The sequence below is a fragment of the Odontesthes bonariensis genome, chromosome 20, assembly GCF_027942865.1.
Source record: "Odontesthes bonariensis isolate fOdoBon6 chromosome 20, fOdoBon6.hap1, whole genome shotgun sequence".
NCBI lineage: Eukaryota > Metazoa > Chordata > Actinopteri > Atheriniformes > Atherinopsidae > Odontesthes > Odontesthes bonariensis.
The window spans coordinates 30482615-30554703 of record NC_134525.1 but is presented as its reverse complement, the minus strand read 5'-3'; positions in this window follow the sequence as shown (position 1 = coordinate 30554703).

The following is a 72089-nucleotide window of genomic DNA, read 5'->3' as shown; positions in this document are numbered from 1 at the left end:
CCAATCACAGAACGGGGGGGGGGGGGCAGCAAGACGATGACGACGTCTATGCGCAACACCGAAGCTTGTAGAGTGTTAATCCAACATGGCAGCGGACACAACGTTACCGTTCGATGCAGCCTTAGAAAGTGTTTTAAGTAGCTTAGAACGCAAGTTTACTTTTATTTTACTTTTTCGACATTCGTAGCGCCCAATAAATGGCTCTAGGCATTCGTAAACCTCGCCTCAAATACGAGAAAATGCACACCTAGTTCCCAGACCACCATCTCATCGAGATGTGGATGCGTCAGCCAGGCTACCGGCACACAGTAAACTCTTTAAAAAATGGCGGTGTTGTTGTTTTGAGAGGAAGGAGCTAAACCGGAAAAGTGATTCCGGAAATGATGTTGTTAGCTGACCAATCACAACCCTTGCGGTCTCCACGAGTCTCCGTCGCCTCGACGGATAGATAGGAATGCTGGCCGACGCACGCAAGCGACCATAAATCAGGCTTTAAAGTGAAAACGCTGAATGGTCCTCATGCAAGCCCGGGTGTTGACTTCCTGTCTGTCCAGCCAAAAAACTCAAATGAAGATATCTCTACTGAACGCAAAGAAAAAGAAAACGGATTGCTCGAAGTCTTCACTGAACACAAGACAAATAAAGTTTCTACCAAACAATACTGAAGGAGAGCAGGCAAACTCGCACCGACTGGAGTGCAGACCAAGATTAATAAGCAGGAGGCAATCAGTGCGTCGTATCCTCAATCAGCCTCACTGAGCACAGCGTGAGAAAAAAACGCAGCAGATACCAAAAACATTTGCTTGTTTTCATCAATCAGTCACATGTTTCATTGGACCTGCACCAAACTAAAGTTTCCAGCATTCATCTCCTTGTCCAATGCAGACTTGTGATTCAACTCTGAATATGACTTTGAGCCAATCATCCACAGCCCATAGCTGCTTTTCTTTAGCCCAGCTTGTTTTTTTTGTTTTTTTTCTCTTTTGGTGTTAGTGATGCTTTACATTTGGCTTTTGGCCCATTTCCTTCAGCAGGATTATTATAGTTGGTTCACAAAAACAAAGACTCCTGTTTCTGCAGTTTCTTTCCTTGGTTTTTCTTGCTTTGTAATATTCATTGTCAGGCATATTGCTTTGAGATTTCTGTTGCAAGGCTTTTCTATTTTTCTTCCATCTTCTTTCATAACTTTCCAATTGTATTTTGATCTACACTTTAGACACAGCTGACAGAGCTCAACCAATATCTTTTGCCAAACAAGTTGAATTTCCCTCTGGAAGGAGCTTTATAATCCTTTCCATTGTTTCCACTGACAGCTCTCTTGTTGGGGCCATGTTTTCTGTCAATCAGCCAGGTGCATATTTAGACTTGTGCAGGTGTTTGTTTTAGAAATTAAAATTACAAGGTGATTTATTTGATTTTATTTATTAATTTTTCTATACAAGATCAGAGTTCCTTTAAACAAATAATAACAGTATTCCTATCCTCAGTTTTTGTTTCGAGATAATTTGATATCAGCCTTCAGGCCATCCAGGAACAGTGACAACAGCATGATGATTCCAAAGAGTTTGTTGGGACACCTTTGGGAACTGTTATTTGTCTGCAAAATGACCGTAATGTAATGTAATGTTACCTAACTGGTGAATTTTCAACTAAAAAGGCAGACACTCTCTTCACTGGGACCAACGAGTTGCTGGAGGGTTCTGAATCAAACAAAAACCAGCACAAAGTTGTGCAAACCGGAGTACAGGGTTGGAAATAATTCAACAATTTCAACTGCAGATGAAACACTTAAGCTGAACTATATTGCATATTTATGCATCAGTATACCCATTTGCCCGTGTCACCCATTTTCTTGGCATAACAACATGCTTTTGTAGAAAATCGAATGAAATATGTTTATGGATTTTCAAGGCGGTTGTTAGTTTTTTATGGAAGCAGATGTGATTGGTTGTTCTGGAAAAAGGTCCCAATAGTCTGCTTTATACCACTTGTGTCACAGCAGGTGATACCATGGAGAAAACCCAGGCTAAGGTGATAGTGAGGATGACTCAGGTGATGCAGAATTTAATAAGTGAAGGCAATCAAGGAAAGCTGGACAATAAAGTGCTACAATTGTACAATAGTCTTGTTCACTAGGGCTTTGACCATCTTAAAACATATTAAGATGTTATAATAGAAGGCGGTCTTCTCTTTCTTGCTGTTATTCTTGCAATTGTCTTGGTTTAGGATATACACAAAACACTGTTGCATGAAGAATGCTTATTTGGAATTAATTTGTAAGTTTTTCAAGCAGAGAAGGGCCTTTCTCTCCCTCTTCTAATTTCTTTCTGCCTGCTTTCTCAGAGAGTTGAGAAAAGCCCGACTGTATCTTAGCCTCTTTCTGCATTGCTGGCTGGTCTTTGCTTCTTCTCTGCCAACGGGCCAGAGGCCAGTGAGCTGACCTCAACACTTGTAGTGAGTAGTCAGGTTTGCTGCAACAGCCGGGACAGAACTAATTGAATGCTGCTCCTGTAGTGCAGCATCCATCAGACTGTACCACTGCCAGGTCGAAGGAATAATACTAATGGCCTCTACCTCTTTGCTTGTTGGTGGGTTCTAAGTTCCTGAATCTAAGGCGTTCATTTCTACACTTTGGAAGTAACTGAGCATGTTTTGAAATATCAACGATGACTTAACTGTATTATTTTCTTCCAGTCAATTCACAAAAGAAAATTGTTAAAAAGACGGACATTATAATTAATTGTGGAATTGTAAAGAAAGAACTCAACATAAGAGGAAAGAAGCACTACATATTGAAATTGTATGTATTCCTCATACATCGAAAGTTTACATTTGCCTTCATGGTTTTCAAGGGATCATCGTTCAAAGACCTTTTCATGTTTCATCTCGGAGTCGCATCTTCAGTCAATTGTTCATCCTTCTTGTCTTCCATATTTTGTGTAATTTATTCTGAAGATCTAAATAAATCTCAGACTCTTGGCATGTATGGAACGCACACATGAATGTTGCAATGTCATAGGGCAAAGACCTCATCAATTATTTATGCATCTTGAGGTGAGAAGCTCCTGGACCTGTTGCCTCCGCGACCCAGCCTCGGATAAGCGATTCAGTTTGGTTTCTACAGATGTAGCAGCTACGATCACTTTTTTTATCTCTATCTCTATCTCGTTTCTTTTTCGTTGCTATCCCTGTCTCCCTGTCAGGTTCGGCACTGTCACATATAAAGTATTGTAACAAAAATAATTAAATGAGCAGTACTTTGGAAAACAAGGGGAGCTTTACATTTATAAAGCTTCCCTTAGCAAAGCAAATGTGTTTGGCATAAAAAAATGAGCAGATGAAAATGGATGGTTGTATGGCTGGATGGATGGAAGTGCCTTACAGTATGCAAGTCATAGCTATTTAGCATTTTGTTGGCTTATCATGCCACCATTTCTGAGTCAATAAACACAGCTTATAACAGAAAGCACAAATTAAACATGTTCCATCATATCATAGTTGAGAAGGAGGATTAACACATCAGCTATTTGTGCACATTAGTTTGAGGATTATGTGAAATTATGGGTTGAAAGAGCGTGCATGTCAGCAGCTATATGTATTGAGCCTCAGTCAGAACTGCAAGGCACATTTAACTTGTGAAATCAAACTGATTGCTATTAGACACTCTCTAAGTACTTATTTTGTCTTTGTCTTTGATCTTGCTCTGTCTCGAAACTCTTTGCTAGTCCATGAAATCAGCTTGATGATACAGTGAATTGCCAAGCCGCAGGCGTTAAAGGAAATCTGAATGTTTGCCAGCTAATTCATACGAGATTTTTGGACAACAGGGGCCTGTGAGGCATCAGCTTATAGAGAGGTGAATGATGCCAGTGTCCTTCACATTCTATTAGACTTTCAGCACGAGGTATTCCTGAAACTGCTGCTTGCTCCCAAACTTTTTTTGGGAATGGGTCTTTTATCTTTTATTTGTACATACAGCCAGATTCCACAATGCAAATGCATCTTTTAGCTCTTTTTCCAACTGAATAGATTTCCTTTAGACACGTCTGTGGTGCCTCAGTGTCATTTCAAATACTCTCACTGTTTCCACCCAAATGCTCCCGTCAGCCTACATGTCACCACGACACTGTCCGAACTGTACGTTTCTTAGTTTTCGGGTACAAATGTGCTATATTTTAATTTTAAGAAAGTTTACAGATTAAAGATGAAAATTAAAGCTGCAGTCTGCAAGATTTGTTGTTGTCATACGTAAAGTTCTAATTGTTGGCATTTTAAGAGTTTACATGATCTATCAGAACGCTTGAAGTTGAAAACGGTGACCTCCGTAGTCGCAAAATGCAAGAAATGCTTATTTTTTAACCGAAAAATAAAAAGTTATTCAACTTCCTGTCCCGCCCTTTCAAAACACATGAGAACTCGTGCACGTCTACGTGCACACCAGATGCGCCCACACGACTCTTCATTCATCAACTCACCTGTCATTTGCGATCATGGAAGACACAGTAAGTAGACTAGCCCGTAATGAAGTTCAATAGTCTAGATAAATAAGCGTGGGGACGAGCCTACCTTGTATCGCGCGTGCACAATCGGTGATTGACAGGCAGCAGAGCCCAGCTCGTAAACCCGATTGGTTACCTTTTACCGGTCCGGTCTGCAATTTTGTAAACAAACCTGCTGGCTTTGGAGGGACCTAGCAGGACATATAGGGGACCTAGAGAACTCTTTTTTTTTTGTATTGGGGTATTTAATGTACTACTTTCAGAATCCCCGGACAGTTCCAGGCATTATGCTTGAAAAAGAGTTGCAGACTGCAGCTTTAAAGATAAAAGTTAAAAGTTAAAGATAAATCACTGGAAAATGGAATTTGTTAAAATTGCCATAGCAACACAGATCCTGCAATTCGGCATCATCATATACTTCACCCTCACCTCCCACTCAGCATAAATAGAGAGGAGGTTGAGAGGGTCAATAAAGTCACATTTCTGGGCCTCCACATCACAAACAACCTTTCATGGACCCTCGGTACCACTCACCTTAGTGAAGAAAGCTCAGCAGAGGCTTTTCTTCCTAAGGAAAAAAAGCCAGACTTCCCACCCAGCTCTTAGGAAACTATGGGCGCACAATAGAGAGCATCCTCTGCCACTGTGCCACAGTGTGGTACAGCAGCTGCACTGCAGAGAACTGAAGGGCCTTGGCCCGGGTGGTGAAGACAGCACAGAGGATTGTGGGGACCAAGCTTCCAGAACTGGACTCTGTTTACTCTCACCGACTTCACAAGAGGGATAGAATTATCATCAAAGATCCAAAACACCCAGGCCATTGACTGTTTATCCATGGGCGTCAATTGGGTATGGCAGCTGCCACACCTTGGCTCCAGGGGAAAATGTAAATGTTCGTTTTTCTTTTTTTCTTAAAAAAAAAAAAGAATTTATGGAATTACTGTGTCAATTTGTGTTGATTATTCTATTATTTAATACATATAAATGAACTACAAATGAAATTCTGAACAACACAATCAATTGATCTAAGTATCATCTTCCCTTTAGAAATGTGGTATCTCCCAGCCTCCCTTCCCTCCCGCGAGTTGTTGTTTGCTAATTAATGTAAAATATGAAAAGAAAGCAGAAAACTTTACATTTATTTATCACCAAAAAAAAGGGCAGGTGATGATGGGTCCAATGTTGCCCCAGCGGCGGAGGAAGGAGGACCAGGTAGTGAAGGCTGTTAACGAGGCTTTCCACTTCAGCACCTCCATTAGCAATGCTAATGCTAACCGGGAGACGGAGACGAGTCCATTGTTATGTTAGCGGCTCTGTGAGTGAGACTGCATTTGCACACAGATAAGCTACATAGCAGACTTTTGTGGTGATTATTGTATATTTATTGATACTGTAGTCATGTGACTATAGTGACCTTGCCATACCTTAGATTTGGCTGAATTGACGCTGCTGTGTTTATCCCCCTCCCATCAGGGAAAAGATACAATTAAAAGAGACAACTAGAAAATTTCTGAAGAAATTTAGAAGGGGCCTGCCAAAGTGTGCATATCGCTCAACCAATCATGGCTGCTCAGGAATGGTTCGCAAGGCCTAAAGAAAAAGCATTCAAGCCTAAATGGCATCAAAGGATGACATGGATGCTTCTTCTTAAAGCGGCAAACCGTCCCTTTAAAGAGGCGAACTGTCCCTTTAAAGCGGCGAACTGTCCCTTTAAATCGGCAAAGGACTGGCTGGGCCACTAATAGCCTTGTTTCTATGGTAACATTTAACTGACAGTTAAGGTGCCCCAGCTGCGGCTACAGTAATTATATGAGACTCAGGCTTCTCAGAGCCAAAAAAACCTCTACGAACAGATGCTTCCCATTAGGAAACCGTAAGAGGTACGGAAAAAATTCTCGCAGAATGAGCGAGGGACGCCTTTGGACTTCAATATTCCCGCGTTTCAGATCTGTAACACATTCACAGTGAAACCACGGATGAAACCACGAAAGGAGGGCTGCAGGAGCTGCTGAGATTCTGAGAATTGGATGAATTAAAATGGGGATTTGAGGTCTTTGAGCCCCAACATCACTTTGCTCTGAGGGGCTCCGAGAGCAAACGGTCAGCCCTAGATGAAATATAAAAAATTTTTATGAATCCCAACATGCGTGCCTATATTATGACAGTACATAATGGCATTGGAGCGATATTTGTAGGCGTGAGGGCGATTCGAAAATGAATCTGAGGTCAGAGCTCTTGCTCTTCCCACACTCTAATGAAATGGCAGTTGTGCTCTAAAAATTCAAATTTTTCAGATTTTGGCCAAAACTTTGGGTCGCTTGGAGGCATGCTGTGGGAAATCTGTATTAGGTATCGACATGGCGTCTTCACTTCTGAACACAGCACGGACGTATCTACAAACTGACATTTGAATGGCGTTTCTAGGTTAATGCATGATGACACTAGCCTGGCGACGCCATCCTACGTACTTCCGCCCAAAGATTTTGGCTCCGCACATAGTCTGGCCCAATCCCCCTACCTCGGTTCGCTCAGTGTTTTGCCAATCAGCAAACAGTTGCGAGTGGTGACGCAGAACTCACGCGCGGAGTCCATTGTAGTCCATATAATTGTAGTTCAACCGCAGCGGAAATAAACATGGCGACGGAAGAACGCGAGAAGCTATCCATGAAGTTGTCTCAACTCTGGAGATCATTACACAATTAAAACGAGAGCAAGAGGAATGCCTCGTCAATTTTGTTAGTGGCAAGGATGTCGTAGCTCTCCTTCCAACTGTCTTTGGGAAAAGTTTGATTTATCAAATGGTACCGGTATAATGAAAGCGGATGTGGGAAGCGTGATTCGCGAGCTAGAGCCTCGCGAGAGTAAGCATGAACCTCGGCGCATAACCAACGTCATTTCTAAACATTATGATTGGTTAAGGGAACTCCGTTACTCCAATGAATTTAAGTTGCTGGGTAAGGTCCCGCCCTCCATGGAAACGGATTCCTCTTGGGTTTTCCCAGACTGTTTGACAGAGTCAACAGTCGGCTTTCGCCCAGGCTATGATGACACAGTAACTGCTCAAAATTTAGGGTTTTTTATGATTTTTCCAGGTCATCCCCCTGTTTATTCCTAGGGGGGCTTTGGGGGTCTGTTTTTTGCTTATTACGTCGCCATGGTAACTCCAATCTTCAATAAAAGTAATAGCCCGCGAAAACTCATCGAGCCGGTCGTTTTGATATATATATTGTTGGGATGTGCGGGCCCATAGGGCCCGCATTAATGTGGACGGAAGAATAAATATATATGTATATATAGCCTATAAAGAGACACGTTTTCAATGTTAAATCCCATAGACTTTTGCCAACGGAATAGTAATAGGTGCCTTGCCATGCATTTGCAATGCTATGCAGTGCTCTCCTATGCAATGCTATGGCAGGCCCCAATTAGAACATGCACAAGCAGACTGGGAAACAGCTTCTTGGAACAGTCTTCCAGAAGATGTGAGACTCAACTCTGACAATGTTTAAATCCAGGCTGTTAACATTTCTATTTAGCTGTAAAATTTGACAACTGAAAATATATTATCTGCACTCTTTCCTTTTAATTTAATTAATTAATGATTATTTTCATGTTTTTGGAATGATTTCATTTGCCCACTTGTGATTTTATGTAGCTGTAAAGCACTTTGAATTGCCTTGTGTACGAAGTGTGCTCTACAAATAAACTTGCCTGGCCTTCTTCCCCAGAGCTGTTGCCTCCCTCACCCCACCACCCACACAGTCAGACACACACAATAGAGTAGCCCCTCCATGCCCAACCGTCACAATGCAAAGGACACTTTACACTTATATTCAAGGCGGCATCTACATTGAATGTCAGGTCAGACTGTGCCAACATCAGAGTGTATACTGCCTTACTTTAAGTCAGAATGTTTACATTTTGAATACACAGTTATCTTATGTTGAGCAATAACCACCCACCCACACTCCATTCTATTTTAGTATTCTTAATCAATTTTACAAGTTTTATTCTATTTTATTATTATTATGTCTTATCGCTGCTGGACTCTGTGTTCTGTTTTACCTACAATGACAACAAAGAGATTCTGATTCTGATTCTGCAGGTGAGTCAAACCTTGATTTCAATGCCAACCATCTTTTACAGACTAAGTAACAGTTATTAATGGAAACCACTGGAAAATGAGCCAATGTGCTATGGTTGCTATGCGCCGGCCTCATCGGCAGCAAGTCTGTGTAGCTCTCAATTTTTCTCTTCGTTTTTATGATTATATGTCATTTTTAATTTTGATCTTTTAACTTATCTAGACTGTTGCTTGTTTTTAAATTCATTTAAATTATTTTATTTGTTTCTCTTTATATTATTTTATGTATTTTAATGCTTCTTCCACTCCCTGCTGCAATGCTTTTATTTTATGTAAAGCACTTTGAATTGTTTTGTACATGAAATGTGCTATATAAATAAATTTGATTTGATTTGATGAGCATTTTTAGTTATTTTTATTGATCTTTTTTGTTTTATTTTAATTTTTTGACAATGTGCACTACTACTAGAGGAGTGTACACAAGCAGTGTTGTGCCAGTTCACAGCTTTTCTGAACTAGTTCAAGTTCAGTTCATACATGCTCAAAGTGAACAGTTCACGTTTAAAGTTCACAATTTTATTTCTGAACTAGTTCAAAGTTCAGTTCATTTTACTTTTTTCGTGAGATATTCAAATAAATACTTTTTTTCACACTACGAGCAAGAAATCACTATATGTTCTTTGAAACTGCTCATTGTAGACATTTGCTCATGACACTGCAATTGTGGGTTTCTTACCAGGTGATGAAACTTGCAGCAGTACAGACAAGGTAGACCAGTTGGCTGTGTCATTTGCGTTTGGGGTTGGCAGGGGGTCTTTTTTCCCTTTCCTCCCTTATGACCCTTGAGGGCGTGCATATATGCATTGCATTCACACTGGATGGATGTTTTAACTCAATGTGCCGTTTCAAATTCGAGAAGGACGTTGTTGATGTCCTAACTTGTTTTTGCTGCGCAGGTGGACATATCTTACACAGAAAGGTAAGATTTTTGCCGTTGGGGTCTTGGTTTGCAAGAGTGTAAAATTGTTTTAAATGTTCATAAGGAGAATCGGTGTCCGTCTCCGTGCCATCACTTCCACTAGCCTTTTTTTTTAATTACAGCACTTTCTCTCACTCTCGTCATTTGTCTGTCTCTCTCTCGCTCCTCCAGCCCTCCGCGCGCAATTCATCACGGGTAACGTCGTTCGGAAGCCAGTATGTTATTCAACTATTCTCAGCCGGACACTACGTTGCCCGCAATGCATTGCGCACACAATGTCAAAACCATTTCTGTCTGGTGATAGCAGACACCAGCAAGAATACAGGAGGGAGGAATTTCTCTCGTTGCGTTTCAAAAGAGAAAACAGATGTCACTCAGTTTTCAATGGAAAACAAATTCCAACGTTCATTTACAGTGATGTCTGCCGTTCATGACACATAATGTGAACTAATTCACATTCAAGTTCTTTATTAAAAAATGTGTTGCGTTCAGTTCAACGGTCACGAAAAAATGAGCGTGTTCAATGAACGCGTTCTTTTGGAGCTGAGCTCCAACCTCCATAAGTCACAGATGGCTTCAGGCCCAGATGGAGTCTGTCCAAGGCTTCTGAGAGACTGTGCTGGTCAACTAGCAGTCCCTCTTCAGAGGCTCTTCAATATGAGCATTCAGATGGAAAAAGTCCCGGTGCTGTGGAAAAACTTCTTGTCACATACCAGTGCCCAAATTAGGGCAACCAGTGGCTTTGACATCTCATATCATAAAGACCTTGGAGAGACTTCTTGTTCGTCGCATGAGATTGCTGCAGGTTGCTGAGGCTCTTGATCCCCCTCCAGTTTGCCTACCAGAAACACATAGGAGTGGAAGATGCGACTCTGTACATGCTGCATCGGGCATATGCTTATCAGGATGTGCCTGGTTCATATGTGAGAATCATGTTCTTTGACTTCTCCAGTGCCTTCAACACCATACGGCCTCCCATACTGAAAGACAAGCTGCTAGGTATGGGTGTGGCCCCCTCCCGGACATTATGGATTATAGACTATTTGTCTGCCAGACCACAGTATGTCAGGATGGGGAAATGTGTTTCTGGAACACTGGAATGCAGTACTGGGGCTCCACAGGGTACTGTTTTGGCTCCTTTACTTTTCACCCTGTACACATCAGACTTCAGGTACAACTCAGAGTCCTGCCACATACAGAAGTATTCTGATGATATGACTGTTGTGGCATGTGTGCGTGGTGGACAGGAGAAGGAGTACAGGGACATTGCGGAGGCCATTACTGACTGGAGCAAAAATAACTGTTTGCTCCTGAACACCACCAAAACCAAAGAGCTGGTGGTGGACTTCAGGAGATCTAAAACCTCATACCAGTCAGTCTGCATTGATGGAGGGGAGATAGAGACTGTTCAGACCTGCAAATACCTGGGGGTGGTGCTGGATAATAAACTGGAGTGGTCTGCCAACATAGACGCAGTGTACAGGAGGGGCCAGAGGCGTCTCTTTTTCCTGAGACGGCTCAGGTCCTTCAATATATGCAGTGATATGATGAGTATGTTTTATCACACTATCATTGAGAGTGCACTGTTCTATGCTGCTGTCTGCTGGGGGAGTTGCACTACAGACAGAAACTGTAGGCGCCTGGACAAACTGGTGAAAAAGGCTGGTTCTATTGTAGGCAGAAGGCTGGACCCTCTCGGTGCTGTAGTGGAGCAACGGATGAGGAGGAATTTGTATTCTGTTTTGGAGAACAATAAACATCCTCTCCACAGCATCCTGGCAGGACAGACGAGCAGCTGCAGTGAGAGAGTCATTTATTATTATTATTATTAGTTAGTAGTATTTCTATTAGAATTGGTATTATTATTGTTGTTGTTAACATACAATCATTCAATTCAATTCATTTTTATTTATATAGCGCCAAATACAACAAATGTCATCTCAAGGCACTTAGATAGTAAGTCCAATTCAAGCCAATTGGAATTCATTTAATTAATAATAATCATAATTCATAAAATAATCCAATTCGTTCATATAGAACCAATTCAAAAACAATTTCCTAGCTAAGAAAACCAACAGATTGCACTGAAAACTTTTTGTTTTTCGGTCCAATCTCCCAGCCTGAGCGTGCCTGAGGCGACTGTGGAGAGAAACGACTCCCTTTTAACAGGAAGAAACCTCTGGCAGAACCAGACTCAGGAAGGGTGGCCATCCGCCTCGACCAGCTGGGGTTTGAGAAGACAGAAAGGGGGGGGGGGGGGGGGGGCGGGGCGGCGGCGGCACTGTAACACCATTCAAAGGATATCTGTTGGAACAGGGAAACACAAGTTAATGACCACAATAATATCACATATACATAAAGAGAGTAAAGTGAGGAAAGGTGTGACAGATGAGGCCCCCCAGCAGTCTAGGCCTATAGCAGCTTAACTATGGGATGTTTCAGGATCACCTGAGCCATCCCTATTCACGGTAAACACAAGAAACTTGTGCTAACGAAAAAATAAATAATAAAATAAAGGACCAGACTCAGTGAGTAATTCCCTATACTCCCTATATAGATCTGCTCCTCACACCACAACAACCATCTTTTTACAGCCACAAGCTACCTCAGCCTCTCACCAACTGCACACCAGTCACAGCGGGGTGGGGATAAAAACCCTGGTTCGGGTAGGGGGAGAAATAAAAGAGGTAAGATAAGCAGGAATGGGATTCAAACCCTGGTTCGGGTAGGGGGTAATGAAAGTATAGAGGGTGCCAGAGGTGGAGGCAGAACAAGACACACAAGCAGATACACTATCAGATTCAACAGACCTAACTATAAGCTTTATCAAAAAGGAAAGTTTTAAGCCTGGTCTTAAAAGTGGAAAGGGTGTCTGCTTCCCGGACATTTACTGGCAGCTTATTCCACAATAGAGGGGCCTGATAACTGAAGGCTCTGCCTCCCATTCTACTTTTAGAAACTCTGGGAACCTCAAGTAAACCTGCAGTTTGGGAACGAAGTGCTCTGTTAGGAAAATATCTTACAATGAGATCTTTAAGATATGATGGAGCTTGGTCATTAAGAGCTTTATATGTAAGGAGAAGAATCTTAAATTCTATTCTGAATTTAACAGGGAGCCAATGAAGAGAAGCTAAAACTGGAGAAATATGATCTCTGCTGTTAGTTCTCATCAAAACTCTGGCTGCAGCATTTTGGATCAACTGAAGGCTTTTCAGAGAATATGTGGGACAGCCCAATAATAAAGAATTACAGTAGTCCAATCTTGAAGTAACAAATGCATGAATTAGTTTTTCTGCATCACTCTGAGACAAGATGTTCCTGATTTTAACAATATTACGAAGGTGAAAGAAGGCAGTCCTAGAAACCTGTTTTATATGCGAGTCAAATGATAAGTTCTGGTCAAAAATAACTCCAAGGTTCCTCACTGTAGAACTAGAAGCCAAGGAAATACCATCTAGAGTAACTATATAGCTAGACAATTTCTCCCTGAAACGCTCAGGTCCAAAGATAACGACTGCAGTTTTGTCTGAATTTAGAAGCAGACCGTTCTGAGTCATCCAGGTCTTTATGTCTTTAAGACATGCTTGTAGTCTGACCAACCTATTGGGTTCATCTGGTTTTATAGATAAGTACAGCTGAGTATCATCAGCATAGCAATGGAAATTTATGCCATGCTGTCTAATAATGTTACCTAATGGAAGCATGTATAAAGTGAAAAGAATCGGTCCAAGCACAGAACCCTGGGGAACTCCATGACTTACTCTGGTGTGTGAGGAAGATTCTTCATTTACAAGAACAAACTGAAATCTATCAGATAAATATGACTTAAACCAGCCTAATGCAGTTCCTTTAATCCCAATAACATGTTCAAGTCTCTGTAATAAGATACTGTGATCGACCGTATCAAATGCAGCACTGAGATCCAACAGGACAAGCACAGACACAAGTCCGCTATCAGAGGCTAAGAGGAGATCATTGGTAACTTTCAGAAGTGCAGTTTCTGTGCTATGATGCACTCTGAATCCTGACTGAAACTCTTCAAACAGATTATTTCTGTGTAAATGATCACAAAGCTGAGCTGCAACTATTTTTTCAAGAACTTTAGACATAAAAGGGAGATTGGATATAGGTCTATAATGAGCCAACACTTCTGAATCAAGAGTAGGTTTTTTAAGTAAAGGTTTAATTACAGCAACCTTAAAAGTCTGAGGTACATATCCTGTCAACAAAGACAGATTGATCAAATCCAATATGGAAGTTTCAATTAATGGGAAAACCTCCTTGAACAGTCTGGTTGGGATTCGGTCTAAAACACAAGTTGATGGTTTAGAAGAGACTATTGCTGTTGTTAGTTCAGAGAGATCAACTGGGCAGAAGCCGTCTAAATACAAATCAGGTTCTAAAGATACTTCTAAAGCTGCTGTACTTGATGATACATCACTGATAATAGTGGGAAGGACTCCATCAATCTTCTCTCTGATAGAAACAATTTTATTAATAAAGAAGCTCATGAAATCATCACTGCTGAGAGTTAAAGGAATAACTGGCTCAGCAGAGCTCGGACTCTTAGTCAGACTGGCTACAGTGCTGAAAAGAAACCTGGGATAATTCTTATTCTCTTCTATCAATGATGAATAATAAGCAGTTCTAGCTTTACGAAGGGCTTTCTTATACATTGTTAAACTATCTTTCCAGACTAACTGAGACTCTTCTAAATTAGAGGAACGCCACTGTCTCTCCAGCTTTCTTGTAGTCTGCTTTAAAGCACGCAGCTGTGAATTATACCAAGGAGCCAGCCTCTTCTGACTGATTACCTTCCTTTTCAGAGGGGCAACATTGTCCAGTGCTGTACGCATTGAAACTATAGTGCTGTCAACAAGAGAGTCAAGTGCTGCTGGAGTAAAGTTTAGGTAGTCGTCCTCTGTCATATCTGCACATGGCAGTGAAGAAAAGGATGATGGAATTAATTCTTTAAATCTGGTTACAGCATCCTCTGATAGACACCTTCTATACGTAAATTTCTTCTCAGAAACTGTATAGTCAAGTAATGTAAACTCAAAGGTTATCAGAAAATGGTCAGATAAGACAGGGTTATGAGGGAACACTGTTAACTGTTCACTCTCAATGCCATAAGTCAGCACAAGATCAAGGGTGTGACCAAGGCAGTGAGTCGGTCTGTGAACACTCTGAGAAAATCCAATAGAGTCCAATATAGAATTAAAGTTCATATTCAGGCTGTCATTTTCAACATCTACATGAATATTAAAGTCACCCACTACAATGACTTTATCTGTACTCAGCACTAACTGGGATAAAAACTCTGAGAATTCAGACAGAAACTCAGAATAAGGGCCAGGTGGACGATACACAACAACAAACACAAGAGGTTTCTGGGATTTCCACTTTGCGTGGGAAAAACTGAGAATCAGAGATTCAAAAGAGCTCAAACTAATCTTGGGTCTGGGACTGATGAGTAACCCTGATCTGAAGATAGCTGCCACTCCTCCTCTGCCTGTGGTTCGAGGAATGTGAACATTTAAACAGTCAGAGGGAGTTGCTTCATCAATGCTAACATGATCCTCCTGCTGCAGCCAGGTTTCTGTAAGACAAAATATATCAATATGATGATCACAAATCAACTCATTCACTAACAGAGACTTGGAAAGGAGAGATCTGATATTCAGCAAACCACATTTAATAGTTTGATGTTTTTGTTCAGTTAAAGTTTTTGTTTTAATAATTTCTTTTTGCACAAGAGGATTTGCTCCTTTTGTGTTGATTGATTGGGTGGGTAGCAGCAGGTGGGAAGCTGCAGAGAAGTGTGTAAGACTACAACTCTGCATCCTGGTCTGAACCCTGGGTTGACATGTTTTAGGGTGGCAAATAAATTCGTCCATATTTCTAGAAATGAGAGCAGCTCCTTCCAAAGTGGGATGGATGCTGTCTCTCCTCATCAGACCAGGTTTTCTCCAGAAAGATTGCCAATTATCTATGTAGCCCACGTTGTTTGCTGGACACCATCTAGACAACCAGCGATTGTAGGACGACATGCGGCTAAACATGTCATCACTGGTCAGATTTGGCAGGGGTCCAGAGAAAACTACGGAGTCCGACATTGTTTTGGCAAAATTACACACCGATGCAACATTAATTTTAGTGACCTCCGATTGGCGTAACCGGGTGTCATTAACGCCGACGTGAATAACTATTTTACTGTATTTATGTTTATCCTTAGCCAGCAGTTTTAAATAGGATTCTATGTCACCCGCTCTGGCCCCTGGAATGCATTTGACTATGGCCGCTGGTGTCTCTAATGCCACGTTTCTGACTATGGAGCTGCCAATTACCAGGGTTTTGTCCTCAGTGGGTGTGTCGCTGAGTGGGGAAAATCTGTTTGAAGCGTGGACAGGTCGATGGTGAACAACGGGCTTGACTTTAGAGCTATGCCTCTTCCTGACAGTCACCCAGCCACGTTGTAATCCTGGCTGCTCAGGTTCTGCTAGGGGAGGCTAATTGAGCTAGCTACGCTAGGTGGCTCCACACTGGCAAAAGGGACCTGGCTCGCTATCGGTTGATTTTCAACAGTGCAGAGCCGACCTTCCAATTCAGATAACCTCGCCTCCAAAACTACAAAAAGACTACATTTGTTACATGTACCATTATCGCTAAAGGAGGCAGAGGAGTAACTAAACATCTGACACACGGAGCAGGTGAAAGCAGGAGAAGGAGGAAGAGAACCGGTAGCCATGCTAAGCTAGAGAACCAAACACACCGTTAAAAAGTGAGAATAAAGATTAAAGATCTGTAGGAGTGTGTTAGAACAGAACGGTAAGCTATAGAGTTTAACTATGCAAAATTGTGTAAGTTATAGATCGAAATAAAGTGATTATCAGTACTCCAAGCGGAGCAAGAAATTCCACAGTGCACAAGCAAGGTAACAGGAAGTGATGCAACACGTCTTACCGCAAAGCGTCACGCAACAAAAATAATGCACTCAGTTTAAATATTAATATTTTTTTGAGCTACTTGACTAATTTGAATTTTCCCTATCGGGGGATGAATAAAGTATTTTTCTATTCTATTTTAAAATGGAAGTGAAAAGATGAAAAACCTAACTCATTTGGACAATCTTATTTTCATTGCAGGGGACTACGCCGAATGTATATGTCAGCTTTGAGAAATTTTAGTCTTGCTTTCCAGACAGTTTGACTTGAATTGTGAGGACATTTCCTCTTATGCCACAGAGCTCCATGGTTGTGCAAAAGGAATCAAGAACCAGAGATGAGACAAAGTCAATATACAAGCTAGATACAAGACTCAAGTCTTTCTACTAAAGTTTGAAACTTTGAATTATGAGTCTTTGACAAATCATGATGCCCTTTTCACCAAATGCAACATGATTTAAATATTAATATTTCAACTTTATACAAATCATTATTGATTTTTTTATTGTACCTATCTATCTAAACAACTTTGTAAGAGCCAAAGTGAAAAATATCATTCAAAAGTTGTACTGAAACTGCACTTAGAGTTTAAAGAACAATTTAGCAGCAGCAGCAGCAGAATTGCATTGAATTTAGTATGTTTCTTCTTAGTCTTGTATCTAATCTGACAATGATTATGTGTCCTTTTATTTCTTTAGGATCTGATTGAAGACAAAAGGTACCTTCATTACATTTCTAATAAGCTTTTTCTGCTAAAAACACTGATATCTTTAAAAACGTTTTTCTGTGCTGATTTGGATACTGTGCTGCTGGAAAGATTTCAGCTTGTTATTCTGACACTTTTTTACATCTGTTATGATGCATAACCATGGCCATAAGAAAGTTGTGTTATGAGTTTGAGTTTGAGCCCACGTTATGCCTGGAATAAGACCCTAAATCCAGATGAATGAGAGATGTTGAAAATGCAGAGCAGGAATAAAATGGAGACAAAGGGACGTGGAATTTCAAATAAATGCATCCTTTTAGTGTCATGGTAATGTGAGATCAGTGGCAGATAAAGTGTATGAGTTTGTGAAAGACATGAATGACTAACACCCCTCTACCTGGCTTTCAGACTGTACGGCCAGACATCGACTGCAGTAAGCAGAGGTGGTACTGTGGACTTGAGACAAGGTGAGTTTAAAATGAAAGCATCTTTTTAGCTATTTATACTAAAATGTGTTTAGCAACATTAAAGTTATGCTCTGTGTTTTACTGTAGCCTTTGTTTGTCTGTAGCCTAATTAATAATACGATTAAGACGATGACTTAAAAAAAGTAGATCTCTGATTAATTGATGTCTGTTTTTCTTTTTCTTATTTTGTTTGTTATAACCTGAATGCTGAAGTCTTGTGATGGATAACAGATGACTGGATGTCCGATTTGGAAAAATACAACACAGTTAACAAGAATAATGTTGCAGTCTGACATGATATATTTCCAAAAATAAAAGTTCCCCTGTAACAACAACCAGTATCCAGAGTTTTCCACAGTCTCGTATTTTTTTCAACAAAATGTCAACGCACTCCCTCTGTGCTTTGCTTTTACCTCCTTGTGTCTCCAGTGCTGCAAGCAACATGAGCAGAGGAATCGATGAGGGAGAAAATTGGGATGTATGAGTGATATGACACATTTCTTCAGTTGCTGTAATATACCCACACAAACATTTTTGCTATGTTCACTTCTGAAAGGCTATAAATGTTGTAGCCGCAATTCTCAAATAAGACGCAAATGACCAACTTTCCAGCCATATTTCACAGATTCAGATTTTAAGGGATCAATACTAAGAGACACTTTGGAAACTTAATAATCAGGATGTTCAATGATCTCAGTTCAAAGAAGAATTTATGGGGGAGATACTCTTAACCCAAAGCCAAAAATATCATTTTTCTATAGTGATTCATTAAAATGGACATTCCATATACACTTAATCTATGAGATACAGTTTAATACCTGTGATGTGCTGGATGAAATATGTATGAATAATGAATGAAAGAGTGCTACGCAAATGAAAGTCTTCCCTACAATTCAGTAGAACAAAGTAAAAGCATAAGCAGAGAGCCCTTTGCTGTGAGTTCAATGGGTCCTTTGGTTCAAGCATGACATCCATTCCCTCAACCAGAACTGTTTATTAAAAAGGGACTGAGATAGAGACAAATACTAGAACCCTCACGCCAGCGTATCAGTAAGCCTTAATGTTAAAACCATTAAGAGATGGGGTAGATAACAATGATTATTTTTTTTACCATGCTGGGAAAACTGAAGTCCTGGCAATTCTTTGGATGTATTGAAAAACTTATATTTATATTGCTCATCTAAACATTGTTTCAAGACCTTTTCCTTAGGGCCCTGATACTCCCCTGCCTACTTCAGCAGGACAGTGCACTTCTCCATATCCCAAAAACTCCACAACAATGCCTTGAGGAACTTGATAATGAGTTCTGGTCTTTAGTTCCCCCCAGACCCATGGGATGTACCAGAACCAGCTGCACAGGGCCTGAATGCTCCACTGAAAGGATTTGCTTCAAAGAGGCTGGTGTTTGACATCAACTAAGGATACCACAAGAGGACCGGCATCCATGCTCAGACAAGTCAGAGCTATTTTAGTTCCACAACATGGACTTACACAGTATTAGGCCGAAGGTTTTAAATGCTGCGGCAATGTACAGAGGGAGCAACATGCATTTTTTATAACTTGACTTGCATATAAACGTGACTATAACTAAATAAGTATAACCTGTAATCAGGTTACCATGTTCATTGGTTTTGATGGTCTGTTACTACTGTTAGTGCAGATGAAAGAGTCTCAATTCTCCCAATTCTTAGTCATTATTTTACTACAGGTCCTTTTGTATGATGGCCAAGGTTAAAAAAAACTATATCTTTAACAACTTACATATCACTATATGTAACTAAATGGACCCTAAAGATATTAGTAATATTGGTTTTAGAACATGCCATCATATAAAAAAATGAGACAAGACACCTTTTTTTTTTTTTTACCTAAATCTGCAGTTTTAACATGTTTTTAAGCAATATGTTGAGACGGTAACTGAGAACAAGTTTTGACTTGAGAAATGTTTACAAATTTCCGAAACATTAACCGTAAGTCTGAGTACACAAACGTTGCCAGTCTTGCCAACATGGCAATTTATCCACTAGCCAGAGTGAGATCTCTGCCCTGATGTTCCGTGAATGGTAGCTAAGCTTGTGAGCTCCTCTTGTAGTTTGTTATAGAACGCTGTGAACTGTGAGAGAAAACATTGGCAACATTCTGTCACTTCTAAGTTTATCTCTGGATCATTTCAGTACATATGTAATATATCCGATACTACTACATAGATGTTAACTTTCATTTATTGGCATGGTGGGTTTTTCAGATGATGCAGCAATTGTAATACACTGCTCGAAAAAATAAAAGGGAACACCTAAACAACACAATGTAACTCCAAATAAATCACACCTCTGTGAAATCAACCTGTCCAGTTAGGAAGAAACACTGATTGAGAATCAATTTCACCTGCTGTTGTGCAAATGGAACAGAAAACAGGTGGAAATGAGAGGCAATTAGCAAGATAACCCCTGTGAATGAGTGGTTCTGCAGGTGGTGACCATAGATATGTATAGAATGGCTAGATGTCTCGTCCGCAGATGGCCGCCATCTTACCACAGGCAGCTCTCTCGCCGACAATATTGTGTTGATGGTGAAACATTCAAACATTCAAGACATAACTTGCTTAATTCTCAAACGTTTAGGTTATTATAAACATCAAATAGTAAGCTAATTATAACACTACAGACGAAGTCCATATTTATTTTTTTAAATAAAAACGTAAATATTTCACGTTTATTTGCCCCATGACTCAACTTTATTTATCCCTTGGGATGACTCCCTCAGGGAAATTCAAGTCCCCAGTAGCTCCAAACACACACATAGGATCTCTATAAATCTAAAATACAGTATAATATAGAATAATTAATATAACATATAATTATATGTTATATGTTGGACCCCACTGTCCAACAGTGGGGTCCCTGGTTTTTTAATTAGAATACTGGTTTATTGGTACTCACATCAGACAATGAGGGTGAAATGGGGTAATGTGACCTCTGCTCCCTTCCTTGTCACCAATGGTGTTCGACAGGGTGGAATTTTATCTCCTTTTCTTTTTAATGTGTATATGAATGATTTGTCATTGTCTCTAAATATGTGTGGAACTGGCTGTAGGGTTGGTGACATAATAGTCAATCACATAATGTATGCAGATGACTTGGTCATCCTTAGTCCATGTACTGCTGGTTTGCAACAGTTACTAAGAGTATGCTCACAGTATGGAGAGGAGTGTGACATAAAATATAATGCGGGTAAGAGTAAGATCATGATCATAAGAAGCAGAGAAGATAAAAGATCACCGTTCCCTGCCTTCTATCTGGCTGGCACTGCACTCACTGAGTGCAGTGATATCAAATATCTTGGCCACATTATTGCTAATGACCTGTCAGATGATAGAGATATCTATAGGCAACGGCAGAAATTGTACGTGCAAGCAAACATGCTGTGCCGTAAATTTAGTATGTGCTCTGTGACAGTCAAGATCTCACTCTTCAAAGCGTACTGCACACCAATGTACACTGCACACTTGTGGTGCCACTACAAACAAGGCAGCCTTAGGAAACTTATGGTGGCTTACAATGACAGCATGAGGATGCTGCTGAGAATCCCAAGAAGGTCCAGCGCAAGTCACATGTTTGTCAGTGCTGGGGTACCTACTTGCGCAGCTGTGCTGCGTAACTTGATGTATAGATTTATGTGCAGGGTATCTGAGTCACATGACGATGTAATTGCTGTGTTGGCTAGCCCTGGACGTAGCTCTGTAGGACTGCAGTCAAGTTTATGGAGTCACTGGCGAACATGCCTGTATGTGAGATAGTGAGCTATGCAATATCTCTGTGTTTTATCTTCTTTCTTTCTTATTGTTCTTCTGTTTTTAACTATTTTTGATGTTTTGTGATGTTTGATGTGATGTTTTTTATGTGTGACATGGATCCCCCTGGGTCTGAAATAAAGATAAAGAATTAATATAGAATAATCGAAAACAAAGTGTAAAAAAGAATATAGGCTATACAAGATATACAAAGTAAAGAGAGTTAAATGAAATAAGTTATAGCACTATGGTTGAGTTATTACCCATATTGCACTACACTTGTGTTAATTACACATTGTATGCACATAGTCTGACCATAAATAGAGAAGATATTCCACAGTAGTGACGTGAATTATTGCACAGATGACCGAATAAATAAAATATCGCACAGGGTCTTTTAGTATGTAAAATAGTGTAAAATCGTCGAGATTTCTGCGAGATAAGAGTAATAGCGTCAGAGCAGATCACTTACCGTAACTTAGTTTACCTCAGGTTTGACTGTCTCCCTTCAGGCAGCTTGCCTGTGGTAAGATGGCCGACTTGTGCAGACGTTCTAAACTCAGACGTAACACATCTAGCCATTCTATACATATCTATGGTGGTGACCACAGACCATTTCTCTGTTCTCACCCTTTCTGCATGAGGCGGTGTCTACCACCCACAGAAGTTGCTCAGGTAATGCAGCTCATCCAGGATGGCACATCAATGCGAGCTGTGGCAAGAAGGTTTGCTGTGTGGACGTGGATGGGTCCGTAGGAGGGCAACAACCCAGCAGCAGGACCACTAAGTAGTTAGTATACATTACTTTGTCAAAAAAAAGATTTATGGGGGGTAATAAAAGTGTGATTTATGAGGGGGGTAATAAAACTGTCATTTATGAGAGGCAATAAATGACGTGTGACCTTTGATGTACTGTGATGTACGTATTCCCGGGCACATCAAAGGGTTAGCTAGGGGTAATAAAAGTGTTATTTATGAGGACGGTAATAAAAACGTCATTTATGAGAGGCAATAAATGACGTGTGACCTTTGACGTGTGACCTTTGATGTACTTTGATGTACGTATTTCCGGGTACGTCAAAGGGTTAGCTATATCATGTGGCAGAGGGTGTGGTTTAGGGGGGTTTGTATTTACAGTATTGATTCTCACAGCAGGTGTCAGCGAATGGTCAGACATTTGGTTTTTCTACATTTGGCTTCAAAGGGGTCGTTATTACTACAATGAGATAGAATGAAAAAACATAGTTATATCACATTTAAAATGCATAGCCTGAATGTCTGGGTTAGAAGTGTATCAGCTGAGTCAATTGGGGTGGGGGGTGTCCCTGTATTCAGCAGAGGTTTTGAAAATGTCTCTATTTGGGGAAAGTTTTATCTCCACTGACAGTTTGCTCCATGTGTTTTCAGTATAACAGTTAAATGCTGCTTCTCTGTGTTTTATAAATAAAAAGTTTTATTTGTTAATAGGAATGATTAAAACCTGGTTTTTTCAGGCTTCCTACATTCAGAGTGAATCACATTTAAAATGCATAGCCTGACTGTCTGGTTAGAAGTGTATCAGCTGAGCCGATTGGGAGGGGGGTTTCCCTTGTCTATTTCCTACTGGCTTCAGTAGTTCACAGCAGGTGTCAGCGAATGGTCACACATTTGATTTTTCTACATATGGCTTCAAAGGGTTCGTTATTAGTACAATGAGATAGAATGAAAAAACATAGTTATATCACATTTAAAATGCATAGCCTGACTGTCTGGTTAGAAGCTGACTAAATTGGGGTGGGGTTTCCCCTGTATTCATCCTGTTGGCTATAGTAGTTCACAGCAGGTGTCAGTGGATGGTCAGACACTCGGTCTACAATTAAAGTGTGAATTAAGGGTCGGTCTTAAGTATAAAATACGAACTCCCCTACAGCAGTGTATAAGGATTTCCGCACGTGAAAGAGGACCATGGATTCGGGTATGCTTAAAAATCATCTTTTAAACCATTCTTGGTGAAAAGAGAATCCGGTTAGAATATATAGTTCTTTTTTTTTTTTTTTTTTTTTTCTGTAGGAAAAACGAATGGAGCTCAGAGTCTTAGACTGACACCCCTCGATTTCGGTGATATATTCAACCCTGTTAGTAGTAAGTATTCAATCTTTCAATCCTAGATAGGCCTATAGCCTATATAGCCTACATATGTATACTTTTATTCATCGTAACTTCTAACTGCCATCTCTAGAAACACACGATGAGGATTTAGATGATTTTGTATTCACACAAAGCGACTATGGTAAGTTATTTTTTTCAAAATTTCACTATCCAATGACTTGCACAATAATTAATTAAAAATACTACCTGTGAGGTTACTTACAGATCTATTAGCAGCCGCTGAACACCAGGATACCAAACGTAATGGAGCAGTTTTTAACGGCGAGTTGAATCGCATTGAACTGGCACCAGTTAACAATAACCGTTTATCTTTGAGAGGACGAACCCGACGGAGAACTGAATTTTCACAAAATCCTGGAGCTGTAATCGTACACCGCGAAGTAGAGCCATCAGGACTTCACACGCCGCCCAGCTACCCGTTTTCCCCGCGAACGGCGCAGAGGGCAGAACCAGCAGTTCACTCCAAGGAGAATCGACTTTGGAGAGCTGACTGAAAACACACGTGGAGCCGCTGTTTTGAACGAGCTCCACGGGCTATGCACCGCGGTAGAGGGAGCGGCTCCTGCAGACCTGAAGGTGGCGGATCGTGAAGGCCCTGAGGCCGCTGTTTTGAACGAGCTCCACGGGCTATGCACCCCGGCCGGGGGAGCGGCTCCTGCAGACCAGGAGGCGGTGGTGGTGTTGACGGATCGTGAAGGTGCAGATTCAGTTGAACTCCAGCCCGTTGTACAGGGTGAGTTGAAAAAACTAAAAACGTTTAATTCTTTTAATTTTTTATTTATTTATTTTTTTCTCAGTGGATAAGTCTACATCTGTGTTTACATTTAAATGTAAAACCGTGCTTCCTACGTGTGTGTACAACGTCACTACGTGAGTGACGTATTAGGGGATGGTATAACCGTGGGATGTTAGATCTGTCAGTTTAATGAGTACAAGACTGTGGAGCGCGAGCAGTCTGTAAACTCGTGCAGAGTATTGTAATAACGCAGCATATTCATTACCCCTGTGATGCTTTAAATCAAACGTTATACGGTAACATCTAAGTATATATCACATAATGTACACTTAAGGATTTCTTTTTTTTTTTTTTTTTTTTTTTTTTTATTTTAAATTTTTTACACTGGTATCAAATTCTGTTTCATACTATTTCACAGAATCGGCAGCAACGTTGAGGGCTGCGGTTTCAAAACAGGACCGTCGCAGATTACGCTCAAGAGCCCTACTCGTTAATGGGTTAATCGAAGGTATAATCTCTTTTGTTTCTACTTACAACGTAATGCACAGAACCTGGAACATATTAAAGATATGCAGTTTTTCTTCTGTTTTTCTTATTTTTTTATATTTTTATACCCCTTCACAGAAGCGATACTATGCGTCGATCGCATACAACCCCAGATCCAACGTTCAAGGCTGACAAGAAAACATGCTGCTGTCATACAACGGAGTAAATTAACGACTCTCAACTTTCTTGGAACTTCCCTGATTTTGATCCGGAAAATGAACCGTAATTTGTAAGGTATTGCAAAAAGTTAAATATCTGTATCGTTTTTTTTTTTTTAGTTTGTTTGCCTGTTTTTGGGTTTTTTGGGTTTTTTTTTTTTCTGATCTCCTGTTATCAGCTGAACCATTCTTAATTCTGAGTAAACATGGATAATAGGGTAATCCGTGCAGCCCTAGATGAATTATTAAGAGCTGTTGAGTCCTTGAGGGATATACCCATACCGGTTCATCCTTCAGATTACTTTAGAGAACTTTTTTTTTTTTTATAATTAAAGTTTTTATTTTGTTTTATGAACATGTAACAAAAACAACAAACAAAAACAAAACCAGTGAGGTACATAAATCTTGATGATTGTAAGGTTGCACTCTCATTCTTCACACATTGTCCTGGTTCCCACCCAATTAAATGCAGACTGGACACCTAATTAAGTCACGCTTAACTTGACCAGTCCTGGTATTGCCCAGGTTCAGTTCAGAATTTGGTGCCCTTAAATTTAATATGTCTATGTGTAAATGCGAATGCAACCTAGATGTTATTTCAAGTTATCACTGTTGCAATGTAGTAGAAACATAGGCACTAAAACTGTCCCATTCTTCTGTTACAGCCTCAGAGTAGTTATTCAGTCTTCCAAGCATTTTCTCACAGGCTGCATTTTCAGTCATTCTCTCTCTCCATGTTTTGAAAGCTGGAGTCTGTGGCATCTTCCATAGAGACAAAATGAGACGGGCACAGGTAATAAATCCAGTGTTCAGAACTCCGAAAGCTGCTTTATGGACACTTGGGACCACACCTCTGTCCCCTAACAGGCACAATCTTGGTGAAATAGGTAGTTTACTCATTAACCATCCCTCCATGTATTTCATAACACTATTCCATATTGGAGAGATCAGCGGACATTCCCATAAGGCATGCAGCAATGTACCTCTTGCTCTTTGGCATTTCCAGCATAAGTCATCTTTGCTAATACCCATCTTATGCAGTCTTAGTGGTGTAAGATAATACCTGTTCAAAATTTTATATTGAGTAAATTTCCCTTTGGCCTCTCTTACATAACGCCCGTTTTTAGAAACAATAGAGTCCCATGTTTTATCTTCAAAAGTGCAGCCCAAATCTCTTTCTTTACTATTTTAAGACTTTTACTTGTATTGTTTTTAACCCAAGGACATACGTTATACCATTTCGATGCTTTACCAAGTAAAGGTGGAAGTTGTAAAAAACTCTCTATCGAATTTTTCTCCAAGTGAAATTTTGTTTTGTCCTTCAAACAGTCTCTAATTTGTAAGTATTTCCAAAAGTGGCCTTGTCCCTCTAACTTAAACTTTTCTTTCAGATCATTATATGACATAAATGTGTCTTCCACAAATAAATCACCAATTATCCGTACACCTTTCTTTATGGCCCGGTCACACATGTCCTCCACGGGCATATCGCGGCCGAATCACGGCCAAAACTGTCTGCCCGTGAAGCAGACGCTGTTGGACGCTTTGAGGTCGCGATTGAGACGCGATACAGCCGTACTTCACCCGTCGTTACACGCGGTAAGAAATTCACACGCGGTTGGCCGCGCGAAAAAGTTTTGGGCTGCCCAAAACTTTAGACCGCGGGTAATCGCGGGCGGTACACGTTGTACACACGTGGTAAAGACGCGGTACAGACGCAGAACGAACGTGCTGGGACGTGCTACGGCCGCGGTTAAGACGTGGTTACACGCGGTAGGATCAGCGGGTAATCGCGGGTGGAGCACGGTCATAACACGTTTGTTCCGCGTCTGTACCGCGTTGTTATCACGTGCATTAGCGTGTGTACCGCGTGTAAGCACGGACAAACGCCTTTCTCCGCGATTTGCCGAGCATTCGTCAGTTGTGCTCCAGACGTCAAGGGGTGAACATGGATCCCCGTCACAGTAATGACCTCGTCTTGCTGCTCCAGCAGCATCAGAACCAAGTGCCTCCACTGGCACTGGGCTGCCTTCATCTGCTGCCTTCGCCCTCGGCTTCTTGCTCGCACGCTGCTTCTTCGGTGCCATCTTCACGGGACTGTGTCTTGAGCGGTTATGATTTCTACAGCCCGGTTCGGCTGCTTTATTATACCCGTGGTAGGCCGCGGTACCGCCGCGCTTCACCCGCGATAAGGACGCGGAACAGTCGCCGGCGTCTGTTCCGCGGGCATACCACAGGTAAACCGCGGGTAAGCCAATTTTGCACATTTTCCACAGCGTCTGCTTCACGGGCAGAAATTTTTGGCCGTGATTCGGCCGCGATATGCCCGTGGAGGGATGTGTGACCGGGCCTTTAACCAATGTGACCAATAAATTGACTGCTTGCCGATTCTGATCTTAGGATTGTGCCACAGGGACGCATACCTCTGGGTACATGGAGAGAGCGCAAGTTTTTTGTGGACCGTTTGCCACACCATTTTTGAGAATTTTAATATGGGGTTATCTATTTTATTCTGTTTATTATCTATCTTTTGAGTCAATACCTCGACAGGGGTGAACGGAGAGGAAAGTTCCCGCTCTATCAAAACCCAGTCTAAATCTGATTTAGTTTCTGGCCAATGTTTGCACATCCTGGACATTTCAAATGAGATGCTATAATATTCTATGTTAGGTAAAGCCAGCCCCCCTTCTTTTTTGGGTTGACATAGTTTGCCAATATTGATTCTAGGTTTACCACCGTCCCACAGATAATGTTTCATCATATTATTATATTTTAGAAGAATTTGAGCTGGGATACAGATCGGTATCATTCCAATATAATAATTTATCATAGGAGCTATAACCATCTTTATTGTATTTATCTTACCCCCTAATGTTAAATGTAACTTGCTCCAGTTGTCCAAGTTTGATTTAATTCTAGTAAGCAGTTTTTCTATATTTTCTACCATGATTTCATTAATATCTGGATTAAGTGTTATTCCCAGATATTTCATGCCTTTTTGTAACCACTTGAAATTGAAAGTGGATAATAAGTTTGCAGTGCAGGCTTTTGATACAGGCATTGCCTCTGATTTATGCCAATTGATTTTATAACCTGATAATTTTGAAAAGTCAACTATCACCTCTAACAATGTTTTAATGGACTTAGCAGGTTCCTGACATAATACCAAAATATCATCGGCATACATAAATAATTTGTGTTCCCTCCCCCCTCCGCTCACCCCAACGATTCCAGCATCTTCCCTGATTTTAATAGCCAATGGCTCTAGGAAAATAGTGAAAAGAAGTGGACTAAGGCTGCAGCCCTGACTACTTTAGAGAACTTAACTATGCACTCCGTAATATAAATCAGGTTAGGGGTGCGAGTGAGGATGATGAGGTAGGTCAAGATAATCAGACAGCTTTCTTACACGAATTAGAACAAGCAGTCCTCAATTTAAACAGGAGGGAATTTGAATCAGGAGATTGTAACCAGTGCTGATCAAATTCAGAGAGATAACCCACCGCCAATTCTACGCGAACGCTTCAATACTACTGAAATAAGACGCCCTCTCACGATACCACGGCCACTCATCAACTGCCTGATATTGCCGCTTTCACCACAGCAGTCATGACTGTTCTCGTTGAAATGGCTGAAACAGCACGATCACTGGTCAGATGTAATGATATCGTTCAGTTGGAGTTAGTCAGGGATAATATCTCTCAACACATAGCTGTTACGGTCACTGATGAAGCTAACGTAATTCTGGATGCGTTTCTAGATTTTTTAGATGGGTTAACTCAGTCTAATGCAGAGATAACTTCAGATACTAACGTGGAGTTAATCCTCCAGTTGGTGACATGTCCTTCAGGGGGTGCTAAACGTAAGGCATCAAAAACCTTAGAATGCGAACTGATTCGTAAGAAAAAGCGCCACCTGTACATTGCACACAATCCTGACAATCAACTCTGCTTCGCTGTCAGTCTCGCTTACCTGACTAACCCAGGCTCTACTGACAGTCAGGCCTTAGAACAAGGGAGGGTATGGCAGCAGGCTGTAGGTCTTACTGACCAGACCGCTGTGACCTTGAGTGCTGTTGGAAAATTTGAAAATGTCCTGCACAGGAAAATAGTGGTGTTTCACAAAACCTCAAGGGATCAGACTCTGTGTAAGTTTGAGACAGATTTCAGTGATCGTACAAGGCCTCTTTTTCTACTGCTGCTAAAAAACCATTACTACGGGATAAAAAATCTGAAAGGTTTTACAGGATCGCAATACATGTGTCACCACTGCTACACCGGGTACAATAACCCCCACTCACATTTCTGCTCTGGTTACTGTTCTACCTGTCGCGATTCATCTTGTACACTACAGCAATACTGTCCAATAGTCTGTGGGTATTGTAACAGAACCTGCCGCAACTTGCAGTGCTTCGACCGACACAAAGAACCTCGGGAGAGACCCCGGGCTGGAATGCTTGTGAGTGATTGTGACCTGATTAAACTGTGTGCAACATGTAAGAGATTTTATTATGTTGCGATGAGTAAGGAGAAGACTCCGCATGTTTGTCAAGGCTTAAAATGCTCGATCTGTGGTGAGAAGCTAGCTTACGGTTCTGCAGGTGTTTTTGGCGATCATCAGTGTTACATTCAACCCCGTGTTGCTGATGAACAGCTTGATGAGAAACTGGTCTTTTATGATTTTGAATCATTAGTTGGTCAGAATGACGTACACGTCCCCTTTCTGGTCTGTGCTAAAACGCTAAAAGGTGAGCTGTACACTGCCTACGGTTTAGACTGTGTACGTCAATTTCTCCTCCATTTCAGGAGACCGCGATACAAGGGTTATACGTTTATAGCCCACAACGCTCGTGGATATGATGGCTATCTTATCCTCAGCGTTATGGTGCAATTAGGAATTAAGCCCTCTCTTATCACGCAGGGGAGTAAGGTTCTCTGTTTTACAGACCGTGATTAACGGCTTGAAATTTATCGACAGTCTGTCGTTCCTGGGTATGAAACTGAGTATGATGCCTAAAGCGTTAGGTTTCACTGATCACTGCAAAGGTTACTTCCCTCACAGATTCTCTTCAGTGCTGAATTTGAATTATGTGGGGCCTTACCCTTCACCTCGCTACTACTCTGTAGAACTCATGAGTCCCTGTGAGCAGGAAGATTTTTACAGGTGGTACGGTGAAGTGAGTAAGGGTACATTCAACTCTGAAAAAGAAGTTCTTCACTATTGTAAGAATGATGTTGAAATTCTTTCCAAAGGGTGTGTTATATTCAGGGAGCAGTTTTTTAACGAGACGCGCGTGGATCCCTTCAAGTGTATAACAATAGCATTGGCATGTATGAGGGTGTTTGTCAGTAACTTTCTCAAGCCTGAAACCCTGGCTATACCATCACCCTTTGATTACAGAACTCAGTGTAAAACTTTCTCACACGCGGCGATCCAGTGGATCGAGTGGGAAGCATATACCAGGGGCATACACATCGGACACGCGTTAAACAGTGGGGAGAGGACGATAGGACCCTATCGTGTGGACGGTTATGCAGAAAACAACAGCGGTGTGGGTGAGATTTTTGAGTTTCACGGCTGTTTCTTTCATGGCTGTCCCAAGTGCTATCTGCCTAAGGATACTTGTCAGATGAGGAAGGTACCATTTGAGCAGTTCTATACAGCAACCCGTGATAGGGAAGCGATGCTTCGATCAGTGTACGGTCATCGTGTACATGTCATGTGGGGGCATGAATGGACCGATATGAAGAAAACCAACCCGGGGGTGATTGACTTTCTCAAGAAATATAACGCCCCCGAACCGCTCTCCCCCCGACAGGCTCTGTACGGTGGTCGAACCAATGCACTCAGGCTGAGATACACTGCAGGGGTAGGTGAAACTGTGCACTATGCCGACTTTACATCTCTGTACCCCTATGTAAACTGCAACTTTCCCTACCCCCTTGGTCATCCCACGATTATCTGTAAAGATTTTGGTGACCCTGTGTGGCATTTTGACAGATCCAGTAGCACGATCTTCGTTGATTACATACACACGTTTCTCAAGGGTAAAGGAGGCTTCCGGTTACCCGTCTGATGCAGTTGATGAGGAGAGCAAGTTGAAATACATCAGAGATTACAAACTCCATCAGGGCGTCCAGCTGGATCCCGACAAAATAGAGGTAAAACCTGCTAAAAGACAGGTTGCTAAATTGTGTTTGAACAGTTTCTGGGGGAAATTTGCCCAGAGGAGTGACCTGCCCCAGACAACCATCATCAGTGATCCGAATGAATTTTTTAACTTCATGTTCTCGGGTAAATACAAGGTAACCTACTTCCACTTCCTGAATCTGGATATGTGCATGTTGCAATGGGTCTACAAAAAGCGGTCAATTACCCGTCCGAGTAAAGTGAACAATGTATTCATTGCTGCGTTCACCACTGCTTATGCACGGTTAAAACTGTACACCTGTCTAGAAATCATGCAGGACAAAATTCTCTACATAGACACAGTCTGATCTATGTGGTGAAGGATGGTGAGACTCCTCTAAAGTTGGGGAACTATCTGGGTGACTTGACTGATGAGTTGGGGGGTGATACAATCCAAGAGTTTGTTGCAGCTGGACCCAAGAGTTACGCCTACCAGACCAAAAACAAGAAAAAGGTTTCGATGCGCGTTAAAGGTATCACTCAGACGCATGAATGCTGCGAGAAGGTCAGCTTTGACAGCGTCAAAGAGTTGGTGGAGGGTTACCTGGCTGGTTCCAGAGATGAAGTGATTGAGACTCCTCAACGCACCATCAGGAGGGATAAAAAGGTGTTTCAGTTAAAAAATGCGACATTCCTCAAAAAGTTCAGGGTGGTGTATGACAAAAGGCGTCTCTTTCCAGACGGAACAACTCTCCCTTTCGGTTTTTAAGAATGGTTCAGAGGTGAAACAGGAAATTGTAAATAAAAAAACAAACTAAAAATGTCACAGTTCTCGGTTAAAGAGGTTGATTTTGATCCCAGACTAAAGACACCATTTTCATGTCTGGTTGTGGGACCGAGCGGGTGTGGGAAGTCTTACTTTGTAAAAAATGTTTTACTGAATTGTAACCTTGTAATGGATGTTATACCTGACAATATTGTGTGGATTTACACGTCTTTCCAACCTTTGTATGCTGAACTGCAGCGGATGAATAAAAAGATCAAATTTGTGGATGGATTGCCTCACTCCTTTGAAGATGAAAATCTGTTTCCTCCTGATCTAAAGCACTTGGTTATTCTGGATGATGTTATTTTTCAGGCGTCGGACCATCCTGAAGTGGTGAAAATTTTCACACAGTACAGACATCATAGAAACATGAGTGTTATGATGTTGACTCAGAATGTGTTTCATCAAGGAAAGTACAGTCGCACCATCAGTCTAAACAGTAATTATCTTGTGTTGTTTAAGAATCCCAGAGATAGATTGCAGGTGAATATACTAGCCCGTCAAATCTTCCCTTCGCGGAAGGCTCTCTTCCTGGAAAGTTTTGAAGATGCCACCAGAGATCCGCACGGGTACTTAATTGTTGATCTCACTCACTCATGTCCAGATCAATACAGACTGAGAACAGGTGTGCTTCCAGGTCAGTGGCCGGTTGTCTACATCCCCAGAGCAAAGTAATTCATCATGTCCGCGCGTATAAAAAGGAATGCTCCTTTACTCAGAGCAGAAACGTAAAGACATTCTTACTCATTGTTCACCGGATTTTCTTCGTGCTTTGTGTGAAATTGCTCTAAATATTTTAAAGGGTAACATTAAACTGTCACCTGCTCAATATCGGAAATTGAAAAAGCAGAAGAAAGTTATCAGACTTCTGGCTGATAAGAGAAGCGGTTTAAAACGTAAACAGTTAGCCCTCAAAAACCAAAAAGGAGGTTTTATTCTACCCATTCTAGCAGCTCTCGCACCCTTAATTGGAGATCTAGTCGGTGGAATCATCAGAAGATAAAAAAAAAAATCATGTCTCTCAGAACTGCACAAAAAATGTTTCTCGTTTCACCCCATCAGTTCAGACATTTGACTCAACCAGAGACTTCCATCAGACAGATGGCTGAGGAGGAATTGGATGGTAAAATGAGAGCTATACTTGATGAGTCAGGAATGAGCTCTTATGAAAAAATTAAGAAATATGACGCTCTATTACAAAGATATCTCACCCTAATCAAACAAGGTGAGAGAGAGGAACCTCGAGTGACTGTGAGTCTACAGCGTAAAAGCCTTAATGATCCAATACCTGAATCAGATTCCACTGAGACGGAACGTGTTCACGAGTCCGATCAGATAGAATTGGATGCAACTGCGAATAATGTGCTAAAAATCCTTCCTAAGCGTGATCGTCGAAATGGGAATACATTCTGAGAAAATTATCAGAGAGAAACGGCTGGACCTCCAGAGGAGAATTTGTTTATCAGGGGCACGCTGTGAGAGGATCTCATTTGATTGATTTACTTAAAAATCTTATGCTCCCTTTTAAGAGGAAAAACCAAACCCTGCAACCGACAGGGTGGGTGAGTTTTCTTAATACCCTGAATGAACTGAACATACCCATATCCTCTGTGAACAACCCACAAGCCCGTGATCAGTACCAACGCCTCAAAATGGGACCGAGTGGTTTGGAGAAAAACCCTTCTGTAAAACCTAAAAAGACAATAACCCTTTCCCCGCATTTTTCAAGATCAGTACAGGGTGAGCGGGATGAGGCTGCAAATGGACAAAGTTTACGTAAAAAGAAAAAACCTCTCCCTTGGACTACCTTTTAACCTTAAACCTCTGTAAGAAATGAATAGAAAGACACAATTATTAGTTTTCAATAAAAAGTTTTATTGATCACAGTTTTTCAGAGTGTACAGTCTTCTTATTTTTGAAAAAAAAAATAAAAAATTGGATGGAATGATCACTTTCATGCATTCACAATTTGTAACAGTCTTTGAACATCTGTAGAGAGCAGGCTCTGTGGTGAAAAGATGCATCACTTTGGTTTCTGATACATCTCTGATATTTTTTCACAAAGTTAGATACCATCGCATAATTTTTAAGAACATCCTCATCGTAGGAAGTTAACACTTCCTGCATAGATAACCCACAGGCTCGTCGGCAGAGGTAGTAAATACAGTGCTGACCGCATACTATGGACAGGGTGTTCTGAAGTTGGCGGTTATGGTACAATATTTTCCGGGACCGATCGTTCAGAAATGACACAGTGTCTGACGGGTAGTGAGCAAAATCTGGCGGTAATCCATAAGAATCAAAAAAAGTGGCTTGACCATTCTCCTCCAAAGTCAGAGCTAACCAGTGTTCTCCGGGCATGTGAGAAGGATGAGTGTTCATGATAAAGTAGGCAGGTTTTGTAAACGTTTGTGTGAGTAAGGGGAGCTGGTCACAGGCCCACACGCCGCAGAACAGGTCACCCAGTAGGTGATGCAGCAGGGTATCGATCTCATAGTTATTCATGCTCACTCTTTTTTAATAATAGTCCACCAGCACCTGTCTTCTTGAGTTAATCTCCAAAATGGAATCGTAACACGCGTAAACAATCAGAGTAGTGGTATGAGGAAGAGGGATTCTAAACCTCATTTCCAATCTTAAATTCCCGTTGGAAACAGGTGACAGCGCCTCTGTATCTTCGGCAGGGTTGAGATTGAACACAAACAGTGTGTAGCCATCGTTAAACTCGTCACGACTGATACTCAGAGGGAGGTCTTTTAAATGACGGCCGGTAGCAGTGAACATGTTGTAAAATTCTCTGACTGAAATGCCTTGGTTGAACTGTGGCTGGAATGCCTTGGCGGGAACTTGTTTACCATCTTGGCAGAGGGCTAGATATTCTATATCCATATGCTTAAAATTAAAAGGTGAGAGGTCACGTCTCCCCGTGAATGCCTCGTGATGCACCATGCTTAAAACTATATATTTAGGCATCGTCCGCAAAAAGAGATTCTCCTGATTACATATCCTCGAGTTTTCAGGAATGGAGTATGTTTTCACATTCACACGTGACAAAGGGTAGAGTGCATTTCCTCTCATTAAGGCTGATGTATGACCTAGACGAACCGCTGGGGAGACTGCAACTTTTTTGATAAAAAGAGAGGCACCTAATATCAACAATCGGAAAGTTGAATCTCTAGCTCCCATGAGGTAGAAGGCTTCACTAGCCCTGGTTAGTTTAATTCTCATATCCACAGAGTTAAAGCTATGGTAGGTAATCCTAGAGAGCTAGCAAGAGAGCTAGCAAGATTCGAAAGTGTCCACTCCTCTAAGCTCCACCCCCCCCTCCCCATTCCGTCAGTGCTTCATCCAAAGCCGGTGGAACCGCATGCGCACATGGAGCAGGGAGCCGGCAGAGGGGGGCGTGGGCAGAAAGCAGAGGCATCTGATTGGTTTTTTGTAGGCGACCGATTGGTCAGCTTTTTCTCAGTCCTCCAGCTGCCACAGAGGTCTGATTATTTTCGTCCCTTTTTCTAAATACATCTTGTATAGATTTCTCTCAGTATACACGGACCATTTCACCCAGTATTACAAAATGTGTTTCTGAACAGGATTACCTACCATGTCTTTAAGCAGAAGTCTCTCACAGAAAAAGACATCCCCATGGAGAGGCCCCATTAGATGTACTTCTCTGGAATTAGCTGTAGAGGCCGCTCTCTGGTTTAATCCTCTGTTTGGACCATTATTGGTCACTACAGAGTCAATAGAGCCGGCTGTATCTTTATAGTAAAGACCTGCGCTGAACTGACTCTTTAATGTATCTTCAGAAAAGTTGAGTAAAGTCTCAATCATGGCTCTATAAGGATGTGTGGCACTGGATTGTGAAATTAATCTATCCCCCAGAGTAACATCACATTGACTGAAAAGTGTATTGAGAGGATAATTGATGAGACCCACTGGTGCATCGTTCGCCAGGTCAGTTCCATCTGCATTGGTAATCTTAACACGGAGATGTAACAAGGTGTCATTCAGATCAAGATATTTTTCACCATCTCCAGGTATAAAAAACTCAATCGGTCCGTTCTCAGTAATGGCGGAAATTGGCATAATTTCTGTGTAGACCTTATCCTCGATAGATAACTGGGTCATGGGTACTGAAAACAAGTCCAGTTCTGCCAGGGTGCATTCAGGGGATTTGTGATGTAAAAGAGCCATGTTTTATTCTCACCCTCTGCTCTTTCTTTTTATGATTCAGTGAAATATATCTCTCCTCCGTGTTGACTTCCTACCCCTAGGTCTGTTTTTTCCAGCTGACTTCTTCTTTTTAGCCACCTTCTGTATTTGTACTCTCCTCACACGTTCACCCGGTGGTCGCTTCCTAGGTCTTCGTGACATAACCATTATGCCCGACCCCTCCTGACCACCCGTGTCTGTAGAACCCGATATTTTCCTCACGGCTTAGCTATAGCAAAACCTCTTTTAACTAAGGGCGCAACGAAGCGAAATAATTTTGAAAAAATAGACCCTATCCCCCGACCGTACATTACAGGTGCTCCGTAAAAACCTGGCAAAGTTCCTCCGACCTGATTCTTATGATAGTTCACAAAACCGTGCGGGTCATCCCGCATGTTCATTTTAACCATGTTGCTGTGTCTTGTTATCGTTTTTTTTTTTCCTTTTTCCTGATACAGGTGTCACCACTGGCTTAACGCTTGCTTGATGTCTTACTCTCTCTGTGATATCCGACTGAATGACTGTCATTTCATAACGTGCTGCGTTTTCACCGGTCGGAAATGTAATCTCACAATGGTTTTCCCGTAAGTAAAATTTACCGGAACATTTTGATCTGTTTTGATCTCGATCTGAATGTTTTCAATGTGTCTCTTTGCTACAGGTAGGTAGTTGACCGGGTTAAAAGTATGCGTGATTATATCACCAAACTTCCCCTCTACTCTAACTGTTCGTAAGAGAGGTGCGTACGCATCACCAACAATTTGTGGGGCAACCACATCGCTGTAACAATAAAGCTGGTAGAAACCTGATTTTAAATCCATCGGGTGAGGTGCCACCCTTGTATCAAACATGATCCATTTACCATGCTCTACACCTAACGTGTAGCACATTGGTTGATAAAAACGCAGATTATACTGGCCGCCGGCCTGATACATAAGTCTATTTTCAACCGTATCTAGTTGGAGATAGATGTCAGAATCTATTTTTCTAAGGTGACCCTCAATCTCTGCCCTGAGTTGATACAAATCTTTAAAGTACCCACATCCTATATTCTGACGGTGTACCTTTTCCGCACCCGTCTTTCTCCACTCGAAATAAGCCTGACCCCTCGGAACATTGTGCCATGTGTGTGGATAAGAAATCTCTGTTAAGGCAACCTGCCACGAACCCTGTAAGTCGATGTGTTGGGCCAAGTCGACACGGAAGCTTGAGCTAGAATTATTCTTAAAAACGTTGAGACTGGCGTTAGACGGCAGGGTGATATAAAACCCTTCGTCCTCTACCGCTCGGTTCATGGTGTAAAGTCAATGGTGAGGGCGGTGGTGAAGTCATCTCTTATATACCGCAAAGGTCGCCGGCTCTAACCCAGCTGTTGAATTTCTCGGGCCAGTTTTTCCAGCGGACAAAGACCTGTTTTACACCTCTGACGGTGCGTCGTTTTAACACCTCCTCCATTTGGTACATCTTATCTTTACTCAGTTGGACTTTCTGGAGCTCCTCCGCATAAAAGGAGCCCTCGATAGGTTCTCCATCGAAATCTTTGAGTTTGTATACACAAGGAGATCGGGCAATCTGGTCACTCACTGTAAACACCTCATCTGTATAACTTTGTTCATATTTTTTGTCAAACACACCTCGCAGTTTAGATATTCTTACACTATCCCCTATTTTAAATCTCATCTTGGTGTCTGGACGTCGCTGACCTGAAGTACTTCCGTACAGGTTTTTAAACACTTGAAGGGTATTTTCTAAAGTCACCTGCATTGGTAACCTTCTGATGCTTGAATGGTAACTATGGTTGTAACTTTTCACAAGATCCTGCAGGACATCCAGGTATCGACGGGTGTTGTTAGCAGTAAAAAATCTCCAAATCCTCGATTTTAAAGTCCAGTTAAACCTCTCAATCACTGATGCTTTTACTTCACTAGGCGTGGCGAAATGTTTAATGTTATGGTTCTCTAATAAAGCCTTAAATCTCTTGTTAAAAAATTCTTTACCAGCATCTGTTTGAAGTTTTTTAGGTGTCTCACTTTCTCTAAAAACAGATTCAAAACCCCTCACCACCTCTGCAGCGGTTTTTCTCTTGAGAGTACGAACGTATGCCTTTTTTGAAAATACATCAATAACTGTTAATAGGTAATTATAACCATCGTTGTGTTCCGCCAGGGGCTGCATGTCGCAGAGATCTGCCTGGAATTGCTTTAAAGGGCTAGTGACAAAAACTCTATTTCTCTGAAAATGTATTCTCGCGGGTTTATGTATACGTGTATACGAGTATATGTGTCTTGCTTTGATAAAAACTCTTCAACTTTTTCACGTGTAACTTTCTCACCATTTTCATACTGTACAGTTTTACGTAAGCTCTCTACTCCTCCAAAACTACCTGGGCAGCCGGGATCGTAGTAAATCTTTTTCATTAATCTCTCTTCAGTCATCTTGTCTTATGCAGGTTCACAGATGTACTGATGAAATTCAATATAAACACAAGAAACTTGTGCTAAAGAAAATAAAAAATGAAATAAAGGACCAGACTCAGTGAATAATTCCCTACACTCCGTATTATATAGATCAATGAGCAGTGCTGACCAACATATCATCGGGGTCATCAGGTGGGAACCTCCTTTCATCAGTGTTTCGTCTAGTTGGGCCCACGACACCTCCAGGAGGCTAGACAATGACCACTGGCGTCCCAGAGTCACCCCCCTAATGCCAGCCAACACTGCCCCTCACACCACAACGACCATAATCTACCTCAGCCTCTCACCAACTGCACACCAGTTAAAGCGGGGTGGGGATGCAAACCCTGGTTCGGGTAGGGGAAGAAATAAAAGAGGTAAGAAAAGCAGGAATGGGATTCAAACCCTGGTTCGGGTAGGGGTAATGAAAATATAGAGAGTGCCAGAGGTGGAGGAAGGACAAGACACACTGGCAGATTCAGCAGACAAACTCACCTAAACAGTCCTATAATCACTAAAATACCAGCAAAAACAAATCCATACAACTCACTCCAAGCCAACTGCACACCAGTCACAGCGGGGTAGGGATGCAAACCCTGGTTCGGGTAGGGGGAAGAAATAAAAGAGGTAAGAAAAGCAGGAATGGGATTCAAACCCTGGTTCGGGTAGGGGTAGTGAAAATATAGAGGGTGCCAGAGGTGGAGGAAGGACAAGACACACTAGCAGATTCAGCAGACAAACTCACTTAAATAGTCCTATAAACACTAAAATACCAGCAAAAACAAATCCATACAACTCACTCCAAGCCAACTCACCCAAAATGGCCGCCTGGTTTCAAAAGGATCACATGTGCCAAACCCTCCACTTAAATAGCTTGAACTTCTTCTTTGCTTTTTCAAAAGTCTGTTTACCCTAAGTGCTCCCCCTGCTGGGCCCCCAGCTGCTATTGCTTCTTCTTATCCAAATCCACTGACTGGATTGTAATGCTTTATCTGAAACCCCCTGCACTATTTTTCTCACACTCTGTCCACTTACACCCAGCTCCCTCAACAATGAGACAACAGACTTTGCAACAAATCCTCTACATCCTACTTCCACTGGACAGATTCTAACCTTCCATCCTCGCTGCTCTGCTTCTGCCCCCAACTCCACATATCTAAGCTTTTTCCTTTCATATGCTTCCTCTACCAATTCCTCCCAAGGAACAGTCAGCTCTATGAAATAGACTCTCATTCTACTCCTAGACCACAAGACTATATCAGGCCTTAAGTTTGTAGAGGCTATTTCCTGGGGAACAACAAGCTTATTTCCTAAATCTACCTGCATCTCCCAATCACAAGCATCCTCCAAGCTGCCGTGCCTCCTTATCGTCTTTTTAACTTTCTCCCCCTGTTGAACAAACTGAATTGCAACTCTCTGTACCTTGGACCCTCCTAAGTTTACCTGCCTTCGTTTATCTTCAATACCTGCAGCTAAACTTCTTAATACTTGGTCATGTCGCCATGTATACCGGCCTTGTGACAGACTAACCTTACAACCTGACAAAATATGCTTTAGAGTTGCAGTACCTGAACATAACGAACATAACGGGTCTCCATTTACCCAGAGTTTTAGGTTCTGGGGAGTAGGCAATACATCATATGTTGCCCCTATCAAAAATCTAATACTCCTTTCCTCCATACTCCACAGTTCTTTCCAACTAAGCTTTTTCTTTTCTACACCTTCCCAATTCACCCACCGTCCCTGCTTAGCCTGAGCCACTGCCTTTGCACCCCTTAACATTTCCTCCTGTCTACAAACCTGCTCAACAACTAGCTTTCTCTTCTCCTTGGGACCTGCTCTACTCCACACCGGTTTGCCTGGGCCAAGCCCCAAGCCTCCCCGGCCTATTTGCACATTGCCCACAATCTCTGTATGTCTAAGAGTTGCTTCTGCCTCCTGAGCTGCCAATCTTGGTTTCCACTTCCTCCCCTTGGTTGGGTTTGGAACCACCTTACTGACTACCACATCTTTACTCCCAGCTAACAGGAGCTCTGTCCTAACTTTAGTACATTTAAACTCCTCTACTAGACTAGTTACTGGGAGCTGGAGTATGCCTTTCCCATACAGTGCCACAGTACTTAAACATCTAGGAACACCTAGCCACTTCCTAATATAAAAGCTAACTAATCTTTCCATTTTTTCTACAACAGATAATGTAATCTCATACACAGACAGTGGCCACATCAACCTAGGAAACAATCCAAACTGCAGACACCACAGCTTCAACTTTCCTGGAAGCTCTGATTTATCTATTCTATCCAGTCCCTCAACAACATCTTCACGAAACTGCACTGACTGCTTTCCATCATTCATGTCTGCCTGGTACCACCTGCCTAAACTCTTCACTGCCTTTTCCCTTATTATTGGAATGCTTTCTTCATCTATTACAAACTTTCTATCATTTAATTTCCCTCTCCTTATTGAGATACTTCTAGACTTAGTAGGTTTGATTTTCATCCCAGCCCACTTTAGATTTTTATCAAGTCTCTCAAGTATTCTCTTCATACATGGTACTGTTGTAGTCACTAACGTCATATCATCCATGTCATATCATCCTAACCTGCTGTACTTAAGCACAGTCTAATATCTTGAAAATATGCTCTTACTAAGTTAACCACTACTACAGGCACTCTAAAATACTCAAATGCTTCCCAAATAAGGCTATGTGGCACTGAACCAAATGCATTTGCTAGATCTAGAAATATAACATGCAAGTCTTTTTTCTCAATCTTGGCTGTCTGAATTTGATGCCAAATCATGCTAGTGTGCTCTAAACACCCTGCGAAACCAGGTATTCCTGCCTTCTGCACAGTAGTATCTATTAAGCTATTATTTTCTAAATAACTAGCTAATCTCTGTGCAACCAAACTAAAGAAAATCTTCCCCTCTACATTTAGGAGAGAGATCATCCGGAACTGACTCAGGTCCGAGGACTCTTTCTCCTTTGGAATAAGAACGCCTCCTGCCCTACGCCATGCTCTAGGAATAACCTGTTTCTCCCAAACTATTCTTAATTGCCTCCACAAAAACTTTAGGATATCAGGTGCACTTTTATAAACCCGGTAGGGGACTCCATTTGGCCCTGGGACCGACGAAGCCTTTGCACGCCTGACTACCTCCTCAACCTCCTTCCACCTAGGTGGTCTAACGTCCATCTTATGAGCTATCTCTCCTAACGGTGGCATGTCAGGTGGAAGGCCTACTACTCTACGCTGCTCAAGATCTGAATATGTATTTCTTAGATACTCTTCCACCTCTAACTTTGTTGCCTTAAGCTGCCCTCCCTTTTCCTGGTTAAACAACCCTTTAACAAACTTGAACGGGTCCCTATAAAATGCCGTCCTAACATATTCTTTCTTCTTTCTCTTTTTCCTAAGACATTCAGCCCTTCTAAGTATTGCTAGCCTGCCTCTCAGTTCTTCCTGCAAAACATTCATTCCCTCTCTCTCTTCTTCTGTAGCTTTTTTCCACTGCTTTCTTAAATTTCTTCTTTCCTTAACCAATTTCTCCATCTCTTTTTGCCGTCTAGACTTACCTAAATGTACTGTTTCAACCCTCTTTCTATCTTGCACCCCAAATCTCTCTACACCATAGGAATAAATTATATCTCCCATCTTCTCTAGCCTATCGCTTGCATTTCCTCCTAACCTACCCAATATTATTGACAAATCTTTATTGACTGCCTCCCATTCTTTGTAACTATTTGCCTTAGGCCACTTAACTCTTTCTTTCTGCTCCATATTTCTCTCTCTAACTGGCCTGTTCACCTCAGTATCAGCTACATCCCTTCTTAGAACCTCCTCATCCACCTCAACTATATTTCAACGTTATCTGTTTATTACACACACACACACACACACACATATATATATACATATATATATATATATACATATTCATGAAAAAGCATGAATGGTAGTAATATATGATAAGTTGAAGAATTAAAAAAAAATAAAATATAAAAAAATAAAAAAGTTAGATGGTATAACAACATCACACATGATTACATCACTAGTCTAAACATTTATAAAATGAGTCAGTGAAAAAAAAAAAAAAAAGTTATAGCCCTCTCCTTCAACCCTCCCAAAACTTTGTCATGGTTTGAAGCTGTTGCATTTTCTCTGCATCCTCTCCAATCAACTGCTCGTACATATCCTGAATAGGAGTATAGATTTGTTTCACTAGCGTCAGTTCATACAAGTAAGCTTCTGCCACAGCCCTGACTCTCCCATCATCTTCACGAATCCTGCGCGCAGTCAGAAGATGCTGAATAGAAGCAACAAATCGTTGATTATAAAGTTCACGCATCAGTCTATAGTAGTTGGCATGGAAGAAATCATCCTCCACCACATCCTTACGCTGATGTTGCCGTAAACTGGGATGGTCCACGCTGCACCCATAGCAACACTCCACCATGAATTTTTTGATGGTCTCATTCAAGAGATGCAACATGGCAATTTTTACAACTCTGATGAAGCCTGTGTGCACCCACCCGTCAAATTCATCCTCGCCCTCTCCTCTTCCATCCACGTCCTCCGCTCCACGATCATCCTGAGTGCCTGCCAATGCACCCTGGCCTGATGGAAGTTGGGAGTCCTCCTGCTCGTCAAACTCAACTTCCTCTGGTGTTATGGCCATGGTGTTGATGCTTGATCCTACCCGGTAGAGCGTTGAGACGCAGTCATCAGGTGCCGTGGGGGAGAACTCAATCTCGAGAGAAGAGGAGGAGGAGGAGGAGAAGTTTTCGGGTGAAGGCAACGGTGAAGGAGGGTGATACGGTTCCATTCTGTACCTACCAATGTCTGGTGATCCAGACTGCGGTGATGCTGACGGGCTCCCAGGCTGCACCAAGATCGTCGGAGAAGTCTCCAGTGAACTGCATTCAGGGATCTCCCCTGACATTGTCTTCTGCGCATTAGTTCTCATCCTGTTCCTTGTCTCGATCGCTGGGTAAGAGTGTGTGATGGAGTGTCTCTTTTATAAACCTGAAGGAATGGGTGTGGTTAATGTTTGGGGGGTGGAGGATGATGAGGTAACACCTCATTGGAGGCGTATCTATAGAGCCAGAGTTTTCTTGACTGCCAGAATTTCAACCCAATTCTGACAGCTCCGGAAGAGCAAGGAAATTCGATCCGCTATTTCTTTCATCTTGTCCACCCATGCAGCTCGAGGTATTGCTAGCACCCTCCTAAACACACCACAGTCTGAGTTAAAACACTCAAGAACAAAAAGATCAGCGTCATCCTTCTCATTAGGTTTCTGGTAGCTTGCACGAAAGAACCAGCGACCAGTGACGGCTGTTCTCGATTGCCACACCGCATTGAAAGCCATCCTTCTTTGGGCTAGCTCGATGTCATTTAGAGGTGTCATCAATCTCGGGCGTTTAGCTGCAGACGCCCCCTTGATTTCTCCAGGGTCTTCCTTCACTGTTGTCGCATTCTCAGATGGATCCAAACCTCTAGGAGAACGGGGTGTTGCTAGCTTCAACACTCCCCAGTCGTTGGAGGTTAGCGTGCCCACACTGGTCAGGGGTCCCAGCTTCTCATCATCCGCATCGAGCTGATACAGACAGAGGTCGCCTGTTTCATACTTGAACACATACCCCCATTTTCCTTGCATTCCATAGGACTCCAACAACCATTCTTGGTATAGAGATTCAGGCGGGGGTTGCTGGGTCCTACACAGGAACACCATACTCCTTTTGGGTGCATTTGGTATCAGTGGTGGATCTTGATATATCGTTACCGGTGTCTCACAAATTAATAAATCACACTTTTATTACCCCCCATAAATCTTTTTTTGACACAAAGTAATGTATACTAACTACTCCACTACCTCCTCCTTTGTGCAAGCAGTAACAGGAGGAGCGCTGCCAGAGCCCTGCAGAATGACCTCCAGCAGGCCACTAATTTGCATGTTTCTGCTCAATATGTCAGAAACAGACTCCATGAGGGTGGTATGAGGGCTCGACATCCACAGGTGGGGCTTATGCTTACAGCCCAGCACCATGCAGGGTGATTGGCATTTGTCAGAGAACACCAAGATTGTCAGATCTGCTAGCCAGAGGTACCCTGACTGCCATTAGGTGCTGGGATGAGATCCTCAGACCCATTGTGACCATATGCTGGTGCACTGGGCTTGGGTTCCTTCTGATGCATGACAATGCTCGGCCTCATGTGGCTGAAAGTGTGTCAGCAGTTCCTGCATGATGAAGGCATTGATGCTATGGACCGGGCTGCCCGTTCCCCAATTCAATTCAATTCATTTTTATATATATAGTGCCAAATACAACAAATGTCATCTCAGCCTGTAATGTGATTTTCCACTTTTATTTTGAGTAGGATTCCAAATTCAGACCTCCATGGTATAGTAATTTTGATTTACATTGATCATTTTTATGTTATTTTGTTCTCAACGCATTCCACTATGTAATGAATAACGATTTTCAACTGGAATATTTTATTAATTGAGATCTAGGAAGTGTTATTTTAGTGTTCCCTTTATTTATTTTTTAGCAGTGTGTATTCATTTTATCAGTGGCAAATAGCAGTTTAGACATGTCCTTGGAGTGACCATTACCATCATGGTTGGCACTTTTTTTTTTTTTTTTTTTTTGGCTAAGCCTAAATGAAAGCAATATAATCACATTTTCTCCTTTTATAGATGTTGACTGAGAAACTGTAGTTATAGTTAACATTAGCTCTTTGGCTGCTAACAGTTCCCTTCACATTTTTTGCATAGGCAGGGAAAGAGTTTATAATTAGTTTAAAGGGACACTAAGTAATAAATTAAGTCATTTATGAGGTCAAATCAACATATTCATTCATAAATTAGTCCTCATTGGTGTAAAATTATCTCTGTAAAAAATCTCACTTATCCTCCTGAGTGAAGAATAACTTGTCTGTATCTACATAGAGCAGGTAAGCTCTATGGAGGCTGCCATGTCCTTCCGGTCTATGAAAAACGACAAAGTGCAGAGAGGGACATAAAGCACTCCGACTCGCGTTTTCCCCAACGCTAGACCTGCAAGCGGAAATGACGTCATTTTGACGTCACGTCCGCCGAATGGCTTATTAATGGCGCTAATGGTAAATAGATTTTATCTCGTAAATTATCCCACTAATAATGCATTGATTGTTACCAAACTTCTACCGTAGTACACATAGGCTCTTAACTCACAAAACGAGGCATTAGAAAGTTCATAAGTTTACCGGGAGTTTATTTAAAAGAACACCTTCCAGATAGCAACTACACACTGCTGCTAACGCTGCGTCGACGTCACTTCCGGTAACTCCCGGAATATGACTAACTGTATTGTTTGCACACCAAAGGCTATGTCAACTTCTGTTATCTGACATGTTATCTGTCATCTGTATTAATAGTGTTATTGTATGTGTGTTATGTAATCCTTTGTACTGTGTGTCTTGATATCTTTTTGTTTGTATGGACCTTGAGTCTGAAGCTATAGCTTCTTGAATCTTGACACATACCGCCTGCCGTAGTTCAAGAAGTTGCAACGCACATTTGAAAACGCGAGGCGCTAGAGAGCAAATTCATTCGACTAAAATAAAATGCAAAATAAAATTGCCCCACTAGATGGGGGGAGAAATGACAAAATGTCCCTTTAAAGTGTTGTATAAAAATAAGATGTTTAAAAAAATGCTTTTGAATTGCTAAGTTGCTTGTTAATTGCTTTTTAATTGTTGTCTTATCAATTTTGTTAAAGTTATCTGTATGGGTTTGACTTTTCCATTGGTAAACAGTTGTGTTGAAGTAGAAAATTAGGTCAAGAATGAGGAAGTGAATAATTAAAGTATTTGATCAAAATTAATCATTGACAATGGCATTGGTTTCAATAAAATCTTATCGATTCCCAAACCCTTTACTCTAAGTTGTAAACCAACGTGTACAACATTAAGCAAAAACAGTAAGAGTATATTCTCCTGTGGTGCTGCTGTCTGTGAGGAGTTTTGTAATCCAGGTGATTGTCGACAGCTCTTTCATTGGCATGGCGACTCATCAGAACAGATGTTAAAGATACAAAGATAAATAAAAAAATAAATAAAGAGATGCTACAATATGCTGCCACTCGGTGATATATTCTAGAATGTAAATAAAGCAATATATCAAAGATAAAATAATTTGCAGACCAGAAAAACCATATTCAATATGAATTTACTGCCAGCAACATAAACTAAAGTTTTTTATTTTTCGTTAAATAAATATTATTTGGTCCAGTTTAGCTCAATATAATCTATATAATATATAACAAGCTCATCAAAATATCCCAGATGTTTACAGAAAGTTAACCGCAGTGTACATGGTTGGATTTTGAAAGCTGACATTAAGATGGTGCCCAGTGAACATGGCATCTGATTCCCCCCCCCGTAGCAACCCACCCACACCCACCTCTACTTTCCCAGTCTCTCATTTATTGCGGATAAAGCAAAAGGATTATTTACCACTTTGCCTGGATATGGATATGGACTGAGTGGAGTTATGGCTTTCAAAATCCTACCACAATAAAACTCACGCTATTCTATTAATTTAGAGCTCATAAACTGCACATTTCATCAACCATTTTTCACTTGACCAAGGGAATCATGTTAAGGGTACTTTTATTTATCGCCAGACCCGCGTGTATGTCTGCTGAACTTTCTGAGAATGTTCGGGGAACAAGGCGAAGCCCATTCATCTGGCGAGTGTCAAGTTAAATCAGTCTAAACGAAAGTTACAGGCTACACCAAAACATCACGGCAACGTGTGAAATTGCCATTTAGATAGAGTTGAATGTAACGAATGGGTTATAAACGGCGTGCGTGCCTGAAACATTTGGACATATTTGCGGACCAATGCGCACATTCCTTTTTTTTTTTTTTTTGCCCCCCCCCATATTCCTGGGCCCGGGACAAAATACCCGTTTGTACCCCCCTATCGGCGGGCCTGCTGGCAGTCATTCATGTAGATCTCCAACAGATGAGTTACTGGTTTTGCTGCTTTTGTAAAGACATTAGCAAACAAAGCCCAAATACCAACAAACACATAACTTGGACAGATTTTGTTGTTTTCATTTATTTTTTCTCCAGTTTTAAAACCTGCTTCTTAACACTTGCTAGCTCAAGGGGCTTTGATACTGAGAGATTAATGCACCTTCCCCGCTGCTGTAGGGCTACAACAACTCTCAGGGTCTCAGTTAATCCACCATGTTTCACCTGTAAAATACCCAGAAATGACCTTCTACAAAGGGAGGTAAATAGGGTGTCAGGAACTTCAACAACTGGCAAGGTTTTACAAATGATCTCTTCAATGATTTTAGTAATCGTAGTTTTGTTGCTTCCCTCTGGCACGGCTTCAAAGTTATGCACACATATATGTACCCTTTCATTGCTCATTGAAGCTGAATTGCCATGACAATACAGAGCAATACAGATTTTTCCAAGTAGCATTGTAATGGCAAGAATTCAAAACGAAGATGTCTATAAATGCAAACATCTTTTGAAGGGGACAATCAGATGCTACATAAGGCTCCAACATTGAAAACAGAAGGGGAACTTTGACAACAAAACACACTGTTTTTTTGCAGTTTGCCATTACTTTTTATTAATTCAAGCAGCTGTAAAGTAGGAATGTCAAATATTCAAAGCTGGCAGTTGGAATAACTTTATGGGGGTGGCGCACCGAGTCAAAAGAGTGAGGAGTAAATAGATATAAATTAAAGATGAAGTACTAAAAATAGAAAAATTAATTTACCAATAAAATAGAGAAACAATAAATGTAATCTATAAATAATAATATAATTTATAAAACTAGTAGAAGGCGAGGGTGTATAGATGTGTTTTTAGCTGCTTTTTAAAGTTTGTAATATCTGTTGACTGACGAATATACATTGGTAGAAAGTTCCAGCTTTTTGGTGCATAAAAACAGAAAGCAGCTTCACCCGTCTTTTTATATTTCATTTTAGGAATCTTTAATAAAGTAGCACCTGATGATCTTAGAGCTCGATTTGGAACATATTCTGTGAGTAGTTCTGAAATGTACGGAGGGGCTAATCTATTCAGAGATTTAAGAAGAGAAAAAGGAAAAGTAAAGGTCAAGAAGAAAGACACAAAAGTAAAGCAGAGGAACTCAAATTTCCAATACCTCAAAATCATGACCTTTTCATATACCATATCATGCATATTGTAATGCTGAGTACAGCATTTCAGCAGACGGTGTCATAAATGATGTCACCAAAGCCAGCTTTTCACATCTTTTTCCATTCTGATCAGGCTGTAGACCACATTAGAACTTTGGAAGTCCTCTGAAGCATAACCCAGACCATACATTTTTCAAACTCCTTTAATGATATCATTAATATTGAACAGATGTCCGTGTGAATAAAATATAACACAGTGAAAAGAGTCACTCATTGCATAGCAAGCTAATTACAACTTTACTCCTGTGGGTCAGTCTCAGTGCTTCATCACGCCAGCCGCAGGTGGAAGATGTTTTCAGAGGGAAAAGCTCTTTAAACTCACCTGCTGACTGCTTGTTCTGCACCAAACAAGCACAGGGAGACAGTCGGTGTCTATGCTCCAGTCTGAGTTTAACCCACTGAGACAAGATGCAACAACAGCTAATGTGTATATTTCCCTATCAGTTCATTATTTAACTCGACAAGCTCGACTGAATATTTTCAAATTACGAGAACAATATATTTTTTTCAAGATATTCATGAAAATGTCACAAGGGTGGGGGAAGGTAGGACACGGATGCGGACTTCAAAAGCAAAACTGGGTATTATTTACAAGGATAAAAAAAACAAAGTACAAACAAAAAGCGTGGCTGAGCCAGATTCAAAAAACTAACTGTGGAAAAAATAAACAAAGAACTTGGCATGGCTTAGAATGAATAAATAAATACTTAATTTGAAGGACAACGTGGCTTGGCGTGGCATGGCATGGCGGAACTCACAGGAGAGTACGTAACAGACATGGGTAGGTACGAAAGGAACGAAAAGATCCGACGAACAGACAGGGGAGACAGATTCAATATAAACACAAGAAACTTGTGCTAAAGAAAATAAAAATAAAATAAAATAAAATAAAGGACCAGACTCAGTGAATAATTCCCTACACTCCGTATTATATAGATCAATGAGCAGTGCTGACCAACATATCATTGGGGTCATCAGGTGGGAACCTCCTTTCATCAGTGTTTCGTCTAGTTGGGCCCACGACACCTCCAGGAGGCTAGACAATGACCACTGGCGTCTCAGAGTCACCCCCCTAATGCCAGCCAACACTGCCCCTCACACCACAACAACCATAATCTACCTCAGCCTCTCACCAACTGCACACCAGTTACAGCGGGGTGGGGATGCAAACCTTGGTTCGGGTAGGGGAAGAAATAAAAGAGGTAAGAAAAGCAGGAATGGGATTCAAACCCTGGTTCGGGTAGGGGTAATGAAAGTATAGAGGGTGCCAGAGGTGGAGGCAGGACAAGACACACTAGCAGATTCAGCAGACAAACTCACCTAAATAGTCCTATAATCACTAACAATGCCAGCAAAAACAAATCCATACAACTCACTCCAAGCCAACTCACCCAAAATGGCCGCCTGGTTTCAAAAGGATCACATGTGCCAAACCCTCCACTTAAATAGCTTGAACTTCTTCTTTGCTTTTTCAAAAGTCTATTTACCCTAAGTGCCCCCCCTGCTGGGCCCCCAGCTGCTATTGCATCTTCTAATCCAAATCCACTGGCTGGATTTTACTGCTTTATCTGAAACCTCCTCCACTATTTTTCTCACACTCTGTCCACTTACACCTAGCTCCCTCACCAATGAGACAACAGACTTTGCAACAAATCCTCTACATCCTACTTCCACTGGACAGATTCTAACCTTCCATCCTCGCTGCTCTGCTTCTGCCCCCAACTCCACATATCTAAGCTTTTTCCTTTCATATGTTTCCGCTACTAATTCCTCCCAAGGAACAGTCAGCTCTATGAAATAGACTCTCATTCTACTCATAGACCACAAGACTATATCAGGCCTTAGGTTTGTAGAGGCTATTTCCTGGGGAACAACAAGCTTATTTCCTAAATTTACCTGCATCTCCCAATCACAAGCATCCTCCAAGCTGCCGTGCCTCCTTATCGTCTTTTTAACTTTCTCCCCCTGTTGAACAAACTGAATTGCAACTCTCTGTACCTTGGACCCTCCTAAGTTTACCTGCCTTCGTTTATCTTCAATACCTGCAGCTAAACTTCTTAATACTTGGTCATGTCGCCATGTATACCGGCCTTGTGACAGACTAACCTTACAACCTGACAAAATATGCTTTAGAGTTGCAGTACCTGAACATAATGAACATAACGGGTCTCCATTTACCCAGAGTTTTAAGTTCTGGGGAGTTGGCAATACATCATATGTTGCCCCTATCAAAAATCTAATACTCCTTTCCTCCATACTCCACAGTTCTTTCCAACTAAGCTTTTTCTTTTCTACACCTTCCCAATTCACCCACCGTCCCTGCTTAGCCTGAGCCACTGCCTTTGCACCCCTTAACATTTCCTCCTGTCTACAAACCTGCTCAACAACTAGCTTTCTCTTCTCCTTGGGACCTGCTCTACTCCACACTGGTTTGCCTGGGCCAAGCCCCAAGCCTCCCCGGCCTATTTGCACATTACCCACAATCTCTGTATGTCTAAGAGTTGCTTCTGCCTCCTGAGCTGCCAATCTTGGTTTCCACTTCCTCCCCTTGGTTGGGTTTGGAACCACCTTACTGACTACCACATCTTTACTCCCAGCTAACAGGAGCTCTGTCCTAACTTTAGTACATTTAAACTCCTCTACTAGACTAGTTACTGGGAGCTGGAGTATGCCTTTCCCATACAGTGCCACAGTACTTAAACATCTAGGAACACCTAGCCACTTCCTAATATAAAAGCTAACTAATCTTTCCATTTTTTCTACAACAGATAATGGAATCTCATACACAGACAGTGGCCACATCAACCTAGGAAACAATCCAAACTGCAGACACCACAGCTTCAACTTTCCTGGAAGCTCTGATTTATCTATTCTATCCAGTCCCTCAGCAACATCTTCCCGAAACTGCACTGACTGCTTTCCATCATTCATGTCTGCCTGGTACCACCTGCCTAAACTCTTTACTGCCTTTTCCCTTATTATTGGAATGCTTTCTTCATCTATTACAAACTTTCTATCACTTAATTTCCTTCTACTTATTGAGATACTTCTAGACTTAGTAGGTTTGATTTTCATCCCAGCCCACTTTAGATTTTTATTAAGTCTCTCAAGTATTCTCCTCATACATGGCACTGTTGTAGTCACTAACGTCATATCATCCATGTATGCTCTAATTGGCGTAAGGCGCATGCCATCCTGACGTCTCTCTCCTCCTACAACCCACTTTGAAGCTCTAATAATTATCTCCATGGCCATTGTAAATGCTAACGGAGAAATTGTACACCCTGCCATAATGCCTATTTCTAGCCTCTGCCAACCTGTTGTGAAACCTGCTGTACTTAAGCACAGTCTAATATCTTGAAAATATGCTCTTACTAAGTTAACCACTACTACAGGCACTCTAAAATACTCAAATGCTTCCCAAATAAGGCTATGTGGCACTGAACCAAATGCATTTGCTAGATCCAGAAATATAACATGCAAGTCTTTTTTCTCAATCTTGGCTGTCTGAATCTGATGCCAAATCATGCTAGTGTGCTCTAAACACCCTGCGAAACCTGGTATTCCTGCCTTCTGCACAGTAGTATCTATTAAGCTATTCTTTTCTAAATAACTAGCTAATCTCTGTGCAACCAAACTAAAGAAAATCTTCCCCTCTACATTTAGGAGAGAGATCATCCGGAACTGACTCAGGTCCGAGGACTCTTTCTCCTTTGGAATAAGAACACCTCCTGCCCTACGCCATGCTCTAGGAATAACCTGTTTCTCCCAAACTATTCTTAATTGCCTCCACAAAAACTTTAGGATATCAGGTGCACTTTTATAAACCCGGTAGGGGACTCCATTTGGCCCTGGGGCCGACGAAGCCTTTGCACGCCTGACTACCTCCTCAACCTCTTTCCACCTAGGTGGTCTAACGTCCATCTTATGAGCTATCTCTCCTAACGGTGGCATGTCAGGTGGAAGGCCTACTACTCTACGCTGCTCAAGATCTGAATATGTATTTCTTAGATACTCTTCCACCTCTAACTTTGTTGCCTTAAGCTGCCCTCCCTTTTCCTGGTTAAACAACCCTTTAACAAACTTGAACGGGTCCCTATAAAATGCTGTCCTTACATATTCTTTCTTCTTTCTCTTTTTCCTAAGACATTCAGCCCTTCTAAGTATTGCTAGCCTGCCTCTCAGTTCTTCCTGCAAAACATTAATTCCCTCTCTCTCTTCTTCTGTAGCTTTTTTCCACTGCTTTCTTAAATTTCTTCTTTCCCTAACCAATTTATCCATCTCTTTTTGCCGTCTAGACTTACCTAAATGTACTTTTTCAACCCTCTTTCTATTTTGCACCCCAAATCTCTCTACACCATAGGAATAAATTATATCTCCCATCTTCTCTAGCCTATCGCTTGCATTTCCTCCTAACCTACCCAATATTATTGACAAATCTTTATTGACTGCCTCCCATTCTTTGTAACTATTTGCCCTAGGCCACTTAACTCTATCTTTCTGCTCCATATTTCTCTCTCTAACTGGCCTGTTCACCTCAGTATCAGCTACATCCCTTCTTAGAACCTCCTCCTCCACCTCCATAGCAGTGTTATTGATATCCTTCGGACTGTGGTTTTCTACCTGCCGCTGGACTTCATCCGACTTACTCGATTGACTTCTTAAAAAGTACTGATCGATGCGGCCACACTCCCCTTCTTTTACCACACATCTCTTTCTTCCCTGATGCATTTTAAGGCCTCTAACTGATGTTACTTTCTGCCAGCCACAAGGACAAACCTGAAGCTTACTTCCCTCTAGTCTACCACTTTTATTTACGCTCTCTTTCCTCTGAGAACTATTCTGGTCAGTTCTAGCCCTAGAGAATAGGTCCGTGCCCCTATCCTTCACTGAGTCACGTATCCACCTCTTAGTCATGTTCGTTCCAGTGTCAGTTGCCATGTAGTCTGCCTGTGAGTCATCTTCCGCCCCTGCTCTCGCTGACCCTGGGGGTATTCTCATTAATCTACTTGTAGCTTATGCCGGTTGTAACAAAGCGGCTAGGCCTCGCTACTGCTAACATGGATTGCTAGCCCATGGCAGCACCTTTGGGGTCGACTAAATAGAGGGCTGGGAGTGATTGGAGAGTGAGTGCAGCTGGTGACGATGAGTGCAGGTGACGTGACTGAAACTAATGACCTGAGTGAAGGAAATGAGGGGAAAAACAATGGCAAAACCTAAAACTCAAAACCAAGACATGAACTGAAAATTAAAACGTAACCTGAAACTTAAAACACGAGTCCCGTGGCGGAACAGAAAATAAGAGGATATCCATAATTTACAATAAGAAATTTAAAAATATCTAATCAACAAGCGCAGCATTGTGTTTTATAAGACAGGTATGGGAGCAGCTAAAAATATTGATATATGATTAGAGCAGAAGCTTAAGTTCCAGCCCAAACACTTTTCTGTCTTTCATTAGTCTCAGTTGTGAAAAAAACTTTAAGATTCTGCAGCTAATAATCCATAACCAAGTTCACGCTACAAGATTTTAATTCTGACTTACATCACAATGTTGGAGGTTGCAGAGGCCCATATCTAAGGCAATTCAGTTCAATTTGGCCAGACCAATGGGTATACATGAAAGAATTTTATTTAAAGGGAAAGTTTTGTTTTTTTTAAACCTGGATGTTAAGGCCAGTGGCCTTATGGTGTGTGTGTGTGTTTCTCTTGTTTCCCCCTCATCATGCAGTCCCCCTGAGTCGCCAGCAGGCTCCATTGTAGGGCGCTGGATGCAGTCCTTCCTGTCTCTCCTTCCTGGGCACCACCCACGGACGTCGTGACTGGCTGGGCAATTGAGTGCTCCACCTATCCCGTAGAAGGACTGCCATATTTAAACCCTCACTTCTCTTGTTCTGGGATCAGGATTAGGTTGTTTATAAATCCCGTACGAGCCCCCATTTAATGTTACATCCCGGCTCGGCCAGCGGGTGAGAGAAGTGACATTAATAATCCCAGACAATTTTGATGGTGATAATGAAAAGGGGTTCATTTTGATGGATTTAAAATTGGGCAGAAAACAAAGATAATGACCTCCAAACAGGAGTGTGGCACATGAGAAACAACCAAAACTAATGAAAAACAAACTCCATACAAAACAAAACTGGGACTCAACTTAAAGCGAGGCCAAATGGCTCTGGAACACAAAACAAACTAATACTGAGAAATTCTAAGTGCGACAAAATCAGGATACCCAAAGGCTAACAAGCCTAGCAAAAGTTACACAGCTTAAATCAGAGTCACAACAACACGCTACAAAGCTCAAATCTGCGGAAAACAAATAGCAAGTGGGCAAACTGTTCCAAACCAGAGGAACAGCTGCAACAAGCAAAAAGAAGTGAGGGTTTAAATATGGCAGTCCTTCTCAGGGATAGGTGGAGCACTCAATTGCCCAGCCAGTCACGACGTCCGTGGGCGGCGCCCAGGAAGGAGAGACAGGAAGGGCTGCATCCAGCGTCCCACAATGGAGCCTGCTGGCGACTCAGGGGGACTGCATGATGAAGAGGAGGGAAAGTAAAGAGAAACACACACACACACACATACACACAAGGCCACTGGCCGTAACACTGGACTAAAATTTCTGGCATAAAATACGTTCATCTACTCACTGATAACAGTTTGGTGATATTTAGATCACTCGAGATCGGCGTATATCCACATAACGGGAGTGAACAGGGCATAGGCAATACAGCCTCTAAATAAGGAATTATCTGTCTTTATTTCACCAACACTTTAAAGGATAAGACCGTTTTTTTGACATTGGGCCCTTGATTTCACATTATAACATGATGTTCTACTCACCCCTGCTTGTTGTTGAACATTTGGAGCTGTTCCGAAGATATTCGAGAGGCGTCTGGCTGCTCTCTTGAGATATTCGGCCATGAAACGGTTTCCTATGGGCAAGTTTATACAGGCACAAACTATGCTGTTTATAATTTATTAATTACTGTACACTAGCACTGATAACGTGGAGGTGCGTCGCTTACTTAAAAAAATCCGGGTTACTGTATTTTTGAATTTTTGTCGTAAAGTGGGTGTTACTGACGTCATCGTCGTGCTACTGCCACAGACAGCCCACAGACCTGCTGCCTATTTATTCATTCGGCTAAAATTCAAAATTAGTAACCCGGATTTTTTTAAGTAAGCGACGCACCTCCACGTTATCAGTGCTAGTGTAGAGTAATTAATAAATTATAAACAGCATAGTTTGTGCCTGTATAAGCTTGCCCATAGGAAACCGTTTCATGGCCGAATATCTCAAGAGAGCCGCCAGACGCCTCTCGAATATCTTCGGAACAGCTCCAAATGACCAACAACAAGCAGGGGTGAGTAGAACATCATGTTATAATGTGAAATCAAGGGCCCAATGTCAAAAAACCGGTCTTATCCTTTAAGAATGAATGAATGAACGCGTACTAGTGTACTTTTAGCTCAGAGCTGCCATGTTGTTTTATTGGGGGCTATTGGGGGGGCTTATCAGGGGCTTTCTACACACGCGTCTACTAGGATGACATCATCGACACGCGCCGCTGCAGCACAGCTCATTCCCTCCGTACTCCGTGACGGTCGGCTAACTTCACATGGAGTTTGCTGCTGCTCGTTTTGTGCAACATAGCAGGACATTTATCAGATTGTGACGACGTGGACGACGACTTTGAGTACGATGGACGTCCTTACCGGAGTGAATGAGCTGTGCTGCAGCGGCGCGTGTCGATGAAATCATCCCATTTACAAATTAAAAGTGAAAATATATCTATGGATAAACAAATTTACAAATAAAAAGTGCATTGTGCAATGACTGTGCAGTAGCCTGTGATAGCTGATGTAAGGTGATGTTTTTTAACATTAGTGGTATATAACTGAATGAACTTACACCATCGTCTCTATGATGCTTGATGGTGGATGGCAACAGGGCGCCAAATACCAACCGGGATCTTTATGTGTGGAGTTGCCATGTTGCATGCGTGGATTCTCTCCAGTACTATGGCTCCTCCCTTCAGTCAAAACTGCTTTACAAGTATATTGCTGATTCTGAATTTACCTTTAGAGTGAGTGCGGCGTGGATGGTTGTTTGTCTCCCTGTAATAGATCAGCAAACCTGTCCAAGATGTACCCTATGTCTTGCCCAGATAGGCACTGGCCCTGTGCGAACCCAATAGAATGAATAAAATCTACATGTATCTATATATATATGTATATATATATATATATATATATATATATATATATATATATGATAAAGGTACTTATAACTAAGCGGATCTTTGTTAGTGGATTAACAACTCAATATATCATGTGAAAATGACTGATATCAGTATTGTAAATACTGTTCAAACAATGTACTGTTTACTTATCTCCGTATCTTTGGATATTTCAGTTTCTACTGGAAGTGCCCAGGTCAGAATACAAACCCTGGGGTGAGCGAGCCTTTTCCGTCACTGCCCACAGGCTCTGGAATAAGCCCCCCGTCGAGCTGCGTCTTATTTCTGACCTGGGCCTCTTCAAATCTAGGCTAAAAACCTACTTATTTAGGATTGCTTTTAATGCCCAGTAGTATGATGACACTTTTATCTTATTTGATTTTGTTGTATTTTATTGCTTTCACTGTTCTTTTATTGTTTTTATTTGTTTTTACTTATTCTTCTCTTTATTTATTACCTTCTGTAAAGCACTTTGGTACAGCGTAAGGATTGTCTGTAAAGGGCTGTATGAATAAAATACATTTACATTTACAAATACATTTACATTTGTTGAAATCAACAGGAAAAATCTTTAGCCAGTCAAAGCTCCTCTGCAGTTAGGCCACATTGCCTAACCTTGTACTCAGTGGTTAAAATACAACACATTTTCAAAAATCTTCTTTTTCACCTGGATAGAAGAATAAGGTCAAGAAATAAAGCAAAACAATAAGAAAATAATGAAAAGATGAACAACTTTTCTTTTGTCATGGCATACCAACCAAAACCCAAAATCTGATGCAACAGAAACGAGGATCTACGAGATGAGAATAAGGAAACACTGTTCTATATTGTCAAACTACTGACTGCTATGGAAACTAACATGGTTCGGAAAACCTTTACAGAAGGATACTGAAGGTCATTTTTCTAAATTCACATGACAGAATTTCAAATGCCAAATGACATGACAGCACAGGTGCAGGACAGCACTGTTCGCTCCTGGGAGGAGAGGGAAGAGAAACAGGCTTTTGTAGCCCAGCTGTCAGGCAGGAGAAGCCTTCTGCTCCTTGTGCCCCGTGTTGCAGTGAGATTTCTGGGTCTGTAGAAAGAGTAAATAACCTCATCTTTTTTTCTGTCAAATTTTGCCTGGCTGGCTCAATGCACACTGCATTACCTAACTAAGCTTGGCTAATTGACGATTCTTGACTGGGGATTACCAAGGAAGCAGAATTCATCCCTGCAGGAACATGGTGAACATAGTTGTTTTCTAAGACTGGGAAAACAAATCATTTTGTATTTCTCAATCATTATTGTCATTATCAACCACTGCTGGTTTTCTAAAAGGTTTTATCAGTGCAGCAAAGACTTGTTTTGCGAGGGCTTTGAAGTTGAAGAGATGTTAAGAGTCATTCTTGTGTTACTGGAGATATGATTACAGCTCCAATCTTTCTTATCAAGCTCAATTTTAAATTAAGTCTGTTAAGAGCCGAAAATGATGTTTTTGCTTCCCAGCTCAGCACTTTGCACATCTAAATCTAAACATAGTTTAGAAACTAAAGGAAGTTTGGCCAAACCCTTGTTAATCTAAGTCACTATTTTAAACTTTTTTCTGTGGGCACTATGCAGAACAAAGCCCAACATCAATTAGTTAAGATCACTAGTTCCCAGTTGCTTCCCAGAGCTTGACATTAGTTTAGAGTCTTCTTTTTTTTCATTACAACCCCCTATGATCACGGAACATGTTACACAAGATAATGACTACCTTTTATCTGATGATAAAGGGCACAATGCTCAGAGGAGATTAACATATCACAATGAAAAAGAAATATACTTCTGCCTGCAGTAACAGGCTTCCATAAAATTTGAAAAAAAAGAAGTGAAAACTAGCTTTGATGTATGCACTTAAAAACAAAGTCAGTTGATAGCATGGATTCCCTTGATCAACTGAAGCACAACAACAACAAAAATATTTTTTCTTTTCGGGCTGAGGCACACAGTGGCAGAGAAGAACAAACACAAAACAATGGGTCTCACGCAAGATATTTTTAAATTTTTTTTATTCTAAATTTCTCTTACTTTTTTCGTACGAAGGTCTCGTACGAACACGCCACGTCAGATTCAACAAACACTCTTAACTTCCGAAAAAGTGTGTAAAATGACCTGCGTAAATGATGAATGCCACCCGTGCGCATTGGTGCACATACACGAGGATAGTAAATTTGCATACTCCACGCCCAAAATAAAACCATATTAGACTACGCTTCCTCTCTCCTGTGCCAGGAAGTGTTGAGTCATGAGAATGGCATCAAGGTGCAAAAAGAACAACTCAACGTGTTGCCTCATCATGATGGCACTTTGATGTGCGGTCCATGAGGCAAGGCAAGGCTAGTTTATTTGTACAGCACAATTCAACAAAAAGGCGATTCAAAGTGCTTTACAGAGACATTAAAACAGTAGAAATAAAAAGCAGGATTTGAATGTTAAACAAAAAAGAAAGAAATAAGAACAATAGATAAAATCAGATAAAATCAGGAGTTAAAATGTGATTAAGTTTTGAGCTTTATTCAAACGCAGCTGAAAATAGGTGTGTCTTCAACCTGGACTTAAATACACTGAGTGTTTCAGCTGATCTGAGGCTTTCTGGGATTTTTTTCCAGACATGTGGAGCATGTGGAGCAGCTTCTCCATGTCTGGAACAGACTCTGGGAACTGATAGAAGACCGGATCCAGATGACCTGAGGGGTCTGGAAGGTTCATACTGGGTCAGGGGGTCACTGATGTATTCTGGTCCTGGACCATTCAGAGCTTTATAGACCAGCATCAGAACTTTAAAGTCTATCCTCTGATGGACAGGCAGCCCGTGTAAAGACCTCAGAGTTGGACTGATGCGGTCCATTTTTTGCTCTCAGTGAGGACTCAAGCAGCAGAGTTCTGAATGAGCTGCAGGTGTCTAACTGACTTTTTAGGTAGAGCTGTAAAGATGCGGTTACATTAAGCAAGCCTACTAAAGATGAATGCATGGACTAGTTTTTCCAGGTCCTGCTGACACATCAGATCCTTTAACCTTGATATATTCTTAAGGTGATAGTAGGCTGACTTTGTTACTGCCTTAATGTGTTTTTCCAAATGTAGGTCTGAGAGTTAAAATAAAAATAACTGCCTCAACCTAACCAAGCAATATAGATATTAATAGTATGAAAGCAATAATATGATAGAAAAGACGATCTAAAATACACTTAAGCATGTCGAAATGGAACAACACTTCTGTTGAGAAAGGGGGGTCTTCTGGCACCACACCATCTGGTCTGCCTGGGCTGGTTCAGGTAGTGGGAGACTCTCGTTCATGGCAATATTGTGCAAATCTGGCATTCCTTCTCTGGGCTATAGAGCAGCTTGTCCCCCACTGTATAGAGACACCTGGCCTTCAGCTCAGTGCGCTACACAACAGCACGGGTGCTTTGATGCGTATATGTGTGTAGTCTATTGCTCCGATTATGTTTGGAAGTCCAGCCATGGCATTAAGGTCCCTCTTAATTTGTACTTGTTGGACAGCGGTGTATGGGAATTTGATGCACCATGGGTGATAAACTGATGAGAGCTATGATGACCAAGGGGAACGCACGACTCACAGAGGACTGGGACACCCCCGATCTGTCTCCAATCTCCCTCTGAAAGGTTTCTGTGGCCAAAAAACCAAGAGTGGTGAAGACCTGGACGTGTGGTGGAATTGGGTTTGATCAGCGTGTTTGTCTCTGGAGTTGTGGCTCTAGCAAGCTGCATATTTGCAGCAGCACAGTCCTTGGCAATCTGAATCGCGATGTCAGCCATATGTCAGGATATCTACACGGTCTGAGCCGGACACGCTAAGGCACTGGTTGGCAAATAGGGGCCCGCGGGCCAATTATGGCCAGCCATCAATTCTATCTGGTCCGTAAGATGACGTTGATTTACTGTTTAAAAAATTTGGTTTAAAAAAATGTCAAACCCCATGTTTAAAAAAAAGGCCTACAACAATTCCATCAATTTCGTAACATTTATTGAGATGTAGACGATAAGTAACGTGACAAAAGCAATAGGTGGAACATCCTTGCAGTTATCCTTGACGCACAGGTCGGAACGGTTATGGTAATTGGCACGCGAGTGCGCGTAAACGTAGGCCGATACGCAAAAACCAAAAGTGTCCTGTCTCCCTCTTGCAACAGACAAGGTAAAAAAAATAGCCTCATTAAATTAATAACATAACAAAGTCTGCTCAAATAAGAAATGGTCTAATTTAAAAAAAAAGAAAGAAAGAACAGACGAATACACATTTGCGCTGGGAGACGGATCTGCGCTGCTCCTGAATAAAGACAGAAAAAAGAGGAAATACAATGTCAATAAGATCAAAAAATATGACTACGCATAGGCCTATTTTTTTTAAAAGACTTTATAAAGGCCAGTACCCACTTAGTGGGAAAAGTGACTCCTCCCTTCGGTCACAATTTTGTGGATGTCGGGCGACAGGGATGTCACTTTTATCCTCAAGCAGTTCTCTAGGTTTGTATTGGTCAGATGGTTCCTCTCATGAGTTTTGATTGCATTCATTGACGAAAAGCTTGACTCACAGGTAGATGGAAACATCGTCAGCACATAAAGGGCAAGTTTCTTAATCCCTGTGTACTCTCTGAGCATCCGATCCAGAAATCCTCCACGGAATGCGCACTAAATGCATCACGGACGAGGGAGCTTGTCTGGAAATCAATGAGCTCCAACTGAAACGTTGCCTCGTCTAACGAACTCATGATTTTTTTCGCCAGTGCGGAGAATTCCTCGCTTCGGCTAGAGAATGGGTCGCGGACAAAGCCAACAATTTCCTTTGGGACGCAGTAGTGTTGGAACCGTGACTGAAAGTTGGCCCGTAGCTTTTCGATGAATTCAGTCATTATTCCTGTCACTCGCCCCCCTCCCAGTGATTTTAATGTTGCAAAGTGCAAGAGCCTTCCACTTGACAGATCAGACTGGAACAACTCCAGCTGCCTTGTAAACACATCCATCTTTTCGATCAGGTCCACAATGGTTTTCCCTCTCCCTTGTAGCTGCAGGTTCAGCTGGCCAAAAATATTGGTTAAAAACGCGATGTTTGGGATGGACATTTCATCTTCCAGAAAAGCCAGGCGGTCGTCTGAAGCACGCATCTTGCTCATTCGCAGGAAGACTTTAACTTGCTCTAGTAGCGCACAGAAGCGCTCCAGTGCCTTTCCTTTGCTTAACCAGCGCACATCATTGTGAAGCAGCAGATCCTCGTAGCAGGCCTCTGACTCAAAAACAAGTTGGCGGAAAAGATGGTGCTGAGTGCTTGATGCTCCCCGGACAAAATGAATGACTCGCATCACTTTATCCATAACACTCTTCAGCTCGCCACTGAGTCTGGCGCACAGAACACTCTGGTGAATTAGGCAACGTAATGTGTGCATTTGGGGCGCTATCTCCTTAACTCGGGCCACCAGACCGCTGTGGCAACCAACCATGGCAGGTGCAACGTCTGTCACGATCAGGTTTACTTTCTCAAATGGTAGTGCATGTAGTTTAAACAATTCCTCCACTTTGGCAAACATAACATCCCCAGTGGTGTTTCCCTCTAATGGAATTAGAGCCAACAACTCCTGCCTGAACTCCTTTCCATCAAAATAACGCACGTAGACACACATCTGACTAATATCAGTGTTGTCTGTACTCTCATCAATGGCAACTGAAAAGTAGTTGGCCTGACTCAGGCCACTCATAATTGATGCGCGCACATTGTCAGATAGGCTCTCTATGCGTGGGGAACAGAGCATGTGAATGGAGCGGAGCGTGGAGCAGACGGTGGAGCGGAGCGGTGAAATATGGTGAGAGCGGAGAGCGGTTTTCAGTTCAAAACCCGGAGCGAGGATTTCGCGCCGCTCCAGTTCGCTCCGATGCGCTCCGATGCGCTCACAACGTCAATTAAAAATGTCGGATTATAAAATTTGTAAAATAACATTTTTGATTTAATGTAGTCTAGTGTAATAAATTAATAATTAAATAGGAAACGCGGGGCAACATGAATGGAGCGAGATGTTACGTTCACAGCTGGGGACAAGCAGCCACGCGGGCCTTGTCACCCGTAGTAAATGAGGAAGTGAGCAATTCAAGTCGAGGGCGCAACGGTGTGTTCTATGTGTGGCGGAGCTAGCATTAGCTGCAGAGAGAGTGCGGATAATAAACAGGGAAACGCCCGAACTGTAGGGCCTATAAACGCTATCGAGCGTGGATTGTGTATTTCGTCTGGAGTTTTGGGACACGGGAACGCTCGGAACAGGTCAGGTACCGTGAAGACATATTCCCCTTTCTGATTGGCTGAATTAAGCTGACTGCTCAGGTGCTAGTTCTAACCGTGACCCTCGTTTCCTCTGCTTTGCTTCCGTTTCTGCTGATGCTCTCGCGGCCACACACACACACACACACGCACACACACACACACACACACACACACACGCACACACACACGCACGCCTCTCCCTTCTCCTGCCTAGCCCAGCATGGGGTCTCTCTTTTGATGTGTCGTGTGATGCATATTTAAGCTGAGTAATCTGGTGGGCTTCGTCCTGACGTGGTAGTTTTCTACCTGGCTGGCGCCCAACATTTTCTAAACATCATTTTTTGCACGTCAGAGTGGCGATAATTTAACAGCCAGTTAAATAAGACAATACACCGGTCACATCATTAAATCAAACGCCGTGTGTCCCAGGGCCCTGTCATAATTACATGAAATAAAAATGTCAGAAAATTCCTTCTCCTGAAAATTTGAGCGAGCGTGGAGCGATTTCGCCTGAGCAGCAGGAAAATTAAGGTGAGCGCGGAGCGAGTTTTGAGCGGAGCGTCCTGGCGCAACTTTGAGCGGGGAGCGAATGAGCGAACATCCTCCTGAGCGGGGAGCGGGAATTGCGCTGCGCTCCGCTCCATTCACATGCTCTGGTCGGGAAGCTGACCTCGCCGAGAGCGGCATTTGTTTCACTGAGGCAATCACCCCATCCATCGACTTATCAGTAGTCAGCTCCTCCAAAACAGCCACCATCACTTCCTTAAAAACCTCTGCGTCCGTAAATGGTTTGTTGTGACGGGTAAGAACCCATGCTGCTTTAAGGGACGCACTTGTAACCTTTTGCTGCTCAGTGAGTGACTGAACTAGAATCTTGCTGCTGCGTGCATGTCTAGCCTCCAATGCTTTAATTTTCTGTGTTCGCACCTCTGTCCCGGGAGGATAAGCATTTTTAAAGTGGCCATGCTTTGTCTCGTGGTGTCTTCTAATGTTGTATTCTTTACAAACTGCAACCGCCTCGTTGCAAATGAGACACGTCGGCTTGGCATTAATAAATGCAGGCAGGATGAATGCATACCTCTGCTTTCATTCCTCTTTGTAGGTCCTGCATTCTGAATCAATTTTTCTTTTCAAGGTTTTCGACAACGACATTTTGCATTGATAACTAGCATATAGCAATGTTCAGCTAATCATTTACACATCATCCAAAAGAAGAAATAATTGTATATTAGTTACGGCAGGTTGCTAGGCGACTCGCCTGCTTCATGAGACACGGCAGGAGATGCAGCAGGCGGCATAAAAACAGCGCACAGAAGCAAATAAACGTTTTTAATGAAATTAAATTAAATGCATTTTTAAAGTTAAATAATGTTTATTTTAATATAATAATCAATAATATAAAATAATATAAATAATATACCCCCCCATTACAAAAGCCATGGCCCGCGATGCCAAACTTAATTGCGCTAAGGCATCCAAAAATAACAAGTCAGCTGCTGGTTACGCTTCCCTTTGACCTTGTAACAGACTCAAATTAACCTTCAATTAGTGCATAATTTAAGTCAAACTGAATAATGTCAGCATCATTATGAGGTATAATGTATATATTTATTTATGATTGCTTCAAAGTAATTAAATGTACAATCCATTAGTCAAGCAAACTTGATTGGAATAACAGCGGACTATTTTACAAAACTCCTACGACGGGTCTGGATCACTCGTAAATTCTGTTCGTACCTGAAAGAAAACGTAAAATATGAATAAATAGGTGAATGCACCAATTCTCTTAAATCCCTCGTACGCACGATTTAAGAACAAATCTGTTCGTATGAAGGGTTGTTGCACGAGGCCCATTGATTCCTTTCCTGAATAAAAGTGTTGTTCCATTTCGACACGCTTAAAGCGATACTCCGGAGTAGATTCAACCTGGGGTCATTTGAACCGTGACATCCAGCCAAGTAGCCCACCCGAAGTTTTTTCGATCTTGGCTGAACATCAGCTGAGTTACTGAGTTATCCCGAATAGCTTCGTACAAGCGCTAATGGAACCTGGCAGTATCTCCAAAATTACCACACTAAAATCACATGCCATGACACCAAACTTCTACAGTAGTACAAATATGGTCTGTACTCACAAAACGATGCATTTGGAAGTTTGAAAATAGTCCAGGAGTTTATTATTATCAACACAAGCCTGATAGCTTCTCTGCAGCTAAAGCTGCGTCGACGTCACTTCAGGGAGCTGGGAGCTTCAAAGTAAGATGAGGGTTGATCTACTACTGTAGACAACAAAGTATATGCTATATTCTACATATTTTTTTTATGAATTTTTATGTTGTAGAGTTGTGAAATTATTTTAATAATGGAGAAATTGAGCAGCCTTGCTTTGTTGTCTACAGTAGTAGATCAACCCTCATCTTACTTTGAAGCTCCCAGCTCCCAGAAGTGACGTCAACGCAGCTTTAGCAGCAGAAAAGCTATCAGGCTTGTGTTGATAATAATAAACTCCTGGACTATGTACAAACTTCCAAATGCATCGTTTTGTGAGTACAGACCATATTTGTACTACTGTAGAAGTTTGGTGTCATGGCATGTGATTTTAGTGTGGTCATTTTGGAGATACTGCCAGGATCCATTAACCCTTGTACGAAGCTATTCGGGATAACTCAGTAACTCAGCTGATGTTCAGCCAATATCGAAAAAACTTCGGGTGGGCTACTTGGCTGGATATCACAGTTCAAATGACCCCAGGTAGAATCTACTCCGGAGTATCGCTTTAAGTGTATTTTAGATCGTCTTTTCTATCATATTGCTTTCATACTATTTCTATCTTTATTGCTTGGTTAGGTTGAGGCAGTTATTTTTATTTTAACTTTCAGGCTGTGCTTGGTTTGGTTATGCAAAAACTACTTTGCTGCATTAGGAAAACAAATAAAACACATGTGTCTACAACACATAATCTATGTGTCTGAAGTGTTTTAAACAAAGGCTCGATCAGCCCTCAGGTCCCTTTAAAGCTCCTTTGTGTTTCTGTGAGCAGTCAGCCTTCACGTTTGTGAAATTGTGGTCAGATCTTTTATGTATAATGTCACGACAATAATCACTGCTCAGCTACAACTTAACCCAAGCATGATAATCTTGTTAGCCAAACTGACCTTACGGCTGAAGTCCTCTTAGGACTTGAAAACATGTTAATTCTCTGGCCATTTCCATCTCAGCCATGCAGAAAATGCCTTCATCTTCAGAATATGCTATTTTGATTAAACAGCCTGAATAACACAAGGAATCCTGTTACCCCTTCAGATGTGGAACTATTTTTCTTTGTGTTGCTACAACGATCACCCAGGTTACACATGTTTAGACTTTGATACCTCTTTGTGTTTGTCAGAGTTAGGGTTGGCAGGACACAGATGCGGACTCCAGAGGTAAAAGCAAAACTTGTTTTATTCACAAAAACAAAAGTCAAAACAAAAAGCTCAGCTGAGCCGGATGACAACACTAGACTGGAATCAAAAACATGAATACAACTGTGACAAGAAAAACCAAAGACTTGGCATGACATTAAAAAACACTTATCTGAAGACATGGCAAAAGGGGAATGGTGAGATTGGGGAAAGGAAAACTGAAAGGGGAGCCTGGAAACTAAATACTAAAACTAAAAAACATGGGGAAAACCCCATGGATGTCACACCGTGGTGAGGTTAAGTTGGGTTTTTGTCTCGTTTCATGTATTGTTTCGTCATTTCCTGTTTTATTTTGAAAGACTAACTCCCCTCTCGTTTCAGGTCACTTGCCCTTCCTCTCGTGTTCCAGTCTGATTGTCATATGAATGATTCCACCTGTTCCCCATTACCCCTGTGTGCTTAAGAGTCTGCGTCTCCCCCTGTCTTGTGCCAGTGTGTTGTATCTGTCTCTGTATAGTGCATCATCCTAGCGTTTTGCCAAGCCCGTTTCCGAGTTCCCTTATTCCCGTGTTTCCTGGTTCCCAGTGGTATTTATCCTCGTAAGAGTGATTTTGTTTTTTTCCCAGAGTAAGTTTGATAATATAGATCCTGTAAGAAGTACAGAGTTTATTTTGCTTATAGTCTTTTTGTTTTCCCTCCTGGGTAGAGTGGCCTTTTTGTTTGTTAAACGTTTACAGCTTATTTCCTCCGATTTTTAGGAGAGGCTTTTTCTTTTCCTCTTCAGTAGGAGTGACATTTAGTTTAATAGTAAAGTTTCATGGTCTTTTGTTTTCTCCTCCGCTAGTGGAGTGATTTTGATTTTGGATCACTTTTATATAGATATACTTCTCCACTTTTGGAAAGTATATTGATTATGGGGATGTGATCTATAGGCATGCACCACTCTCTAATCTTAAGGCACTCGATACTGTTTATCATTCAGCTCTTCGGTTCATTACTGGAGATCCCTACATTACTCATCATTGTTTGTTGTATGACAAAGTTGGGTGGGCTCCACTTTCTCAAAGAAGGGACATGCATTTATTTATGTTTATTTATAAGGCCCTTACTGACAAGCTTCCACTCTATATATCCTCTCTTTTAGTTAGGTATGCAAATCCATACCAAACCCGTAACAGCAATTTGCTGGAGGTACCGTATGCCCGCACTGAGCTGGGCAAAACTGCTTTTAGTATCTGTGGACCTTCAGCATGGAACACTATGCAACAAAGGGTGGGTCTTGATACTTTTATGTCTCAAGACCATTTTAAAGAAATGCTCAGAGGTTTTTTATCACATTCATGTACTTGTTTTAATTCATAGTTTGTTTATTTAATACTTTTTACATGATATATGTTGTGTATATGTTGCTTTATATATGTCTTATATATGTTTATTTTATATTTTTATATTGTTATATTTTATATGTTTGTTTTTTTACTCGACATCATTGTAAATGAGGGTCAGGCCCTCAATGATTTTTCGAGTTTAAATAAATAAATCAAATCAAATCAAATATTCCTAGATAAATATTTCATAGCCCATTTAGCTTCTCTCACGAGGAACTGGTTTATCTGCTGTCCTCCAAATAAAAGTCTTGGAATTAAAACCTCCTGCATCTGCGTCCTCCATTCTCTGGGTGTGACAATGGACATGACAGAACAACATGAAGCCCAAAACCACCAGACCCACCAGGATCACTTCCCATTGTGCCACTGTATTTGACAATATATTCACAAAATACATTATGAACAGCACAATAAGTGGCCTATTAATCAGTGACATAAGTGAACATTTGCCAGTTTTCACAGTATATGACAACAACTACAAGACTAATCAGCCTGACAAAAGTACAGTATGTAGGAGAGTGAAAAATGTGAATGATGAATTCTTAAAAATATTTAGAAGATTATATGATAGAAATTGTCCTATAAAAGAAATTAACAGGAAACTAAAACATGCAGAGCATCCTTGGATCACAAAGGGCTTATACAATGCCTTTAAGAAAAAAAATACACTTTACAGACAATTCTTAAGACAGAACTAAGGAGGCAGAAGACAAATACAGAAAAATATAGAAATAAATTGACTAATATTCTAAGAAAAACCAAGAAAGAATATTATAATTAACTATAATTATTTTATTATTAATAACACTGAACAGTACAATATGAAGGAAGTGGTTAGTCATTTTAATATATCCTTTGTAAGTGTGGGACCTTATCTTGCAGCACAAATCCCTGATCCAGTTACATCTGAGGAAATGTTTGATAATCTTATAGATAGAAATATGAGCTCAATGTTCCTCACAGCTGTGCATGAGAAAGAAATTATAGATATTATTGCTAAATATATAAATAAGACATCTACTGACTGGGATGAGTGATATGGCTGTTGTGAAAAGCATAAATGAAGGAATTTCAAAACCTTTAACATATATCTGTAATTTATAATTTCAAACTGGTACATTTCCAATCAAAATGAAAATTGCTAAAACTTAATTCTATACAAAACTGGACACAAACACCACAAACTACAGACCTGTTTCATCAATTCCTCAATTTTCCAAAATTCTAGAAAAATTATTTAAAAATCAACTGGACTTATTCATCACAAATTCACTAGACCAAAAAAAGTACAGTTGGGAGATTCAAAGATTTAACAAAAGCGTTTGACACAATAAACCACGATATATTATTCAATAAAAAAGAAAGGTATGGCATCAGGGGTATAGCGTTTAACTGGGTGAGGAGTTATTTGACAAACAGGAAACAGTTTGTGAAATTGGGTGATCACTGTTCAACATGTTTGGACCTTTAAGGTGTTTCTCAGGGGTCTGTGTTGGGCCCTAAATTGTTCATTTTGTATATCAATGATTTATGCAATGTATCAAAAGTGATGAGGCTGTTGTTTGCTAATGACAGTGATATTTTTTGTTCTGGCACTGATGTTCAAATTCTAATGAGGGAGGTTAATAAAGAATTGAGTAAATTAAAAGTATGGTTCAATAGAAATAAATTATCTTTAAATCTGAAGAAAACAAGAATTACACTTTTTGGGAAAAATAAAAACTAACACACAAATAGAAATTAGATTGGATGGGGTTACCATTGAAAGGGTTAAAGAAATTAAATTTCTTGGGGTGACGATAGATGAATAAATCTGCTAGAAATCCATATTATTTTAAATTACAGACTTCAATGGCTGGACCAAAAAGAACTGTCTGCTCGTGAACACTGCCAAGATTAAAGAGCTGGTGGTGGACCTCAGGAGATCTAAAACCCCATACCAGTCAGTCTGCATTGATGGAGGGGAGATTGAGTCTGTTCAGACCTGCAAATACCTGGGGGTGGTGCTGGATAATAAACTGGAGTGGTCTGCCAACATAGAAGCAGTGTACAGAAGGGGCCAGAGCCGTCTCTTAGGTCCTTCAATGTCTGCAATGATATGATGTGCATGTTTTATCACACTATCATTGAGAGTGCACTGCTCTATGCTGTTGTCTGCTGGGGGAGTTGCACTACAGACAAAAACTGTAGGCGCCTGGACGAACTGGTGAAAAGGGCTGGTTCTGTTGGACCCTCTCAGGGGCCGTTTACACGGAAACGAAAACGGGTTAAAAACGCAAAACCTTTTTGCGGATGCACTATACCGTTTAGATGGAAACGGCGTTTTGGGGGCATGAAAACGCAAAAAAGTGAAAACGCCCTCCAGAGTGGAATTCTTGAAAACGCTCCACTGTCACGCCACCGTGTAAAGGATGAAAACGCAAAACTGCGTTTCTCGTCACATAGTAAATGACGTGACAAGCATAATAAAGCGCCAGGAAACCGTGGGAAACACATCAGTAGGCTATCAACATGTCCGTCCCTGCGGACTTTCAACTCGCCTTAGGCGCGGTAATTGACGTTCAAGAGTAATTTCATCAGATAACAGCAATGATGAGCGAGAGTAGTAAAGAACTACGAAAAATATGAACTATGTTCTCGAAATTCTTGAAGTTCATAGAGAGAGCAGGTGAACTAGACAGCTATGGGTGAGACCTGGGAGGACTTCTCAGTGGTGGGATAACTTCATGAATGGAGTGGTAGAAAGACTTGGTCTTGGTAGTGTTGCCACCTAGCCATCTGGCGTGTTTACTGCATCGATAATAATCACACACTTTTGCGTTTCCGTATGCACGCAGAGTTTCACCCTAAAACGCTCGTCTAAACGCAGATTTAAAAGTGAAAACGAAACACCACTTTTGCGTTTTGATTTCAGATCGTTTCCGTGTAAAGGTAGCCTCAGTGCTGTGGTGGAGAAACGGATGAGGAGGAAATTAGATTCTGTTTTGGAGAATAATAAACATCCTCTCCACAGCATCCTGCAGGACAGAGGAGCAGCTGCAGTGAGAGGCTGCAGGACTGAGAGGTTCAGGAGGTCCTTTGTTCCCACAGCCAGAAGGCTTTTTAACAGTGACTGCTGACATGTTCTTCTCAAATGTATTTATTTATTTATTATTATTATTATTATTATTATTAATAATATCATTGTGCTAATTCAATTCAATTCAAAAATACTTTATTTATCCCAGAGGGAAATTAAATGTTGATGTAACTCAATTAAATCAAGGAGTTATTATAGATGCTGATGGCTGTGGGCAGGAAAGATTTCCTGTAGCGGTCCGTTTTGCATCCAAACTGAAGAAGCCTTTGACTGAAGAGACTCTGTTTTCCGATAACAGTCTCATGGAGAGGATGTTCAGGGTTGTCCATATTTCTCTTGATTTTATGCAAAATCCTTCTTTGCATTAATGTCTCCAGAGGTTCTACAGTCGTCCCCAGAACAGAACCAGCCTTCCGTATCAGGTTGTTGTGTCACACCGTGGTGAGGTTAAGTTGGGTTTTTGTCTCGTTTCATGTATTGTTTTGCCATTTCCTGTTTTATTTTGAAAGATTAACTTCCCTCTCGTTTCAGGTCACTTGCCCTTCCTCTCGTGCTCCAGTCTGATTGTCGTATGAATGAATCCACCTGTTTCCCATTACCCCGATGTGCTTAAGAGTCTGCGTCTCCCCCTGTCTTGTGCCAATGTGTTGTGTATCTGTCCGACTGACGTACCTCACTCTCGCCTTGTACCAAGCCTGATCTGTTGCCAAGTTTGTCCCAAGTCTGCCAGTTGGTAAATTCCTCATAAGAGAGTTTTTTGTTTTCCT